General features: G+C 37.8%; 3 protein-coding genes across 4 annotated transcripts; 2 read left to right on the top strand and 1 right to left on the bottom strand.

The window, feature by feature from the left end:
• Positions 1-15,033: 15,033 nt before the first annotated feature.
• On the top strand, positions 15,034-20,574 carry LOC110459246 (glycine, glutamate and proline-rich protein-like). The gene is made up of 6 exons (XM_021511412.1): positions 15,034-15,155; positions 15,868-15,927; positions 16,338-16,427; positions 17,985-18,097; positions 18,798-18,942; positions 20,319-20,574. Exons 1-6 carry the CDS (start codon positions 15,050-15,052, stop codon positions 20,456-20,458), a joined length of 654 nt encoding a protein of 217 aa, XP_021367087.1. The 5' UTR covers positions 15,034-15,049; the 3' UTR covers positions 20,459-20,574.
• Positions 20,575-22,439: 1,865 nt separating this feature from the next.
• Positions 22,440-33,090, bottom strand: LOC110459276. 2 transcript variants are annotated; one of them, XM_021511458.1, is made up of 3 exons: positions 33,008-33,090; positions 29,000-29,153; positions 22,440-25,987 (listed from the first exon to the last, which is right to left on the bottom strand). In XM_021511458.1, the coding sequence occupies exon 3, from the start codon at positions 25,379-25,381 to the stop codon at positions 24,458-24,460; it is 924 nt and encodes a 307-aa protein (XP_021367133.1). In that variant the 5' UTR covers positions 25,382-25,987; positions 29,000-29,153; positions 33,008-33,090; the 3' UTR covers positions 22,440-24,457. The 2 variants fall into 2 exon arrangements, with proteins under 2 accessions (XP_021367133.1, XP_021367135.1); XM_021511460.1 differs by lacking the exon at positions 29,000-29,153 and having other exon boundaries at positions 33,008-33,049.
• A 552-nt stretch (positions 33,091-33,642) lies between these two features.
• LOC110459259 (glycine, glutamate and proline-rich protein-like) lies at positions 33,643-52,009 on the top strand. Its single transcript, XM_021511432.1, has 6 exons — positions 33,643-33,764; positions 40,854-40,913; positions 46,616-46,705; positions 49,402-49,514; positions 50,225-50,372; positions 51,772-52,009. The coding sequence occupies exons 1-6, from the start codon at positions 33,710-33,712 to the stop codon at positions 51,909-51,911; spliced, it is 606 nt and encodes a 201-aa protein (XP_021367107.1). The 5' UTR covers positions 33,643-33,709; the 3' UTR covers positions 51,912-52,009.
• Positions 52,010-72,089: the final 20,080 nt, after the last annotated feature.

Below are 72,089 nucleotides of genomic sequence, written 5' to 3'. Positions count from 1 at the left end.
GAATTCGGCCAGGGTATTTGACTTTCTAACAGCAGATGGTAAGCTATTCCACAACGTGTCCGAAACCTTCCCAAATCAAAAAGTGGCATCCTGTATTCACTTTAGGATTCCCGTACTATTGCCAAAATAAATATAACGATAAAACTGAATAAAACCTGAATGACAATAACCCTAATAAATAATTTCAGAAAAGAAAACTAATCCTTGCAGAACTTAAGAAAATAAATAAAAGGGGAAAATGTATCAACAACAGTGTTCTGACATTGAAATTGCAACGGGACAGGACAGTATTCGAACCCTTGGCCTCCTATTACAATACGGTCGCTACGTTTGCAACCAACCGAGCTACATTATCAGCGTGTCCCTGCCCAAGTTCTACTACTGTGATATCCAAGACGACTTGAAGGACAACTTTACCTAAATTATGAAAAACTAGTGGTTTGTCTGTTGTGTGACAGTGAAACTCTTTGAAAAAGGAGTATACATCCTTAAGTCTCCATGTCACAGTAAGGTAGCATACATCCTTCAGTATCCATGTCACAGTAAGGTATCATACATACATAAGTCTCCATGTCACAGTAAGGTGGCATACAACTTAAGTCTTCATGTCACAGTAAGCTCGCATACATCATAAGTATCCATGTCATAGTAAGGTAACACACATCCTTAAGTCTCCATGTCACAGTAAGGTAGCAATCATCTTAAGTCTTCATGTCACTGTAAGATAGCAATCATCTTAAGTCTTCATGTCACAGTAAGGTAGCATACATCCTTAAGTCTTCATGCCACAGTTAGCTAGCATACATCATTAGTCTCCATGTCACTGTAAGGTAGCATATATCCTTAAGTCTCCCATTCAATGTTTGGTAATATATGGCCTTAAGTATCCATGTCATAGTAAGGTAACACACATACTTAAGTCTCCATGTCACAGTAAGGTAGCAATCATCTTAAGTCTTCATGTCACTGTAAGATAGCAATCATCTTAAGTCTTCATGTCACAGTAAGGTAGCATACACCCTTAAGTCTTCATGTCACAGTTAGCTAGCATACATCATTAGTCTCCATGTCACTGTAAGGTAGCATATATCCTTAAGTCTCCCATTCAATGTTTGGTAATATATGGCCTTAAGTATCCATGTCATAGTAAGGTAACACACATCCTTAAATATCCATGTCACAGTAAGGTAGCAATCATCTTAAGTCTTCATGTCACTGTAAGATAGCAATCATCTTAAGTCTTCATGTCACAGTAAGGGAGCATACATCCTTAAGTCTTCATGTCACAGTCAGCTGGCATACATCATAAGTCTCCATGTCACAGTAAGGTAGCAATCATCTTTCGTCTTCATGTCACAGTAAGGTAGCATACATCCTTAAGTATCCATGTCAAAGTAAGGTAACACACATCCTTAAATCCGCATGTCACAGTAAGGTAGCATACATCCTTAAGTCTTCATGTCACAGTTAGCTAGCATACATCATTAGTCTCCATGTCACTGTAAGGTAGCATATATCCTTAAGTCTCCCATTCAATGTTTGGTAATATATGTCCTTAAGTATCCAGGTCACAAATTGGTAATATCTATCCTTAAATGAAATAAAGATAGGTGCCAGACCCTGTATGTGATCAATTATACTTCCTTATAACGCATTTTTTAATAAGAAAAATATCACATAATATTACCTAATTATTTATAAAATTTATTCAAAATGCAGCCAAGCCTTCATTACAATAGGTGCAATAATATTGGTGCTGCACATTGTTTTACAACCAACCTCGTAAGAATAAGTAGCCAGAAGCCGCACGATTTTATTAAATAAATATTAAACTTTCACCTGATCAAAATGAAATATCGGTTGATAAAATTTGATAGTTGAATCAGGAAGTAATTTCCGTATGTTTGTACTATTGCGTCGTTGTAATCGAACATGTATTCGCTAGACAAACACGTTGTATGATACCCCTGGCTGAGTTAAGTGTTTACACAGGACATATGATAAGATTGGCCCTTTCACACGTAAAAGTCAACCTTGGACTGGTACCACCACAGGTCTGGGAGCAGACATCGAGAGATAGACAACACAACAGGTCTGGGAGCAGACATCGAGAGATAGACAACACAACACTGTACGAAATAGGGAAACCACCTACAAATCTACGAGCCTTTTTTAACATGTTGGGTGCTTCACGAACACACTATATATCCATATGCTCTCAAACAGAACATATTTCCCTCAAAAACATGGGTCATGTTTGGAACATCTCTTGAACACACTAGATATCAATCTAACACACTAACAATCTCCCTAACAAACCATATATTTCCCTAACAAACCATATATCTCCCTAGCAATTCGTATATTTCCCTAACAAACCATATATCTCCCTAACAAACCATATATCTCCCTAAAATTCCATATATCTCCTTAACAAACCATATATCTCCCTAATAAATCATATATCTCCTTAACAAATCATATATCTCCCTAACAAACCATATATCTCCCTAACAATTCGTATATCTCCCTAACAAATCTTATATCTCCCTAACAAACCAGATATCTCCCTAACAAACCATATATCTCCCTAACAAACCATATATTTCCCTAACAAACCATATATCTCCCTAAAAAAACATATATCTCCTTAACAAACCATATATCTCCCTAACAAACCATATATCTCCCTAAAAACTCATATGTCTCCTTAACAAACCATATATCTCCCTAACAAACCATATATCTCCCTAAAAAAACATATATCTCCCTAACAAACCATATATCTCCCTAAAAAAACATATATCTCCTTAACAAACCATATATCTCCCTAACAATTCGTATATCTCCAAAACAAATCGTATATCTCCCTAACAAACCATATATCTCCCTAACAAACCATATATCTCCCTAACAATTCGTATATTTCCCTAACAAACCATATATCTCCCTAACAATTCGTATATCTCCCTAACAAACCATATATCTCCCTTACAAACCATATATCTCCCTAAAAACCATATATCTCCTTAACAAACCATATATCTCCCTAACAATTCGTATATCTCCCTAAAAAAACATATATCTCCCTAACAAACCATATATCTCCCTAACAAATCGTATATCTCCCTAACAAATCTTATATCTCCTTAACAAACCATATATCTCCCTAACAAACCATATATCTCCCTAACAAACCATATATTTCCCTAACAAACCATATATCTCCCTAACAAATCGTATATCTCAAACACAAATCATGTATCTCCCAAACAAATCATACATATCCCGAACAAATGATGCATCTCCCTAACAAATTGTATATCTCTCAAACAAAAAAAACTATATCCCTAACTCAAACAAATCATATATATCTCAGACAAATCATACATCTCCTTAACAAATCATATATCTCCCAAACTTGTTATATATCTCCCTAACGAATTATATTTCTCCAAAACAAACCAGATACCTTCCATTCCCTCTCAATCAGCCATATTCTATTAAGACACACCAGATATCTCCGAAACACACCAGATATCTCCGAAACACACCAGATATATCTTAAACGCACCTGATATCTCTGAAATCTGTAACACGTTGGACATCTCTGATGCACATTAGATATACTAAATTTACATTGGGTAGAAGAATAAAAATAAGAAAATGAAAATAAATATTGCTATACAAAACATATCTCAAATTATCGGGATACATCTCAAATACATAACACACCTCTAAAACAGGTCAGTGACACAAAATGTTTTTAAAAAGACGTGATGTTTTTTTCTATCACAAGGGATGACTCGTATGTTTACGGGTTCAGTTTGGTGTGTTGGTGTATTTGCTGCGTTTTGTTAGCGCGGACCTGATTCCGACTTTGTTGTGCTACCTCACAAAAATACTATACCGAAGGCCCTCAGCAAAGTTTTTCACCGGTCACATTATAATGATAACAGGTAAATCACTTATTGGCATTACACAAAACGCTGAACGAAGGGAACAATGAATAACAACGACCATTTGTAACGTTGGAAAGTCCCGGCCTTCGGACAGAAGCAATAGCCTACCGCATTTGCTCGAACTTTCAGCACTAAGGCAAAATTGAGGTATTGCAAAAGAAGACGTTAGAAAACGAGTTGTAGGGGAGTAACGGGAATATACAATGTTCAAAACCCTGATTTGCTTTGCTCCATATTCCAGGGGTGCAGAGAGCGATAGTGAGTGTAACCCCTGGGGTATCGAGAATGCATTACGGTAACAATGACTGCCAGTGTCTTCAAAGGACAGGTACATGTATCAGCCTAGCGATTGGTCAGGTGTTTTTTTTTACCTGAGACCAATCAAATAGCAGGCCGATTGGCTTTATTTTCGCTATGACATATTCTAGGGGTGCAGAGAGCGATAGTGCGCATCACGCCTGGAGTGTCGTGGATGATTTAGTGGAATCCTAGCATGTTGGTGACGCAAATTCCACCATATAAACATTCTGTTTCGTTTTAATGGTATACATGACCATCGCTCGCTCCATATCGTGGCTGATAGAAAAACTTAGTAACAAGATTTTAATAAATTGTGAAAGGATTACATGACAATGTCGTGTCATTTTAAACCAAACATTTACAAACACGGGGCTTTTGAAGAATAATGACTAGAAATACGGAGAAATAAGACACTGATTTGGAAAACAAAAGTTTGTTGAAGCAGAAATTCAAACAAAGAAAGCATGTCACTGCACCATGTGGTCATTATTTTCTATTTAGGACTGATTGGTAGTTATTAAGGTAAATAAAACCAGAAAAAGTCTGAGGTATTCAAACACATGTGTAGAATAAAGTGAAAGGGTATGTACCTATAGATAATTGATAGAAATACGACCTTTTGGCTACGTCGGATAATTCATACTTGTATTTCATGTTTACCCTACCAGAATAATTTCCAGGTACTGCTCGAGGACTGATAGTCCACCAGTAGAGTCAACCACCTTGTTACGTTTGGTTCGGTTTGTTTGTGTTGTACGTCTTATTTAACAGCTATAGTCATTTAAGGATGTGCCAGGGTTTGGTGGTGGTGGAGGAAAGCCGGAGTTCCCGGAAAAAAACCACAGACCTGCGGCCAGAACTTGTAGGTCTCGAACCCGCGACCCACTAGTGGTAGCAGAATGTCAGACGCCTTTAAAACCACTCGGCAACCGCAGCCCCTACCTTTTTTACGTAAAACAAATAACTAGAAATACACAAAAAAATGAAACACCTAGCAAAATTACCAGGAAAACAAACAAAATAATACAAAGCTATGTAAACACGGAGAAAGCTCAATATTTGAGATAAAATTCCTACAACAATCTCTTGTTGCGATCCTCACCACTCACACCTGTGTGGAAATCTCCAACGTGACGAAAGTTCAAGGCTAACCACTGAAACTAGTTTTAGTTATTGTTTAATGTGTTCGGTTTTCTCGTGTTTATATAGTCTCACAGTCACAGGGCATTCTATTTTGCTCCCAAATGTAATGAAATCGATCTCTCTCTACCTGGTAGCAAGACAATGACCCTGGGTGAAGAAATTCGAACAACTTTCATCAAACAGGTAAACTGACAGGTGCTTAAGACGTTTAACCGGTAGAAGGACGATGTAGGTAGTTGTTTGGAGAGAGGTTGTTTTCATCATCAAACGTTAAATGTTTAAAATTCCGTAGCTACATATATCAAAAATGTACACACGAAAATTGTTCTAAAGTCAATTTACATATTTCAGCTTTTATTTGTTTATTTACATTTTAAAATTGATGACCATTATTGTCTCTCTGTCTCAATCCACTTACACTGTTTTGCTTGGGGTTTTTTGTTTTTTGTTTTTGTTGTTTTATAAATAAGTTCATTTTTTGATACTGTAACAAATATTATTCTTTTAATTTACATTGTATAGCAAATAAATGCTTCTGATTTTAATCTTCAATACTTACTACATCACCACTTTGTATAATATTATGTTGCTACTGTAATGCTATTTTATATTTATTATAAGGGAGATGACGAATTGTTCATAAAAGTTCATTTATAGTGTCCAACTCTTTTTTTTTCTAATCCATCAAATAAATATGCGTTTTAACAAAACGAAACCAAATCAATGTAACCCTATGATTTGTGAAAGGTCACAAAGTGCATATTGCGTGCATAGTTCCTAACCTTAATCTAGTATAAGCCTATCCTTAATCTAGTATAAGTCTATCATCAATCTAGTATAAGCCTAACCTTAATCTAGTATAAACCTATCCTTAATCTAGTATAAGCCTATCCTTAGTCTAGTATAAGTCTATCCTTAATCTAGTATAAGCCTATCCTTAATCTAGTATAAGCCTAACCTTAATCTAGTATAAGCCTATCCTTAATCTAGTATAAGTCTATCCTTAATCTAGTATAAGCCTATCCTTAATCTAGTATAAGCCTATCCTTAATCTAGTATAAGCCTATCCTTAATCTAGTATAAGCCTATCCTTAATCTAGTATAAGCCTATCCTTAATCTAGTATAAGCCTATCCTTAATCTAGTATAAGCCTATCCTTAATCTAGTATAAGCCTATCCTTAATCTAGTATAAGCCTATCCTTAATCTAGTATAAGCCTATCCTTAATCTAGTATAAGCCTATCCTTAATCTAGTATAAGCCTATCCTTAATCTAGTATAAGCCTATCCTTAATCTAGTATAAGCCTATCCTTAATCTAGTATAAGCCTATCCTTAATCTAGTATAAGCCTATCCTTAATCTAGTATAAGCCTATCCTTAATCTAGTATAAGCCTATCCTTAATCTAGTATAAGCCTATCCTTAATCTAGTATAAGCCTATCCTTAATCTAGTATAAGCCTATCCTTAATCTAGTATAAGCCTATCCTTAATCTAGTATAAGCCTATCCTTAATCTAGTATAAGCCTATCCTTAATCTAGTATAAGCCTATCCTTAATCTAGTATAAGCCTATCCTTAATCTAGTATAAGCCTATCCTTAATCTAGTATAAGCCTATCCTTAATCTAGTATAAGCCTATCCTTAATCTAGTATAAGCCTATCCTTAATCTAGTATAAGCCTATCCTTAATCTAGTATAAGCCTATCCTTAATCTAGTATAAGCCTATCCTTAATCTAGTATAAGCCTATCCTTAATCTAGTATAAGCCTATCCTTAATCTAGTATAAGCCTATCCTTAATCTAGTATAAGCCTATCCTTAATCTAGTATAAGCCTATCCTTAATCTAGTATAAGCCTATCCTTAATCTAGTATAAGCCTATCCTTAATCTAGTATAAGCCTATCCTTAATCTAGTATAAGCCTATCCTTAATCTAGTATAAGCCTATCCTTAATCTAGTATAAGCCTATCCTTAATCTAGTATAAGCCTATCCTTAATCTAGTATAAGCCTATCCTTAATCTAGTATAAGCCTATCCTTAATCTAGTATAAGCCTATCCTTAATCTAGTATAAGCCTATCCTTAATCTAGTATAAGCCTATCCTTAATCTAGTATAAGCCTATCCTTAATCTAGTATAAGCCTATCCTTAATCTAGTATAAGCCTATCCTTAATCTAGTATAAGCCTATCCTTAATCTAGTATAAGCCTATCCTTAATCTAGTATAAGCCTATCCTTAATCTAGTATAAGCCTATCCTTAATCTAGTATAAGCCTATCCTTAATCTAGTATAAGCCTATCCTTAATCTAGTATAAGCCTATCCTTAATCTAGTATAAGCCTATCCTTAATCTAGTATAAGCCTATCCTTAATCTAGTATAAGCCTATCCTTAATCTAGTATAAGCCTATCCTTAATCTAGTATAAGCCTATCCTTAATCTAGTATAAGCCTATCCTTAATCTAGTATAAGCCTATCCTTAATCTAGTATAAGCCTATCCTTAATCTAGTATAAGCCTATCCTTAATCTAGTATAAGCCTATCCTTAATCTAGTATAAGCCTATCCTTAATCTAGTATAAGCCTATCCTTAATCTAGTATAAGCCTATCCTTAATCTAGTATAAGCCTATCCTTAATCTAGTATAAGCCTATCCTTAATCTAGTATAAGCCTATCCTTAATCTAGTATAAGCCTATCCTTAATCTAGTATAAGCCTATCCTTAATCTAGTATAAGCCTATCCTTAATCTAGTATAAGCCTATCCTTAATCTAGTATAAGCCTAACCTTAATCTAGTATAAGCCTATCCTTAATCTAGTATAAGCCTATCCTTAATCTAGTATAAGCCTATCCTTAATCTAGTATAAGCCTATCCTTAATCTAGTATAAGCCTATCCTTAATCTAGTATAAGCCTATCCTTAATCTAGTATAAGCCTATCCTTAATCTAGTATAAGCCTATCCTTAATCTAGTATAAGCCTATCCTTAATCTAGTATAAGCCTATCCTTAATCTAGTATAAGCCTATCCTTAATCTAGTATAAGCCTATCCTTAATCTAGTATAAGCCTATCCTTAATCTAGTATAAGCCTATCCTTAATCTAGTATAAGCCTATCCTTAATCTAGTATAAGCCTATCCTTAATCTAGTATAAGCCTATCCTTAATCTAGTATAACCTATCCTTAATCTAGTATAAGCCTATCCTTAATCTAGTATAGCCTATCCTTAATTTAGTAGAAGCCTAACCTTAATCTAGAATAAGCCTATCCTTAATCTATTATAAGCTTAACCTTAATCTAGTATAAGCCTAACCTTAGTCTAGTATAAGCCTAATCTTAATCCAGTATAAGTCTATCCTTAATCTATTATAAGCTTAATCTTAATCTAGTATAAGACTATCCTTAATTTAGTAAAAGCCTAACCTTAATCTGGTATAAGCCTAATCTTAATATAGTATAAGCCTATCCTTATTTTAGTAAAAGCCTAACCTTAATCTAGTATAACCCTATCCCTAATCTAGTATAAGCCTAACCTTAGTCTAGTATAAGCCTAATCTTACTCTAGTATAAGCCTATCCTTAATCTGGTATAAGCCTAATCTTAATCTAGTACAAGCCTAACCTTAATCTAGAATAAGCCTATCCTTAATCTGGTATAGGCCTAACCTTAATCTAGTATAACCCTATCCCTAATCTAGTATAAGCCTAATTTTAATCTAGTATAAGCCTATTCTTAATCTAGTATAAGCCTTTCCTTAATATAGTATAAGCCTATCCTTATTTTAGTAAAAGCCTAACCTTAATCTGGTATAAGCCTAATCTTAATATAGTATAAGCCTATCCTTAGTCTAGTATAAGCCTAATCTTAATATAGTATAAGCCTATCCTTACTCTAGAATAAGTCTATCCTTAATATAGTATAAGCCTATCCTTAGTCTAGTATAAGTCTATCCTTAGTCTAGTATAGGTCTATCCTTAATCTAGTACAAGCCTAACCTCAATCTAGTATAAGCCTATCCTAAATTTAGTAAAAGCCTAACCTTAATCTGGTATAAGCCTATCCTTAATTTGGTAAAAGCCTAACCTTAATCTAGAATAAGCCTATCCTTAATCTCGTTTATGCCTAACCTTAATCTAGTATAATCCTATCCTTAATCTAGTATAGGCTTAACCTTAATCTAGTATAATCCTAACCTTAATCTAGTATAACCCTATCATTAATCTAGTATAAGCCTAATCTTAATCTAGAATAAGCCTATCCTTAATCTAGTTTAAGCCTATCCTTAATCTATTATAAGTCTATCCTTAATCCAGTATAAGCCTATCCTTAACTTAGTAAAAGCCTAACCTTAATCTAGAATAAGCCTATCCTTAATCTCGTTTATGCCTAACCTTAATCTAGTATAACCCTATCATTAATCTAGTATAAGCCTAACCTTAATCTAGAATAAGCCTATCCTTAATCTGGTATAGGCCTAACCTTAATCTAGTATAAGCCTAACCTTAATCTAGTCTAAGCCTATCCTTAATCTAGTATAAGCCTATCCTTAATCTAGTATAAGCCTAATCTTAATCTAGTATAAGCCTATCCTTAATTTAGTAAAAGCCTAACCTTAATCTAGTATAAGCCTATCCTTAATCTAGTATAAGCCTACCCTTAATCTAGTATAAGCCTATCCTTAATCTAGTATAAGCCTAACCTTAATCTAGTATAAGCCTATCCTTAATAGCCTGGCGAACATTTTTATATTCAATTGTTTGGGGTTACAAGGACACATTGATACATGCTTACAACAATAACGAGAAAATATCCGTATGTCGTACAACAATGAATAGTTTGCCATTGCCGCGTTTTTTTCTGCAGGAACGCGACACCATTTGGATTTGTCAGAATTTTGCGTAGCGGGTGTTGTCGATAAAACAAAAGACGGTTGTCCTCCCTGTATTCTCCTTTGAGTTATGTATGTCATACAAGTGATTGATTTCGAAGACGTCTACGAAATGTCGGTGGTGAGAGAGCGAATGCACAGTACATTTCGGCAGCAGATGATTTCGTCGAGTTTGTTTACGTCCGTACGCCGCTCTGTGCTTTAGAATGACTTTGTTCGGTGTTGCTGCATCTGAAAAAGAACATTTAAAACGGTTGTTATGGCAACCGGCAATATAAAATCACATTGTCAATGATGACGTTGGCTATTGTGTATACTCAATCGGGTCACATAAAATAAATTTCTTTTATGCATGATCATACAGTCTACATTACTACCCCTTAATTGTACTGTTCCTTGACAAATATAGATAACCATAATGGCATTTTCTAAATATTTTATAAAACAAAATAAGTTGGTACTTTCAAATCTTTTCGCCTCTTTTTATTTATAGGAGAATAAGCCTTATCATTACTCGATGAATTTTTTTTCAACAAATAGAAGAATTTGCTGAAAATTTCTCTTTCTGAGAAAAATCATTTACACTTTCCTTCGTTCCTAATCCTGGAGGGACTGCCGCTAAACATTTTATCTACTTCCACGAATTCTTTGCAAGGGGGAGGGGTCGTCCTCTCCTACAGTCATATACCATTATCGCCATATAATTGTTTACTTATCAGCCCAACATGTTATCAAAACCTGGATAGTATCAAATTTGTTGTACTTTTGCTGTATATTCTTCCATTTCGGGGATCATACCCGTTATTGAAGTCGGAAAATTCCAATTTCCACCCGCTCCTCAATCTTGACTGTTGTTTTGCCAAAGTGATCGTTGCTTGCGCTAAATCAACTGAATTATCCAATAGAATAGATGTATCTTTAATTGGCTCTGTTACTTAAACGGAATTTTTGAATGAAATATTCAAAATATATTTACCGAAAATTGGAGGTTGCATTTTCCTTTGCGTGTCAGTATGTTCTGACCTTAAAATCATTTTTTTCTAATTATGACTATTTTTTTTCTTGTCATTTCCCGTTAAGTATTAAACTTAAACCGGTTCAAACTAAGTACTTAAAGAAAATACAAAAATGTATTTAGCGTCATGAATATTATTGTGATGTACTTAAAGGGCTTGATTCAGTTCCCTTTAACGGGCCACGTTCACATTCAAATGGGAATTTGGCTTAAATATACAAATCAAATAAAAACTTTGATAAATTTCCACTTTCTGCTAACTGTAAACAGTGTATATAGTCCAAACCTAGGCCCGCCTCTGTCGAGTGGCAGACTTTCTCCTTATTCGTACAATCGCTAATAAAAAAAATCTGTATGTACAGAGTCACCCCCTGTAGATACGTTGAAATAACAGATCTACTGTTTTCCACGGTATCTTATCATGAAAGGCGAACAATGCTGGTCCACTTTAAAATCGGAGATTTGCTTTTGTCTCCTGCTGAGGGTTAACTAAAAATCAAAAGCGACCAAAATAAATCTGCTGCAACCATTACAATATTTAGGATCTTAACATTTCTCTTTACTACTATTTATCTTTAATTTCCTAGCACCTTGCTTAGGCAATATCTCACGTTTGGCTTTGAAGGCAATGGATTCTGTCCCCAGGCCGGGACATACCAAAGCCCTTAAACATGGTAAATGTTGTTCCCTGCTTAACGCTCAGCATTAAGGGCAATTACAACATCTGGTCCACCCGTTGTCAGTATAATGTGACCATGCGAAATGCTGTGCTTTGTGCCGTTGGCATGTTTTTTCAGTGAGACTAGTACTATAAGGTCGGCATGAGATCCGCCCTATCACAAACACAACATCATACCCGGTCTCCGGCACACATACACACAAGCACGCATACACAATACACATGGAGGCACGTCCTTAAATGACCTTAGCTGCTGATATTAAAAGACGTTAAGCACTAAACAACCAACCAGCCAGCCAACCAAACATGATATAATGCCTTAGTTTCAACAATTGGTACTTCGTCTTCTTTTTCTACCAGGTCTTTCTTTCTAGTTGTGTCTGGTAGGCATTCCTCGTCGTGTGTCCAGCATATGTCACTGAACACTGAACAAACCAAATAAAAACAATATTTACCAAGCTGAAAATGGCATATACGGTGTCACTAAGGTTTCCTTGGTCTTTAGTATACTGCCCCTGGACACATAGTACTGGACTGTCCGCTTCTTGGAGCGAATGCTCAATGCTGCTGAACTCAAGCATCGGTCAACATCTTTGTTCATTTCCATTTGTCCTGAAATTGTACATTTTCGTAAAAATAGTGGTGTACGTTATCCTGCCATCATTTGTCCAGAAAAATATTATAAAAAGTTTGGCAATAAATTAAGGTAAAAATGTAAAGGAATTCTTAAGAAAAAGAGAAAAGATGACCTTGAAATGTCTTTGTTGTAAACGAGGTGGCAAATAAAATGAGGGCGTTATATCGAGGTTTTACTGTAGATACATGAGGGGCATTATATCGATGTTTTAATGTATGTTATGGTATTACTGCATTTCCACTAATAAAATTCCACAGTTGTAACGTCACATCCTTCTCCTCGACCATTTTTGTTATTTTGAAAAGTGTGATACGATTGACTAGAGAAACCATTCTGAAGGAGAAGGAACAAACTCCGAAATGACAATACATGAAGGGAGACTACTCGTAATAATTTATTTTCAGAAAATGTCTTTGCTCCTGATTCTAGAAAATTACTCTTTTTGAATATCGAGACATCTTTTGTTTCGTTTGTAGAATTTACATTCAATTGTATTCAATTCTGTTTCGCTTCTTTTCGTTTCGCTATCGTTTCGCATTTTATATGGACACTATATCAAGCCAAATATGATTAAAAATCATCGTACAATTTGACATACGAATTCCTTGAGAGCCGAGAAACCACATAATCTATTGAATATGGACTAAAGTATTTTTGTTTTGTGTGTGTGTGTGTGTGCTGAACGAAGCGCGTTAAGGGATTGCCATATATGTTGTATTTTCTTCCCATCTGTTTCCCATGTCCGAGCGGACGGCGCTCGTCCTACCTTTACCTGAGTCAAATTTTTAATTAAAGAGGTTAAACATGGTGAACAATGTACCGCATATCCATTTTTAAACAACTCCCCTTGATTTGCATTAATAATATGAGATAAATTATTGATGTTAATATTCTAAAAATAAACTATCACTAGTTGTATATGGAAGGTTCCCCGTGGAAAGAAGCAGCAAGCCATCAGTTTCTATACTTAAATACATACTTCAGGGGTAGTACTAGCTAGGCTATTTCATGTTATACTTCCTCTTTGAATATTAACTTCAATATGGGGAATAATCGGCTATCGAGAGTAAAAAATCAATTAGCAAATAGGAAGTGCCAACTTCAAAACAATAGAGGAGAAATGTACAAGCTAGTAGCTTTTTTACTCTATCACTTCCTCATACTTTACTAATCCTCGATATCCAGGGGTTACGCTCACTTTCGCTCTCTGCACCCCTGGAATATGTCATAGCAAAAGTGAAGGCTCGGTGTGCGCCACCTTGTGGATGAGACAAGAATACTAGTTTGATCCTTTGTTGTACATCAAAAGAATCTCGCGGTCACGTAACGGTAAACATTGACAGGCTTTGAAGTCGGACGTCTCTGCTTTGTAATCTTTAAAGGACAGGTATCAGCCTAGCAATTGGTCTTTTTTTTTACCTGACACCAATCAAACAGCTTTATTCGTGCCGTCGGTTTTGCTATGACATATTTCAGGGGTGCAGAGAGCGAAAGTGAGCGTAACCCCTGGATATCGAGAATGCACATTACTAAAATTATATCGAGAAATAAAAGTCTTGTTAATTTCCTCACCAAGAGAACCTCCACAAGAGTAACGTTTATGTACGATGGGAGACTACTCGTAATAATTTACTTTGAGAAATTCCATGGCTCCCGATTCTGGATATTATCGGGACATATTTCGTTTCGTTCGTAGAATATTATGGCGTCTTATAGATGACATTTCGTCTTTTCGCTTTGTCGCCCGAGAAATAACGCCAAGCGAAAAAGTGAAATAACGAAAAGACGAAAACCCTTATTTCGTGGGCGACAAAGCGAAACGACGAAATGTCATATATAAGCCACCATAGAATTTAGATTCAATGAAAACCCTTTCATGGGTGTGGTTCGGGGACAGGGAAATCTTAACCTGAGGGTAAGAGTTTGGCTGTCCAGCACGAAGGTTAACCTCGGCAAAGCCTCAGGCTAGACATTTAAGAATCTTAAACTTTGGTTGAGATTTCTCTGTCTTGTGTAGATACCGTGTACATATGTACACGTGTATGTATCTATACATATGTTGTTTTTTCATTTGTGTTAATTTACAGTTACGAAAGCAGGAGTTAGTTACCATTGCAAGGTCAAACCCCTTTAAACTAAATTATTCAGATTTTTCATTGAGATTTAATATTTCTGTGATGGAGTTTAAAATAAATATATTTGTTAAAAATCCTATTTGGCTTATGTCGGAGATAAACTAAATAAGGTATAAGTAATCAAATTTGGTAAATAATATTTTGTGGTATCCAGTGAGTATGTGTTTTCTCGTTCAGACAGTAACGAATAATGAATGGACACGTAAGCAATAATATACGTGACTGACCTAGAGGGCCCTTAGTGTAAGCCATTCTAAATATACTCAATCTACCGAAGATAAGACATATGCTCTATGGCATTGACTAGTCTTCAGGACATTCGTCTCGTCGGCCAGATTTCAACGATGAACCCGCTTGTGATAGTCACGCTTCTTGCTATCAGCACCGGTGCATGGGCAGGTACTTTTCTTAATATTTTATTTTTTGTTTCAGGGGATTTTTTATTTCTTTAAATCAGAAAAATAACTAGAAAGAAAATATATATATTTGTATGTTGTTTCAGATATGACGTCGCTTCTTTATATTTATAAATTTCAAAGCGAAAACAATGTCCCAATCTGAAATATAATATTAATGTTCCTCGGGTTTTGAATTTTTCAACAATATACTAAAATGCATTGTAACTTTATATGAATGTTTGTTGCGCAAAAACATATTCCATCAAACACGTTTAATACTGTAAGGAGAAGTTGATTGTAAAATTTATTTTCGTATTCTTGCACAATATATATTAAACCTGCTGCACTGACGCCTTTGCAACAAAATTAAGGAAAAAGGCCAAAAAGTTATGTGTTTCTAATTTCATGTTGATGACTATATGTCATTTTGAAAAAATATTTCCCAAAACAACTTTCTCAAGTATATATTTTGAAACAAATGACTTTTAGATATATAAATGAAAAAAAACCAACAACGATTCTATCAACCAAAATCAACAACAAACACGGAAGTACATGTACATGTACCAGGGGTACACCTGATGAAGTTGTTTTGGGAAGCCTCCATCCATTCAAGAACCTATTAATATATCCGTATTTGGATATCCCTCTCCAGACATTAAATCCGGAAAAATAAGTTTATCATTCGTGTTGCAAATTGCTTTTTGTTTCAGCGTCATACACCTGCCATGGTGACGTCAGACGACTCCACCCCACCGGTGAACACAATGGAGGTACTATCGAAGCTTGTTTTGAATCAATAATCAAAAAAGTGGATTTGGGATTTTTACGAAAAGACCATAGGATGTGAAATATAGCTTCTACCAAAATATCGTAATCATTAGCTAATTTTAAAGATTATATTATCAGAAGTGACACTAATGCTAACGCATTCCCATATGGGTCTTTTTAAGCTTCAAGAACCCACCTGAACATTTTCTTTAAAAAACATGTCTTTTCACCATTTTCCTCATCCCCCCTGGAAAATTTGGAACATTTTGCAGTATTTCGTGGTCCTTATTTGAATTAAGTCACTTATGTAGAGGTCCTCTGATCTCATGACTTCAGCTTGTAGAAAGTAGTCTTTTTTAAATATTTTGAACCTCATAGAGAGTCTAAAACAATTGACATTTATTCCCAACAGGTGTCGCTGCATCCAACCATGACGTAGATTACGATTTGCATGACCTGAACAACAAGAAATCTTGTTACTACGCATCAGGCGCGGCGCACTGTAAGTACACCAAAAAATCAGAGCAAAATAGTAATGCACACGACAAGTCGGGCGCGGCGTAAAACATGTATACGACCAGGCGGGCGCAGCGTAATACATGTATACGACCAGGCGGGCGCGGCGTAATACATGTATACGACCAGGCGGACGCAGCGTAATACCTGTATACGACCAGGCAGGCACAGCGTAATGTCAGTACACGAGAAGGCGGGCGCAGCGTAATATCACTACACGACCAGGCGGGCGCGGCGTAATGGCACTACACGACCAGGCAGGTGCAGCATAATGTCAGTACACCACCAGACGGCACGGCGAAATACATGTATACGACCAGGCGGGCGCGGCGTAATACATGTATACGACCAGGCGGGCGCGGCAGGCGGGCGGGGCGTAATACCTATATACGACCAGGCGGGCGCGGCGTAATACATGTATACGACCAGGCGGGCGCGGCGTAATACATGAACACGACCAGTCCGGCACAGCATAATGTCAGTACGCGAGCAGGTGGGCGCGGCATAATGTCAGTACATGACCAGGTTTATAAGGAAAACACAAATTCATGTACATGCATGAAATTGGTGTGGTATAAACATTATTGAACTTTAGGTAAATCTTTGTATAAGCTTTGAAAGGAAAATAAAATAAAAATATGTTTGTGAACCTTCTACCCCATTCACACAGCTCTGCGACCTTGCGAAGACCATACCGATCATCCCCGATTTGAAAAACGAATATCAAATCGGGGCATTATCGCCGTCAAAATTCAGCCAAATTAAAAATTACATCACGACTGTACTGCGATGCTTCTACGTCAAAAGCGCTGCTGACTCGCTGTCACTACGATTACACCTAGACCAATGCCGACCAAGCGGTCGTTTCTACTACAAGTACGTTGCCACTACGACGTACAGGAACATACTACATTGTTACACAGACCTAGAAGACTGTGTGACGCTTTTCTGGTGCTGACCATATTACGCTTCTAGTACGCTTCTAGATCGTATTGAGCGTAGAGGGAGCGTATCGGGAGCACGGTAAAAGCGTAATTAAAACGGCTCGAAATAGTTGCCGACGGTGCCGCGTTTTCATTAAGACCACAGAAATCTCACCACGATGCTTTTACGCACATGAAGATCCTCCCACGTTTGGTCCACGCTGCTTGTACGATAATGGCGTGCCAACTACGTTCAGAATAAGATTTTGCCCCGCTTTTTTTGGCCACGACCCGGCTACGCTTAGCTTGTGCATGTTCAATATAAGCGTGGGGAAAGCGTGAAGCTACCCGACCTAGGAAATCCCATTCCGACCAAACTACGCTCAACGAGATCCTCCCACGATTTGCCACGCACCTTCAATAGAAAATATTTCTATGAACCTTATAAGTAAACATCTGTATGAACATTACGTAGAAAATATTTGCGTGAACCAGTATGATCTTTGTGGAGTACTTACCGTTGTATGCAGTTTGATTGATTAATGTCTGTTTAATTTTGATTGATGAATACCGGTAGCATACCTGTTTGAAAATACATGTATGTGTTTTCCCGCCATCAGGTATCCAGCCGTCGGTAATTGCTGCCTTGGCCAGTCGGGAATCACGTGGAGGACGTCTTCTGACGTCAACAGGAGGATGGGGAGACCATCACCATGCTTACGGTATATTACAGGTAATCACTGTCCTGTACCGGTCACGGACATATCTGGCTAAGTCAGTCTTAGTCACTTGAACGCTTTACCCAAAAGTAAACTTTATATATTATACAACAATTGCGAAACAATGACATTCTAATGCCTACCTTAGATTCTCAATCTCCAGTACGAGGGTCATGCAATACATTTTGTCACCGATGTAAGGAATTACAAGTAGGTTGTTTATAATCTTTCGCAATCGCACTGTTCATGACGTTGACGCTGCCCGGTAGTCCTCGCCTTTAGTAAAGGAAACAGAAAGAAGTCACATGGACTTAGATATATGGCGGGTGGTCAATCTTGGCCATTTTCTCTTCCTTCAAAAATGCCTTTACAAATATTGCTTTTTCGGGATAAGGCATTGTCACGAATTAGCTAGATTCATTTGTAGCATTGAAAAGTAGTCACTAGTCACGAGTGCATACCATTCAACAAGGAATTACTCGTTAAATTATTGTCGGCTGATGTCGAAATTTTTGCACGTGCATTGCTCTTTAAATGCTTTTGCAGTCTACTTCGGCGCTGAACGTTCGTACGGGAGCTGTGGGATGACAGAATTTATTGAATTGCTCTCGTATAATCGCGGTAAACTGACACAAATCACAATACACAGTAGGGGTATCCCCTACGTATTACAAACCTCCATTACACGACCTCCTTCTGATCTTGTCTCTCTAGTGTGACATCCGCTACCACTCCTGCCAGAAGTATGCTTGGGACAGCTGTGAACACATCGAACAAATGGTCAGCGAGGTTCTTGTTCCCTACGTCAACCAGGTGGCGCATAAGCACCCCACGTGGTCTCGGGATCAGCAGCTACAAGGTAAGTACCCAAATGTCTTCACAAAGTTTGCAAGTTGTTGAAATTCTGTAAAATATGCGTTGTATAATATATGCATTGTAATTTCTCTAAACCCATTTTGAAATGTTCGCCATTAATTCAATATTGAGAGTAAGTCATTTCATTCATCTTGCCACCCCTGCATGTGGGGGATCGAGATAAGAATACACCTGCTGTTACCCACTCCATGTATCGTGGGAGGCGATTAATGTAGGAACCCCCTGCAGAATTTGGGATTTGCTTTATTTGTCCTCTATTTGGGGACACAAAAGCGACCAAAATAAATCTGCTTAACCCATAGCAATATTTGGTATCATTACATTTCTTTCTACTTCTAACAACCTTATATTTCCTAGCGCCTTGCTTGGCAACACCTCACTTTTGGCTTTAATGTTGAGCATTCGCCCAGGTGAGGAAGGCAATGGGTTTTTTGTCCCCAGATCGAGACATACCAAAGTCCTTAAAAAGGTAGTTGTTATTCCCTGCTTAGCGTTCAGCATTTAGGGGAATGGCAACAACTGGCTCACCCGTTGTCAGTATAATGTGACCGGGCGAAATGCTGTGCTTGGTGCCTTCGGCGTGGTATTTCAGTGAGATAGCACTATAACGTCGGCATCAGATCCGCGCTATCACAAGGAGGCAAGAACGCCAACATACCCTGTCTCCTGCATACACACACGCAAGCGCTCATACACTACACACAAGGAGGTACGTCCTTAAATGACATTAGCTGTAAATAGAACGTGAAACAAAATTAAACCAAACCAAAATTCATTTATCTTGCATATCTCGAAATAGGTTCGAGTTTAACATTCGAGATAAGCATTATAATTTAACGTATGCTACTGTATGAATAAAAAAAAACATACCAGAACAAAGAGTTGCTATCGCTTTGGCCTATTTATGCGTTCATCGGGCAGCTCAGATTCATCAACAGTTGCTTGTTGAACCTATATATATATATATATATATGAATTTGCTAGCAACTTTGTGTTTTAGTTTGGACACCATTCAATCTATACTTACTGTGTACATTGTCATAGTTTTTTTCGCTAAAAGTTGCTTCGCAATGTTTGGCATTCATTCAATATCGACAGGAGACCTATTCCATTAGTTTTTTACTTTAAACCCTATTTTATTCATGTCAGTTAACATCATGTACAATTACAAAAGACATTTTATTCTGACAACTTGAAAACAATTACTAACGTACTTATACATATTCATTCTCATATTTCATTCAACTTGCATTATCTCGAGATAGATGCGAATATAACATTCGAAATAAACGAAGCCCAGAAAACGTTTGATCAGTGATTTGTTTCCGGTATTTACATCTGGTTCCATTTGATTGACAGGTGGTATCGCTGCCTACAACTCAGGAGTTAGCAACGTCCAGACCTGGGCCCACCTTGACGTTGGCACAACCGGAAATGACTACAGCAATGACGTAGTTGCGCGTGCTAAACACCTTATCGCAAGTCACAACTGGCATTAAAATGTCGTGAAGCACGAGGGAATGACAGGAAAATTATTCATGCTGATTTCAGGATTTTGGCATTGATATTCGAAGAAAGATAGTTAATATTATGGTGAATAAATTATCGTTATAAGCACAGGACATTGGAGTATGCTTTGTTGGTAAGGACTCACACAATAGTAATGATAAATCTGCTGCAACCATTACAATATTTAGGATCTTAACATTTCTCTCTACTACTATCTACCTTTAATTTCCTAGCACCTTGCTTAGGCAATATCTCCCGTTTGGCTTTGAAGGCAATGGATTCTGTCCCCAGGCCGGGACACACCAAACATCTTAAACATGGTAATTGTTGTTACCTGCTTAACGCCCAGCATTTAGGGCAATAACAACATCTGGTTCGCCCGTTGTCAGTATAATGTGACCGGGCGAAATGCTGTGTTTGGTGCCATTGGCATGGTTTTCAGTGAGACTAGCACTAAAGGCTCGGCATGAGATCCGCGCTATCACAAGGAGGCAAACACAACATCATACCCGGTCTCCGGCACACATACACACAAGCACGCATACACAACACATATGGAGGCACGACCTTAAATGACCTTAGCTGTTGATACTTATAGGACGTTAAACCTTGTAAAACTAACCAACCAGCCAACCAAACATGATATAATGCTTTAGTTTCAACAATTGGGACTTCATTTAATTTTTTCTACCAGTTCTTTCTTTCTAGTGGTGTCTGGTAGGCACTCCTCGTCGTGTGTCCAGCATATGTCACTGAACACTGAACAAACCAAATAAAAACAATATTTACCAAGCTGAAAATGGCATATACGGTGTCACTAAGGTTTCCTTGGTCTTTAGTATACTGCCCCTGGACACATAGTACTGAACTGTCCGCTTCTTGAAGCGAATGCTCAAGGCTGCTGACCTCAAACATCGGTCAACATCTTCGTTCATTTTCAATTTCCTGAAATTGTACATTTTCGTGAAAAAAGCACAGTTAAACCTCGTTATACTGCCAACATTCATCCAGAAAAATTTAAGCGTTCGAAGAAGTTTGGCAATAAATTTAGTTAGAAATATAAAAGAATTCTTAAGAAAGAGAGAAAAGGTGATCTTGAAATGTCTTGGTTGTAAACGAGGTGGCAAATGAAATGAGGGCATTATATCGAGGTTTTACTCAATCTATATATCTTCACTGTATGGTATGGTATTACTGCATTTCCCTTAATAAACCTCCACCATTGTAACATCACGTCATATTTATGATATCAATTCCATCTCCCCGAACATTTTTGTTCTAGAGAAACCATTCAGAAGGAGAGAAAATAACTCCGAAATGACAACGGGTATCGTTTATGCATGAAGGGAGACTACTCGTAATAATTTATTTTTAGAAAATGTCTTTGCTCCTGATTCTGGAAAATAACTCTTTTATATTATTGCGACATATTTTGTTTGTTCGTAGAAAATAGATTCAATTATATTCAATTCTGTTCTGTATCGCTAACGTTTCGCACTTTATATGGACACTATCTCAAGACAAATGTTATTAAAAATCATCGTATAATTTTGATATACGAATTCCTTGAGCCGAGAAACCACAAAATCTATTGAATATGGACTAAAGTATTGCTTTTTTTGGTATGTACTGCACCAAGCGCGTCAAGGGATTGTCAAATATGTTGTATTTTCTTATCTGTTTCCCATGTCCGAGGGGACGGCGCTCGTCCTACCTTTACCTGATTTAAATTATTAATTAAAGAAGTTGAACATGGGAAACATGTATCCCACATCCTTTTTTAAACAACTCCCCCTTGATTTGTATTTATTATATGTGATCAATCAAAGATTCTAAATATAAACTATCACCAATTGTATCCCTTCACAAACACACAACACTCGTTATTCTAGGGAAGGTTCCCCGTGGAAAGCCAGAGGTTTCTATACTTAAATACATATTAAATGAAAATTAACATCATCCTTTCTTTCGAATTCTTTAATCTAAAGGATGACTGCTACCTGCAACGTACAGACATAATATAATGATTAGTTATCTCCTCCCCCAAGGGCAAGTTTTATATGGAACATAGAAAACTGATAAGCCAGGTCTCCGAGTGATAACTTGAATAAGTCATCTGTCCTTAATGACTGATCACAAAAACAAGCACAACGATAGTCTCTCAAAAATAATCCAGACACACAAAAGTCACTTTAGTTTTTCAGGCCCCCTAAGTCCTGACTCTTCCTCCATGGTGCAATGACGAAGTATTCGTGGTTGTTCCAGTTCCTTTACTACGGCCTTAGTATGAGGTTGAAGACGGGCAAGAGCTCGTGGTACGAGCCACCACAGGCTCAACAAGTTTGGGAGTTTGATGGTCTGTCATATCAAAATTCAATCGATGTCGCGTTGACAGAGACTCCTGTGTAGGGGTGGTAGCTTGTGGCCTGATCCTGTTAGATGGTGACTGTCGCACATGTGGTGATGGCGAGGGAAGTGGAGCCTGTAGGGCCTGTGGTGACAACGGTATTGTAGGTTGGTCCAGCTGTGGCACTAGGGATGGAGCAGATATTTTGTCGCCGGAAGGCGCTTCCGGAGGCGGTCGTTCATCTGACGTAGGCGTGATACTGCAGCCCAAGAGGTAGTGCAATGAAAGGGAGAGAACTTACGAAGGTGCTGGCGATTTCGGAGTCACTCTGCCTGTGCCATCCACACGGATGACATACTGGTGAAACTGACGCACTTCCACAACAATCCCTGTACGTTCCCATCTCCGAGGATGGTTTCCAGCCAGGTTTTGTATGTAGACGTGATCTCCAACCTGCAGTGGTGGTAACCGGTGAGTGTGTTCATTCCACCGTTCATGTTCCCTGGCATGACGTCTGGAGAGTGCTTTCTCTCGATGGGACATTAGCTCTGTCCATGTTTCATGAGGTGAGTATCTACCCATCGGTATTGGGGTGGCATCACGGATGGGTCGACCAAACAAAACTAACGCTGGTGATGCCTTTGTCTCCGGGTAAATGGAATTTCTGTACATCAGTAGGGCCCTCTGAAACTTGTCCACATCGAGAGACCCAGACGCGGTTATGTTGTCCATGAGCATGCGGTTTACAGTCTGCACTGCCATCTCAGCCCTGCAATTAGCATGTGGATTTGCGACCGATGAAATCCTATGTCATTAGCCATGTCCTCGTTCTCACTATGCTGGCAAAGGCTATTCAGGGTGTCATGAAATGGGATAGATGTGTTGTCATTCATATCAAATTCCAAAGTTTCGCCAGGCAATTGTAGGTGCTCGGGCGGGGAGGCAGTGTATCTAGAAGTAGCATCCGGACCTTGGCTCTTCTTTCCAGGAACATGTACAACTGTGAACCTGTACCCAAGAGTTTTTTCCTTGAGGCTAAGAAGTCGTCTGTTACTAATATCTGTAAGTGACCTATCGTTCAGGATCTGAAGTAGTGGCTCTTGATCCGTGTCTATGAGTAGATCTTTGCATCCTAGCACGTAATAGCGAGTCTGGTGTAGTGTGTAAACAATAGTCAAGGATTCGCCTTCAATGGGAGTATAGCGGCTTTCAGCAGGATGTGTAAACCTGCTGCCAACTAAACACAGCTTCCAACCATCAGGGCAGCAGTGGGAGTCTTACCAGTACACTGGCAGTACTTCTGCATCAAGAAGAACCCTATTCCATCAACGGACCAGTCAGTAGCCAAGCAAGTCGATCGGTCAGGGTCAAACAGGAGCACCCCTTCCTTCATCTCCTGTATGATGACCTCCTTGGACTGATTGAATAGCTGGTCCAGCTCATCTGTCCAGACAAACTTTGTAGATTGTTTTAGCAGAGTCTGAAAAGGTTTCATCTGTCCTGTCCTGTCCTGGCAAAGGCATACGTACCCTGGTAAATAAGCCCGAAACATGCCCTGGCACCAGTGATATCCGTTGTGTGGGGAAATTTCTGATAGCATCTAGGAACTTAGCACTAGGTCGAATGTTTGTTGGAGTGATTGTCAGTCCTGCAAAGTCAACGGTGTCCTGGGCAAACTGAAACTTCTTTGGGTAAAGTGTGATGCCATTTCGAGCACACAGGTCAAACCATTCACATGCTTGAAAGAATGCCGCTTCAATGGACCCTGCCCACATGCAATTATCATCCACGCACTTGATCTTTTCCGGAAATTGGAAATTATTGCATCAAAGCGCTGGTTGTAAGCATCACCGCTAGCGAGAAATCCTTGTGGAGCCACTTTGAACCTATATCGCCCCCATGGCATGATGAAGGTAGTGATATGTCGATCGTCTTCTTGGATGGGCACAGAGTGGTACCCATTCCAGGTGTCTGTTACCGTTTTTCTCGTACATTGAGGAACACGGTCTGCCAGATGGAAGGAGCCAGGCACATGATGAGTCTGGCGGACAGAATGGCGATTTTGAGGTTGTAGATCTACAGTACGACGTGGAGTCCCGTCAGCTTTCCCAGTCACAACCATCCTCGAGCACCATGTTGTAGGAGTGTTTGGACTAACGCGCTCAAGAACACCGATGCGAACATCCCTCTCAATACCAGCATAGACCTTATCCTGCCAATGAATTGGGACAAGTACCACCGGCCTAACTTTGGGATCAACATGGAGCTGTAAGGGCTCACCCTTCATAAGAGGCAATGGTTGATGCTTACAGACATTGAAGGTTGTAGAACCATAATAGTCAAGAAACAAATCTGTGAGAGTCCCTATGTTCTCTTCTGTGGCCCGTAGTCCTGGGGGTAGCGTAGTCGGCAGTGTTGGGGGTTCCGTTTGACGCCTGGGACAAGAACAAGTTATCTCCTCAGAGTCCTCAACTGGGGCGGTGACATCCGTAGGCACATTGGGGAAGTCCATGTGAATGACCCCGAGAGATATGAGCGCTTCCCTGCAAAGGAAAGCCTTTTCCATAGTGTCAGATACATAGCAAAGTATGCGTGTTGACCGTGTAGAGTCAGTGCTTTCATCTTTAACTGCCAGTCTCTTAATAGATCAGCCTCAGCCATATTAGCTACATCGCACTGAAGGTCACGTAGAACATCTGTCCGTAGATCAGTGTCACAACAGTAGAATAGCGCAGTGGGGAGAACAGTCTCCGTAATGGCCATTCCAACCTTATACATGTTCCACTGCCTGGCAAAAGCTGACCATTGGTCTGGGTCACATCCAGCAGAAACAATTGGTGGGTCTAACTTGAGCTTTGGTGGTGTTGGATTTGCTGGGGTTCTATGGACGGTCCTGTCATGAATTTGAAGAGAAGCAGTGAGGGCAGATGCAAATTCTGCTGCCAGGTCTTGAGACGTCCATATACAGCCTGCGACAGGGCACTGTAACACTGGCATGATGTGATCCTAAGATGTGGCAAAAATGAGTGATGAACGATGGCTTGATGACAAGGCGATAACCCTAATCCATGCCTGGCTGGGTGTCGGGGATGTATACATAGTGGTAGCAGTCATAAATGAGAATTAACATCTTCCTTTCTTTCGAATTCTTTAAATAAAGGATGACTGCTACCTGCAACGTACAAACATAATATAATGATTAGTTACATATTTCAGGGGTAGAACTAGCTAGGCTATTTCAAGTTATACTTCCGCTATGAATATGAACATCAATATGGGGAATAATCGGCTATACATGGCAAAAAATCAATTAGCAATTAGGAAGTGCCAACTTCAAATAAATAGAGGGAATATGTATAAGCTAGTCGCTTTTTTACTCAAGCACTTCCTCATACTTTCCTTGTTACTAAAATTATATCGAGAAAAAAATTGTCTTGTTAATTTCCTCACAAGGAGAACCTTCACCGCAATTACAACAAGTAACATTTATATACGATTGGAGACTATTCGTTATAATTTATTTTGAGAAATTCCATGGCTCCCGATTCTGGATATCATCGGGACATATTTTGTTTCGTTCGTAGAATATAGATTCAATGAAAAATACCTCATGGGTGTGGTTCGTGGACAGGGAAATCTTAACCTGAGGGTAAGAGTTTGGCTGTCCAGCACGAATGTTAAACTCGGCAAAGCCTCAGGCTAGCCATTTAAGAATCTTAAACTTTAGTTGAGTTTACTGTGTCTTAGGTACCCAATGATGGGGAAGATTGCTTAAATCTGTTTGTGCATGTGTGCATCTCTATGTTCTTGTGTAGATACCGTGTACATAGGTACACATGTATGTATCTCCACGTCTGTCCTATACTGGACAGTAGCCCTACCTGTCTACCTATCTAGACACAATCAATAACACAACTATGAAATAGGATGAGCCTGCTCATTGAAGGCCTCTATGGAGCGGCGTTTATTCATTCATCATCTTCACATGTACGAGAGTCAACAATATATGTATAAGTATACAACAACTCTCTCACTCACTTGGAATACCAACAATCAATGTGTTCTCACGTCCTGGGCTAAAAACCAGAGATAAAACTGATAAGGCAAAAACTCTGGAAAACCTTCTGACGCTAAACACTTAGCTATTGTAATACATATACATGTATATAAAATGCAGGTATAATGAAATGTACAACATTTGTTTGCTTCACGCTTAGAATATCTCCACTGATCTGTCAATCAAGACACAAGAACAAAACAAATCTCTAAAACTGCTGTCGTCACATCTGAATTTTTTTGGGATTTTTTTTTTACAAAATATTCAAAATTTTGAAATAAACATTGACCGTATGCTGTGAGCTTCGAGGCTAGAATGACCACTCTATACACCTGCTCACTACTCCCTAGTACTTTGCCCGATAACTCGTGCACCCTACAAACAACTCATGAATATTCACGAGTAGCTGTACATGTGTCTGGTCGAACCTGAACAGACAAATGTTTCCTGCTAAACTACGAATTGCAGGAAAATTATAGTACCTTGTTAATACATTAATTCATACGAAAACAGCAGTTAGTTCCCCTTGCAATGTCAAACCCCTTTAACCCAAATTATTCAGATTTTTCATTGAGATTTAATATTTCTGTGATGGAATATAAAATAGATATATTTGTCGAAAATCCTATTGGCTTATGTCGGAGATAAACTAAATAAGGTATAAGTTATCAAATTTGGTAAATAATATTTTGTGAGTATCCAGTGAGTTTGTGTTTTCCCGTTCAGACAGTAACGGATAATGAATGGACACGTACGCAATAATATACGTGACTGACCAAGAGGGACCTTAGTGTAAGCCATTCTAAATATGCACACTGTCTGCCGAAGATGGCCTCAGACCACAATTAATTCTACTGTATGTTATACCAAAGGAAATAAATTATTAAAATATTTTAAAACTTTGCACAGGGCCTGGTTCCTATTTCATATTGTAGATCTATTCAAACTGAACGTACGGTGAGCTGGAAAGTACCTCATGACCGGCATTTAAGAAAGATAATTTTATTTGAATTTCACTACCCTGCATGTAAAGGGGAAAATACTAAAAATCACAAAATATCACTGTGCAAGCCTCATCACTCATTGTGTCCTGCTGCCAAGACAAACTTTGAAACTGTGTCAAATAAAATTTAATCACTAGAATAGATATTGTTGAAAAATTCTATGTAAAAAAAACTGTACATATCTGACATAATTCAGACAGGAAAAATTATTTAGTAACCCACCTGAAATGTCCTTATGCACTACATTCGTATACAACGACCCGGAAGTGTTATTGTGGTCTGAGGCCTGTATTTGGTGATTTTTGGAGACATATTTTTTTTATTCTATCATTACATTTGGCATGCAATTACAAATGTTATTGCAAATTATTGTGAAATTTACTCCAAAAATAAAAAAGTTCTTTCATTTTTAGTTCCCCTACCCCTAATCCACAGCAATGCTGTATTCTGCATCTAATATTTCAGAGAGGTCTCATAGATAAATGACTATTGGGCGAGTAATAATTAAGTAATATATCAATAACATATATCAAATTAAAGCTTATTTAATACTCTTTCACATTTTACATGCAGTTTATAAAATTTCAAAAGAAGTAAAGTTTAATGGACTTTTAATTATGAAATTTCAAAAATCACAATTTTCAAGTAAAAATTACACATTATTAATGATATAACTTTTCTATATGACATCACAGCCTGTCTAACCTTATACCACTGTATAAGGGGACTTCTCCCCTACAAAATGAATGTAATTGTAAGTTTATAGCCCTACTAATTATTTAGTAAATACATGTCAAACATAGCAAGGTAAGCAAGTGCCACCTCTCAAGGGGCCAATACCAGTGTGACAAAGGGATAAGATATCCTGTCCCTGTGGGCTTGTAATCCTTATTAAGTGGTGTAAATATTCAGAACATATGTGTTTATAGTCAATTTAGGTAAATATAGGTGTTTTTGAGTATTGCAGTTATTAAGATAGGGATATTTGACCTGAAAGGACCATGAAGGGAAGGTATAAGAGAAGTAAAAATGTAGTCAAAAAGTGTAATACACCACATAATAAGGGTACCAAGACTGCAGGGCATGGGGTGAGTAAAGTTCCAAGTGAAAATGTCTCAGGTACCTGGAAGAGACTGAGTTCTGATATGTATTCCTTAGTCACTGTAACGCATCCTGGTTGTAGCTTTCCTAGCACTCCCGACACTGAAGGTAACCCTGGCATTGTCAAGCACCTTAGGCCCAAGAAACCACAACCAGTGATAGAAGTTGCATCACACCTCCATGAAAATAGGGAAAAAAGGTCTAGGTTAGATAATGGTGTTCAAAATCAGGGTAACAGACTAATAGATTCTAAGACAAGAGGCCCAAGGGCCTTAGCAGTCACCTGAGCTATATCATAGGTACTGGTAGCTTTATTTTATTGTTTAGATGTGATGTGGAAATCAGCATGTAAACTAAGTGAAATACAGTACTTGTCATGTCATCAAAGGATAACAATTTTGAAATATTTGTAAATGTTCCCTTTGGGGCCCCACTCTAACCCCTGGGGGATGGGGCAGGAATTCCAAGTTTACAATGTGATACCGTCATCAACCAAAGATGATTCTGACCAAGTAAAAATAATTTCCAACCGAAAATTGTCAAAATATACTCAAAAGTGTTGTTTCCCTATATAAACTATAGTAAACTTTACCCCCTCCCCAAGGGAGAACGGATAGCCTGGGGGTCCTGAAATTTACAATTTAAATAAAGCCCCTGATGATCTTTCCATCCATGCAGAGAAAATGACTATAATACCTCTGAGTCTGGAGAAGAAGATTTTTGAAATATTGGCTAATTTTCCCTTTGGGGCCCCGCCCTGGCCCCTAGGGTTGGGGTAGGAATCCCAATTTTACAATTTAAAACCATCTTCCTCCTCCAAGGATGATTCTGACCAAGTAAAAATAATTTCCAACAGAAAATTGTCAAAATATACCCAAAAGTGTTGTTTCCCTATATAAACTATAGTAAACTTTACCCCCTCCCCAAGGGAGAACGGATAGCTCGGGGGTCCTGAAATTTACAATTTAAATAAAGCCCCTGATGATCTTTCCATCCATGCAGAGAAAATGACTGTAATACCTCTGAGTCTGGAGAAGAAGATTTTTGAAATATTGGTTAATTTTCCCTTTTGGGCCCCGCCCTGGCCCCTAGGGTTGGGGTAGGAATCCCAATTTTACAATTTAAAACCATCTTCCTCCTCCAAGGATGATTCTGACCAAGTAAAAATAATTTCCAACAGAAAATTGTCAAAATATACCCAAAAGTGTTGTTTCCCTATATAAACTATAGTAAACTTTACCCCCTCCCCAAGGGAGAACGGATAGCTCGGGGGTCCTGAAATTTACAATTTAAATAAAGCCCCTGATGATCTTTCCATCCATGCAGAGAAAATGACTGTAATACCTCTGAGTCTGGAGAATAAGATATTTGAAATATTAGTTAATTTTCCCTTTTGGGCCCCGCCCTGGCCCCTAGGGTTGGGGTAAGAATCCCAATTTTACAATTTGGTAGCCTCATCTACCAAGGATGATTCTGACCAAATTTGAAAAAATTCCATCCACTGGTTCTTGAGAAGTTGATAATGTAAAAAGTTTACGCACGACGACGAACGGAAAGTGATTGGAATAGGTCACTTGAGCAAAGCTCAGGTGACCTAAAAATAGGTGATCTTATACAAATTGCCTTGTCACACAGGTGTGACAATCCAGATGTTGACATTCACAAAGAGGTAAAAGTAGGAGTAACATGTAAATTCAAAGTAGTATGCAAAACATGTGGTTGGGTGTCTAACAATCAAAAAATGTACAAAGAGATTCAATCCCCTAAAAGGGGCCCAAACCCTGCTGTCCCGAATCTGACAATGCATGCCGGCCTCCAAAAAACATCTATGGGGCCAGCAGGGGCACGGCGTTTGTTCAATGCTATGAATTTGGTTCCCACGTGCCGTAGCAGTATGCAGAGAAATGCTAATATTGCAGCAGAAACAATCATAACATTGAATAAGGAGGATATGGCAAACAAAGCACAGGAAGTAAGAGAAATAAAGGAGTTGAGGGGAGCTGCAGACCCTAACATGGTTAATGTTCAAGTTGATGGCAGGTACAATAGGTCAACAATAACCTGTCGTAATAAACCTGGTACAAGTGCTACACAGTTAGCACTTATAGCTCGCGAGGATGTCACTGACAAAAATTACATTATAAGGATAGCTGTCCAATCACAAATATGCTGGAAAGGTAAATGGTTACGCAGAAAAGGGTTTGATGCAAAATGCCCTGGTGGCCATATAGACTGTAGTGCCACAATAGGGGTGGGGACACCGTTGTCAGAATTTGAGGCTGCTAAGCTAGTAGGTGAGCAGCTATACCAGCAAGATCTTATTGTACGATACGCTACATCAGATGGGGACGAGCGATCAGTAGCAGGTCTTGACGCAGCTTATAAAGCATTTATACCCATGTGGGATGTGAAACGACTAGCAGATCCAACCCATTTAGGTCAAGCACAATTTAGAAAATGTATGCGTGCACATTTTAGCAGACATGTTCCCAGGTATGAAAACAAGAGAAGGAAAGATAGAATCCCAAAAGGTGCTAAGCCGTGATATAAAAGCTCGATGTAGCCTAGTCTGTAAAGAGCTTACAAAGGATTGTAACGGTGAGACAAAAACCAGCCGAAAAACTGCCCCTTGTCTTAGATGCCACCCTTCGATGTTACAGCGGGGATTGTTCTAGATGTAAAAGATACTCATTTGTATGCAATGGTGGTATTAGTACTGGTACTTGGTGGAACAGGCCCATATTCCTGTCTAAATACAAGCTGTACAGCTTGAATATGAATGAAAATGACAAACACCTGATGCTCAAGATACTGAAAATGAAGTTGACAGATGAATATGTCACAGCAATGTCACTTGGGGCAAATACCCAAAGATGCAAAGCCTTTTTCAGGCTTCTGAATAGCCGGTTACCGAAAAATGTGTTATTTAGCAGAAATATGAACGCGCGATTCCATGGAGCTGTTCACACAGGTAATAATGGAGTGGAACATTCCCTTATGACAAAAATGGAGTGCCTCGGTGCAACTGTAGCACCTGAGGTAAGACGCTCTCTGCAGCAAATACAAGCAGAGCAAGATTACCACCAAAAGTATCAAAAGGGCTCAGCTTTCAAAAAAAGGACCCTAGAACTGAAAGCAGAAGCCATTCAGAGACATATTCAGAACAAGGGGGCAAGATCTGATTACAAAAAGGGCAGCTAGATAACCCCCCCCTGACCTCAGAACCAGTAGACTGCATTCCAACAATGATGAGCACAATTATCATAAGTAGAAAAACTCATTAGTAATGTAATATTACCACAGTAAAAATATTGTCAAAACATATAAAAAGAAAAATAACAAAAATAAAATCTTGTCATTATGCATGTGATGAGCCGAGCTTGAGCCGTGCTCAATATTGCTTTGTATATAGGTAAAATTTAAATTTGTATATAATATTTCAGGTAATGTACCTGTATATGTAAATCCAGTAAACAATCAGGAAACTCCCCATGCCCTGTGCACTTATTTAAATGTTTACAGTGGATTCTGTTATTGTTGATGCTGTGTGGTTCCATACTTATATGACTTATCGCTACACAGAGGTTGTTGTGACACAGGTGTGACGCATCAAAGTCCGAACTTAAATTTAAATTTTGCGTATGCATTATAACACTTAACCGGTGTGCTGTAACTGTTTTCGATACACCGGTATCTGGATGCTTGTATCTAACAACACCATATTTGCTGTTGTGTGTCACCGGTCCTGTCCAAATAACACATCGGCCATTACTTGACACAACACATTTCTTGTCTAAAATTTCACTGTACTTTAAACAAAAATCTTCCATTTTTCAGAAAGTTGTCGCAAATGTCAAAAGCTAGTTAAAATGAAAGTAACTGCTGGTTTATAAACACGTGGATAGCTGTAGTTCCTATCTAAACTTCCTAATTTGTCTCATAAAATTACCTAAAATCACATTAATTATTTTGTAATAAGTTCTATAAAATCCAAATTCATTCAAAACATTCACTGACAGCTAGTACAAACCTTTAACTTCAATATTCCAGCCTGTCATGTTCAAACGTGCCGGCTACAGCGGAAGTTTCCGATGAGCCTGACTCAATCGCAACTTCTCGGCCAATTCCGGTTAGGCATATGATTCCGCGCCGCGCCTTCCGCGCCTAGCCGGAATTGGCCGAGAAGTTGCGATTGCCTGAGGCATAACTCTCTGCTATGCAGGCCTCAGACCACAATTAATTCTACTATATGTTATACCAAAGGAAATAAATTATTAAAATATTTTAAAACTTTTCGCAGGGCCTGGTTCCTATTTCATATTGTAGATCTATTCAAACTGAACGTACGGTGAGCTGGAAAGTACCTCATGACCGGCATTTAAGAAAGATAATTTTATTTGAATGTCACTACCCTGCATGTAAAGGGGAAAATACTAAAAATCACAAAATATCACTGCGAAAGCCTCATCACTCATTGTGTCCTGGTGCCAAGACAAACTTGGAAACAGTGTCAAATAAAATTTAATCACTAGAATAGATATTGTTGAACAATTCCATGTAAAAAATCTGTACATATCTGTCATAATTCAGACAGGAAAAATTATTTAGTAACCCACCTGAAATGTCCTTATGCACTACATTCACTACAATGACCCGGAAGGGTTATTGTGGTCTGTGGTTTATGGCCTTGATTAGACTTCAGGACATTCGTCTCGTCGGCTAGATACCAACGATGAACCTGCTTGTGATAGTCACGCTTCTTGCTATCAGCACTTGTGCCTGGGCAGGTACTTTCTTAAATATTTTATTCTTTATTTTTGGGGATTGTTATAGAAATAAGGAAAACAAATCTAGAAAATCAAGTAAAATAGATTGTATGTTGTTTCAGATATGACGTGGTGGTTTTAACGGCGGTGGAGTGAAGACGTGTTTTTTTTATCTGCTCTGTTTTTAGCTTGATTTTAACTGGTTTTAATGCTCCACCTGCCTACAGTTGACTTTATAAAGTTTTTAGATTAGGTATATAGCATACAGCTATATTTTTAGGGGTGTAGTAAGTGTACAGAACTGTTTTTATTGACTTTTATGTGTCCTACCCCATTTTATAGTGGCGGGAAACCGTTCCCCTGTTGCAGAAAATAGACTGCTTTTAAATTACTGCGTTTTAGAGGCCGCATTGACTCTTTTATATCCATTTCACTTTTAAAATTACTACCGCCCCGGCCCTTGGTGACGGAGTGTCTGCCTTTGCCCTGTATCTCGACGAAGACTGAGCTGTCGTCTAATTTTCCAAGATGGCGGCCCCACGTCGATGAACCTGTATTCATGAAAGCCGATCTACATTAACAGCTGAAGTATGTAAAATCCATTTGGAAAAGTGACTTGTACCAATCTGTATCACCATAACTCTCCGACCGTATGCCATACTACAACCTATCGCCAAAAAACTTCCATCACCATTACAACGTACAAGCAGGGTATACCCAAGATGGCGGACAGCATGATAATGGCTTCCACTGATGTATGTACAATCAACATTGACCAACATAATGAACTTGCACCTTTAATTAATTATCAGATCAACCCTCATACCAGAACCAAATCATATACCATGAACCAAAAACGCTCACTTCAAAAAAGAAAAGGACAAATGTGAAACTCCATTCATAAACATCATCCCCAAAGATGGAGGCAATCAACTCAAAGTTGAATGCAGCACCGGGTGCTAGGAATTGATCAAGTCAGAAATCATCTCTGCCACAAATGACCAGACAATTATGGACAAGTACAACATGTCATTTGCACTGGAAATGGTCCACGATCAACAGGGAAACTCCCCGGAAACCATAATAAAGGCTAACAACAGACTTAAAAACTCACAACCGGGAAAAAGACATAAATTCACAATCAACATGTACCATACCCAATGCTCACTGTTGATAAAAGGAACACCACAATTTCAAAATGAGATTCTACCCGACATCATAGAAGCTGTAAAACAGAATCCAAATATGTCAACACTGGACAGACACTTCGCAGCACTCATAAACAGATGTCTAGCACAGAGTATTGACAAACCAGATGCACACACTAGCATATATGGGGACCCCCTATGCCCAGAAGTTGAACATACTATGGCTGGAGCTGGTCACAAAACCTGCAATGAAGTTGCTATACCAGACATTGAATGCAGCACCAATGAAGACATAAGCCTATGTCCACATTGTAAACTTCATGTAGAGGTAGGCCTTGAATGCGACGTCTGCTCCCTATGGTACCATTATGATTGTGAACACCTAGATCAGAACTTCATAGACTTTTATGAGTAAGGAGATACCGTCTACAGTTGCCTATCATGCAGACATCTAACTGCAAGATCAGAAACTCTTCAAATTTCCGATATGAACATCCATATTACCTCGCTACTTGAACCGGACTCCATGGATATTGGTCGAGATGATGAAGTACACATCAAAACATACCAAGATGACGCTACTAAAATCTCAATTAGACCGCCTATCGCACATCAAGAAACAGAAGGTACTACAGAGATAAAGACCACCACAATGGACCACAACAACCACCGAGGTACACATGACTCCGATACATGTCAGGCTATTGTAGCAGATGGAGAAATGGGCCCTTCAACAGTCACAACAAAGGTATTGGAACTGTCGCCAGTCCTAAACTCTAACAATCTAGACATACCAGTAAAGCAGCCCCAGAAAACTGCAAAGGGAAAACCAAAACAAAGGCAAAAACAGGTTGAAGTCCACAACAAAACACCATACGGTAGACCACACTCCGGCAGCAACTCCATCGACATGGACCAGGACAAGCACACGTACCATGGAACTAGATATGCACAACACAGTCAATATGCTTCAAAACCGACTACAGATAATGGAGATGGATCAAATGCGGTCTAGAATCAACAGCATAGAGAATATGATGGTAATTCAGAATAAACTTGACAACTATCATCGTCTACCAACCAACTATACACCCTATATGGTTCAACAGCCACAGTTTTATCCTGACCCCAGGACACTTCCGTTGAGGCACTCCCACCACCACCGTACTTAGGGATACCTCCTCATTTCCACCAACTTCCGGTACACCCCCATGTACTTACAAGCGGTCAAGGCTTTGCAGTATCAACACAACCGTATCATATGAGCACGCCAACAACACACACCAATACGTGGGGAGGAACCCAAAGAACAAGTTATCAGGGGGACCAGAATCGACCCTCACGACCAAGGAGCCAACCCTCGGGGACCCCTAAGGAAAGCATATATCCACAACGAAATATTCCCCCCAGACGGCAAGCAGGAAAACCGACAACAGGTCAACCGGTATACTTACCTCCTCATAAACGACGCTCTGAATCTGGTACTGTAGATACAAGGAGGAATACCACATCGTCATAATTACATCACCTGACGCCACACTCAACTCCTAAAAAGGTCATATTTGCAGATGAAAATTCCGCAGCAAAACTTGCCACGACTGAGCCCCCACCGTAACTTGTCCATATGCCGGACCCTGATACGAGCAGCATCACAGCCAAGGTTGTCAACGACACTCTGAATGAACCGTCGTCAACAAAAAACAGCCATGACTCCAATACTACAGGGCAGGTTTTTTTACGGCATGGCCGTGCAGCAAACAGACACTGGCGGAAGGAAGGAAATCAATCAATATAGGCACCTTCAATATAAAAAATATCCAGTCAAACAGCTTGTATCTAGAACAACTTCTACAGACCACAGATGTACTTTGTATACAGGAACACTGGCTCTTTGAATTCCAACATCAACTCCTTAGCACAGGCACCCACCATCCACACTCCAAGTTTGCTGATTCCAAAGATCCTATATCCCCTCTCCAAGTTCCGAGGAGCTATGGTGGAGTCTCAACCCTGCACAGAAAGGATATGGATGTGAATTACACCCATCACACTGACGGCAGTGAAAGAATCACCGTTTTAGAACTAGATACAAACCCCCCAGTCTGTATCATCAATGTATACATGCCATGTAGAGGGAGACTCTCCGAGACAGCCTACCAAGAGACATTAGATGAGATTGAGGAAATTATACAAAAGTTTGATACTCATGCCATTTTCATCTGCGGGGATATGAATGCCTCACTCAGACTACGCCCCAACAACTACAGAGACAAATTATTGTATAAATTCTGCAAGGACCTGGATCTACAAACAGCACAATGCAGAACTGACACCTTTTTCCATGTAAATGCTAAGGACACTGCTGAAATTAACTATGTCCTCTTCAATAAGAAAGGTGAGAGTATGGTGTCAAAATGCACAATCCTGGAGGAAAACCCAACCAACCACTCGGACCATATCCCGGTAATCCTAGAATTAGATCTACACACAAGATAAACAGACAAAACCACAACAATCAACAACAAACCAAACTGGAGCAAATGCGACCCGAAAGTTACCACAGATATATTGAAAATAACCTGGATCACCTAAAAACACCAGCTAATGAATTTGAAACCATATCGGCAATTCAGCATCTAACAGGCACATTATCAGACGCAACGTCAAGAAGTATACCCAACTACAAACCTATCATACAACTAAAGAGAAAAAAGAAAGCACCATGGAGTGATGAGATACAGCATGCAGCAAAACTCAGTAAGCAAGCAATGTGGAAATGGAAAGAAGCTGGAAAACCTCGTCATGTAGCCAACTTACTGTACCCGGATATGAAGAACAGAAAAAAGACCCTACAGATACTACAGAGGCAACAATCAGCCAAGAAGAGAGATGAATGGACCAATCATATAATAACCTCCTATGGGGAACAGAAACTATTTTATAAATTGGTAAAATCACAGAGGAAGACTTCAGCTACTGGACCAAAAACACTTATGCTGGACGGAGTAACCTATACAACACCAGATGAGGGCCTTCTTTGCTGGAACAAGCACTTTTCACGACTGGCAACCCCTTCGGAAAACATACTGTTCAAGGAGGACCACAAAGAGATTGCTGATAAAACAACAAACCTTATACACATACTCAGTGAGCAGGAACCAGCTGGAATAACACCGGCCTCAGATTCCGAAATCAAGAAAGCCATCTCAAAACTAAATAACAACAAAGCAGCTGACAGCATGGCAATGACTAGCGAATACTTCAAAATGTCTGGAGATACCATAATTCCCTACCTAAAAACTCTTATCAACAGTATGCTAGAGAAAAAGAAAGTACCGGCAATGCTGAAATCTGGACTACTTACTTCAATCTACAAAAAGGGAGATCAGAAAAACCCCTCCAACTACCGTGGGATCACCGTTACCACAGTCATACTTAAAATCGTGGAACATATTCTCAACGCCAGACATAACATTATCCTGAATCCAACACAATCCAAACTACAGACCGGTTTTACCAAAGGTTCATCATCTATCAACTCAGCTCTCATCGTAACAGAATGCCTTAAGGAAGCCCGTCTACAAAGAAAGCCTCTTCTATTAACAACACTCGATGCACAGAAGGCATTCGATGTCGTGGATCAATATATTCTTTTAAACAAGCTCTATGCCGACGGAATCACGGGCGCTGACTGACTGATGATTCAGGATCTCTACAAAGATGTCACATCAGGCGTCAAGTGGGAGAGACAGACTTCAGACCCCTTTACTATTCGACAAGGAGTCCGTCAAGGGGGAGTACTCTCCACATCTCATTACAAACGTTTTAACAATCCCCTACTGAAGGATCTGGAAGAAAAATGCGAGGGAGCCAATATAGGATACATCAGAATCCCACACACAACATGTGCGGATGACATTGCCCTTCTAGCTCACACGGTTCTCGACATGAAACATATGCTGACCAGGGTAGAGAATCATTTAACTCAAGAAAGATATCTACGGAACCCTTCAAAAAGTAAGATAAAACTGTACAACACCAAAGATGTAGAAACATTCCCCATATATGATGAACCAATAGAGATAACAGACCAGTTACCCCATCTTGGAGTCCTTAGAAATGGCAAGAACACCATAGACTGCAAGAAAACTGTCCAGACAGGAAGGAAAACAGCTTACTCACTCATGGGATCTGGATTTCATGGGAAGAATGGATCATCTCAACTTGTTAAAGCTCATCTTTGGAAAACCTATGTCGTCCCAAGGCTCACATATGGAATGGAAATACTCAACTACACAAAAACGCAGATGAAAGACCTGGAACGATTCCAGACCAAATCACTAAGACAGGTACAACATCTTCCGGACAGGACAGCAACATCTATATCCCTGGCATTACTTGGAGCTGTATCATTGACAGAAACACACTGAACCTTTTCTACAGAATCATTACCAACCCCTACTCCATAGAGTACTCTATAGCATACCGTCAACTAGCAGTGAGATCGAGAGACGAGGATAGCTAGTTCTCTCATGTGAGGAACCTCCTGGGACAGTACAATCTTCTAACGGCATTTACTCTCCTCGAAGATCTTCCACTCAAAAGTCAATGGAAAGAGATGCTAGACAGGGGGATATCTACGCATATTCAAGACAGCTGGAAAGATGATTTCGCCACCAAATCGTCACTCAAATACATTAACCCTGATTCCGTTACCTTGAAAGAACCTCACCATGTCTACTCCACAGTGCGAAATAACAAACACGATGTCCAACGAGCCGAATGCAAGACAAGACTCCTCAAGGGCACATATACCATACAGGCAAATAGAGCAGCCGTCAACCAATACAACGTCAACCCGGAATGCAGACTATGTCATACAGGGCCAGAGGACCGGCAACACTTCATTGCCGTGTGTACAGCATACGATAGAATAAGGGGTCATGCCTATCTTCGACTACAAAGTATTCCAGCAATATACAGAACTGACTTCAAATCCTACAAAATTCACTCATCTGATACTAGATTGCACACACCCAGAGATCAGCGATATCCATGTCTTTAACAATGATGAGATCAACAAAATTGAACTTCACAGTAGAGAATACTTGCAAGAAATCCATCTACGACGAGTTAAGCTACTTGCAGAACTAGATACAGAGGAGAATGGCAGACCAACTAATGATATTTTTCATATAAACTTTACTATGTTTTATGGAAGAGAATAGAACTCTTTAGTTTTTGATCCCTGTGTACATACGCCCTGACTGTGTACATATCTGTACAGATTTTATTGCTGAGCCGATATTCTACGCTACTAGGAAGTAGCGGTGCCTCGACAAGACAACGAGGGAATCTGCCAAGGAACCTGAACCTGAACCGTTGCTTCTATACGTATATAAAAATGAAAAAGAATGTCCCAAATCTAAAATATAATATGAACGTACAACGGATCTTTTTGCTGTTTTTCAACAGTTTGTGTCGGATTATTTACATGATTGTTTGTTGCAAGAAAAAATATTCCATTAAAACCGTTGAATACTGTAAGGAAAAGATGATTGTAAAATTAATTTTCATATCTTTGCATAATGTTTATTTATCCTGCTGCACTGACGCCTTTGTAACAAATTAAAGGAAAAGCCCAAAATGTTTACGTCTTTCAAATTTTATGTTGATGAATATGTCTTTCAAAAAATTTCATAAAAAAAAAATCCCGAAACAACTTTGAAAAATTCCTTCTCCAGTATATATTTTGAGATAAATGACTTTCAGGTGTATATAAACGAAAAAGAATTAATTCTATCAACCAAAATCAACAACAAAACCAATGGTACGCCATTTCAAATCGGAAAGGCTTAGTCGCATTAAAAAACGGGTATATCGAGATTTAGATATCCCTCTCCAGGCGTTATATCCGGAATATAAATTCATCATTCTTGTTGTAAATTGCTTTCTGTTTCAGTATCATACACCTGCCATGGTGACGTCAGACGTCTTCATCCCACCGGTAGAGCCAATGGAGGTAATGACGTAGCTTGTTTTGAATCAATAATAGAAAGACGGATTTAAGATTTTTACGAAAAGATCAGAAATGTGACTTCTACCAAAATATCGTAATCATTAGCTGATTTAAAAGATTATTTTTATCAGAAATGATACTAATGCTAGCGCGATCCCGTATTAATCTAAGCCAAACTGGCGCAAATTGAAAACAATATGTATTGTAAATTCACTAGGAACTACGAATCGTTTTTCTCTTATCAAAAAAGAAAGAAATGAACAGTTCAACTCGATATTCTGCCTAAGTACCATTTCTCTCCGATAGGCTGCGCTCTTTGATAATTCCGAATCTAGACTGGATTGTCAGACTAAGTACCATTTTTCCCACTAAACTGCGCACTTAGACGCTAATTGAAGCCTGGAGGAGAGTTGAAACTACGGTAGACAATCCAGTCTATTTCGAAGAGAAACCTACAAGAGAGAAGATCTGACCAGATCTCGACATCTTCTAGTTAGATGTCGACATAAACAACTGACAAACTGGTGTCATATCCGAGCACGAACACGATATAAAGTCAACTTTCCGACTTGCTAGACAATTATCTTGGATTTATTATCTTGGCCGGTAAATTAGCAAGTCGACATATTCTTCAGTTTAGGACAACATCGTCTTCTGTGATGTTAACATCTTCTCATATTATGTCGACATAATTCAGGAATTATGTCGACATCACTAAGTCGCAAGTCGGCAACTCGATGGCAGAAATATGCCACCATACCATAGAAATCGAATGTTCTACGTGTATACGTGTTTTGGCGTGTTGTTGTTACTACGGGTGGAGATGTATGAGAACTGGTGAAGTATGATTTGTGCTGTTCCTGTCGCTGACAAGTGTGTCCCGTGATTTTAGTGCTGCCACACCTATGTTATCCTGATTCCTTGATTTTATGTATTTCCAGAATGGTTTTCATTTGTTATGATTTTGTCTATCTTGAACTTTGTTTACATATTCGTTTTCAGCTTTTCTTATTTCTGAGTTGTTGTTTTTTGGAAGTGATAGAAGTTATTAGGGCTTTTCGCCAACAGGTGAAAAGACCTATTAATAATAATAATAATAATAATAATAACTTTATTTAAAGGGGGTTACACATTTAGTACAAGACTAATCTTCCATGCGGCCCTCAAACACATATAGTACATGAATGCATAAAGATATTACATAACACAATGATATGATATAACTACAATCTACAAACACAATCCATTAATGAGATTACTGTAAACTGACTAGAATTACATGTGTTGTAATGTCTATGGTAACGTATGTCCAACAATATCTTGCATATACTAACAGCATATGTGGAACCTTACATTATAGGTTTTGACAGTGTCCTGTGGAATTTCAATACCAAACTTTTTATTAACATGAAATTGATAATGTTCATTTATCCATTTAAGTAAAGAGACAATAGGTGACTCTTGAGATTTTTTTTAAACGTGAAGACTGTTATATCATTCTTAATTTGGTTTGGAAGATTATTCCATGACACAACACCGGTATAGTTGAAAGATTTTTTGAATAATTCAGTGTTGTGTCTTGGTATAACTAGATTATTATGAGAAGTTGATCTTAACCCATAGTTATATGTATCATGGCATAGACTTAGGTTAGATTTAATGTAGCCTGGTGCTAAATCATTTAGTGCTTTGTATACTAATATACAAGTATGATATTTAACTCTGTAATTAAAAGAGAGAGTATCACATTATTTAAAGTGTTCAATGCTTGGAGTTAAGATGGGCTTATTTAATACAATACGTATAGCCTTTTTCTGGATTTTAGTGATATAATTTCCTTGTTCAATTGTTAAACCATTTCCCCACACAATAGCAGCAAAGTCCAGTATTGGCAATATATAGGCGTTATAGTAAAATTTTCGGGCTTCTTGATTCAAATAGCCTGCCATTCTACGCAAAAGTGCAACAGAAGTTGCTAATTTGGAAGATACTTTTTTCACTTGGGTTACCCAACTTAGATGGTTATCAATATACATACCCAGAACCTTTTGACAGGAGGAAGACGCAATTTCGTCATTGTCTACTACCAAACGTAATGGATTTAGATTTGCAAGTTTATGTTTGCTGGCTATTACCATACTTGTGGTCTTATTTGTATTCAATTTCATGTTATTATTCACACACCATCTCACTATATGATTTAGATTATCTTGGAGATTATCTGCAATGGCAGAGGAGTTATCTCCCTTCAAATGCATTGTACTATCATCCGCATACATGTCAATCAAACAATTTTGTACATATAATAGCATATCATTTATATATATAATGAATAGTAACGGCCCAAGTTTTGAGCCTTGAGGAACACCTGACCTAATTACTTTAGGTGAAGATGAAATATTGTTTGATTTGACAGATTGCACTCTATTTTCTAAGTATGATGTTAGTCAGTTTACACTGGTGCTAGAGAATTTAGTATCTTAAGTTTATGTAGAAGAATGTCATGATCCACCAAGTCAAAGGCACAATTACTTCATTATTGTCAATACCCTCAATCCATTTATCAATTAGGTTAACTAGGGCAGTCTGACATGAGTGTTTCGCTCGAAAGCCTGATTGCGAGCTATGCAAAAGGTCATACTTCAATAAATATTTATATAAGTGATTTGAAGTATGTCTCTCAAATATTTTGGATATAGTAGGTAGAATAGATATTGGTCTGTAACTATCTAGAATATCCTTATCTCCGCCCTTGTGTAGTGGTGTCACTCTTGCTATTTTTAGAGCGATGGAAAGATGGACGTTGATATACTCAAATCAATGATATAATTTAAATATGGAGATATAATATGGTTGCAAATTTTAAGTATTTTTGGACCAAGTCCANCGTCACAAAATGATCATTATAATCCAGTGTTTTTTTATCGACCATATTGGAGACATCAACAAAATGCATATTTATTCTGCCTATGATTACTTGTTTATCAGTAATGGTCATGTCGTTATTTTTTTTTTAAGATGAGTAGGAATAGTACTTCGAGATTCACTGGATGACATGCATTTTACGTGTTTCCAAAGTAAGGCACTAGGTTTGTGATCAGTAACAGTATTATTTAACATATCTTTCTTTGAATTTAGTATTAGCAAATTAGTTTTGTTTCTCCATAACCTATATTAGAATTGTTATGTTTCTTATTCTTCTTATTATTATTCTTCTTTCCTGAATTTGTTGCCGCCTAATCTTTTGATTAGTAGCAGATTTGTGAACAATCTTATAAGTATATTGTAGGCAAAGGTCAAAAGGTGTCATTGCAACATTTTCAAGGAGATCAAAAATCCAATATGGCCGCCATGACGTCATAGGTCAAATCTTAAAATGGCCATAACTCAAAAACTGTTTATTGTACAGCAGTCATGCAATTATATTATTTGTAGATATTCTACATGGCTAGCCTTTTCTTCATACATGTTATTACAAAAAAAGTCAAATAAAAATCCTCGCTGTTGGTTCAAAGGTCAACACTTTTTCAATTTTCAATACTTTTGAAAAATTCTTTTTGAAATGCAGTATGTCATTCCGATGTATTTGGTGTCTTCAGTTTTTCTAAAACGTTTTCCGGTTGCACTGTTCGCCGTTTTGAAAATTTCCTGCGATCTTTTTGAAATGCCGACAATATGTTAAAATCAATTTTCTCCAATATCTGTGAGATATTTTTCCAATTATTTATCGAATACAAAATTTCTCAGATAGTGTTTCGAATTTGGTTAGGTTATTGACTTCTTTGAAAAAACAAAATGGCCGCCATGACGTCATATCCGTTTTTACCTTAANTATTTTACGTGTTTCCAAAGTAAGGCGCTAGGTTTGTGATCAGTAACAGCATTTTTAACTAACTTTCTTTGAATTTAGTATTAGCAAATTAGTTTTGTTTCTCCATAACCTATAGTTATCCCAATCCTTTGCCGAATGAAATTCGTAAGCGCCTTGCATTGGCTATGTCCTCGTTAAACCATTCCGGCTGTTTGTTTCGTTTGACCCTTTTAGTTTTCATCATGGCATGTTTATCTAGGATTTTCAATATTATGTTATATAGGAGTGATAGTGCTTCATTTGGGTCAGTCTNTTACAAAAAAAGTCAAATAAAAATCCTCGCTGTTGGTTCAAAGGTCAACACTTTTTCAATTTTCAATACTTTTGAAAAATTCTTTTTGAAATGCAGTATGTCATTCCGATGTATTTGGTGTCTTCAGTTTTTCTAAAACGTTTTCCGGTTGCACTGTTCGCCGTTTTGAAAATTTCCTGCGATCTTTTTGAAATGCCGACAATATGTTAAAATCAATTTTCTCCAATATCTGTGAGATATTTTTCCAATTATTTATCGAATACAAAATTTCTCAGATAGTGTTTCGAATTTGGTTAGGTTATTGACTTCTTTGAAAAAACAAAATGGCCGCCATGACGTCATATCCGTTTTTACCTTAATGACCATAACTCTTTATTGGCTGAACATATTAAATTCATCTTTGGATATATTTTTAACCCTAACAATAGAAAACTTTTTCTCGGGAAACATTTTTGTGTAAAATGTCAACTGCCAGTTTTCGGCAGGGGTCAAATTTCAAAATTGCTATTTTGGGTAACACATTCAAAAAATCTTCTTAAGTTCTACAAGGTCTTGGGTCTTGATATTTAACAGATAAAGTGCTCAGGTATTGGCTATCAAGTTTGTGAAAATGGTTGACCTTGACCTAGTTTCAAGGTCATAGGGGTTGAATGTCTAAAACTCTTTATACGGCCTCTTCTCAATAACCAAGAGGCCTATGGCGATGATATTTGGTCAGTCGTTTTAGCTTGATTGTAGAGGTTTTGTTTTTCCTGCAGCATTTTCCTTATCCTTTTGTTGAACCATTGGATTTTGTAGTTTGAGTTGGTATATTTGAGTTTAGTGAGTGAGGAAGATAATTTTAGAATTACAGCCAGCATTCTTCTACTCCTTCATTATTCGTATCCTATTTGTTATTGTCTTGACTAAGGCTGTACATTTCTTTTCTTCCCTCCCAATTTGCTCTTCTTCACAAGAAGGATTTTCCTGTTATTATTTTCTGGTAATGTGGTTTGGTGTCCATGTCAGTTACAATGATGTCATGGTCCGAGATACTGGTTTGTTAATTGATGAATTGATTAAGCTTGGTTTTGTAATAATTACTGGGTAGGCTCTTTTCTCTAGCAGGTTCTTCATGGATTTGCGTGATGTATGCTTGTATGTTTGCATCAATTCGCTGACGTTGGATTTCTTTGTCATTTGCGCTTCGTTTCGTTTTGTTAAATTTTCCCTGTTTATGTCATTACCAGGGTAATTGAACTCGCATGATAGCATGAAGTTATTTGAAGAAGGGTTTTATGTTGCTAGTTTCACGGTGACTAGATCATCTACAGTCAAAGTGTTCCAATGTGGCATGTAGGAACACCTATGAAGAGATATTTTTTACCTTTACTCTTTCCCATTCAATCTCAAAGGTTGTATTAGGTCTGGTTGTTCCGTTGAGACAATGTCTTTGCTGGTTAGGATGAAAACACCTCCCCTTAGTATTCCACGGTCATTTCTGTATGCAGTCTAATTTTCTTTTCTTTTTTAGATTTCTGAAACACTTTTAGCATTCAACCTCAACGAGAGTCTAAAGCAACTGACATTTTTTTCCCACAGGTGTTACAACATCCAAAAATGAAGTAGAGCACGATTACCGTGACCTGAACAACAAGAAATCTTGTTACTACGCATCAGGCGCGGCGCACTGTAAGTACACGAAAAATCAGAGGGTATAAAAATGCACACGACCAGACAGCACGGCGAATTGTAAGTACACGACCAGGCGGGCGCAGAGTAATACAAGCATACAACCAGGCGGGCGCGGAGTAATACAGGTACACGGCCAGGCGGGTATGGCGTAACACCAGCATACGACCAGGCATGTACGGCGAAATGTCAAAACACAACCAGACGGGCACGGCGTAATATCAGTTAACGACCAAATGTTTACGGCGTAATGTCAGTACACGACCAGGCGATCGCCGCTTAATGTCTATACACAACCAGACGGGCACGGCGTAATGTCAGTACACGACCAGGCGGGTACGGCGTAATGTCAGTACACGACCAGGCGGGTACGGCGTAATGTCAGTATACGACTGGCGGGCACGGCGTAATGTCAGGACACGACCAGACGGGCACGGCGTAATGTCAGGACACGACCAGACGGGCACGGCGTAATGTCAGGACACGACCAGACGGGCACGGCGTAATGTCAGTTCACGACCAGACGGGCGCGGTGTGATGTCAGTACACGACCAGACGGGCACGGCGTAATGTAATGACACGACCAGACGGGTACGACGTAATTTAAGTACACGACCAGACGGGCGTGGTGTGATATAATGACACGACCAGACGAGCACGGCGTAATGTAATGACACGACCAGACGGGCGCGGTGTAATGTAAGCGCACGGTCGACAGGCTCGGCGTGATGTGACCTGTATGCACATGACCAGGCAATGGCTGCAAACCAAAAGTTCACGATCAGATTGACATGAAGTAGTACATTTCATTTTGGGGAAAAAACCGATGGGACGATGACAAGGGCTGGCACGTTCTCCAAGTACAAGAGCAGGCGACATTTTGAACATTTATTTCCTGGAATTTTATCCATGTCAAAATCACCAACGTCTTTATGGCACAGTTTATAAAGATACACCGAGTCCTGTATTTATAAGAACTTATAAGGAAAATACAGTTAAGAACTTGGAATTGTGAATTCATTTACATGCATGAAATCGGTGTGGTACAAACCTTAATGAACTTTACGTAAAATTATTTGTATGAAAATTAAGTAAAAATATTTGTGTGAACCTTCAATAGAAATAATCTGTATGAACCTGAAGGAGGAAATATTTGTATGAAAAACATTTGTATGAATATTTAGTAGAATATTTCTGTATGAACCTTAAATAGAATATATCTGTATGAACCTTAAATAGAATGTCTCTGTGTGAACCTTAAATAGAATGTCTCTGTGTGAACTTTCAATAGAATGTCTCTATATGAACGTTAAATAGAATATATCTATAGGAACCTTAAAAAGAATATATCTGTATGAACCTTAAATAGAATGTATCTGTTTGAACCTTAAAAGAATATATCTGTATGAACTTTAAATACAATATATCTGTTTGAACCTTAAATACAATATATCTGTATGAACCTTAAATAGAATATATCTGTATGAACCTTAAATAAAATGTCTCTGTGTGAACCTTAAATAGAATGTCTCTGTGTGAACTTTCAATAGAATGTCTCTGTATGAACGTTAAATAGAATGTATCTGTATGAACTTTAAATACAATATATCTGTTTGAACCTTAAATAGAATATATCTGTATGAACCTTAGATAGAATATATCTGTATGAACCTTAAAAAGAATATATCTGTATGAACCTTAAATAGAATGTCTCTGTGTGAACCTTACATAGAATGTATCTGTATGAACTCTAAATACAATATATCTGTGTCAACTTTAAATAGAATGTATCTGTATGAACTTTAAATACAATATATCTCTATGAACTTTAAATACAATGTATCTGTTTGAACCTTGAATAGAATATATCTGTTTGAACCTTAAAAAGAATATATCTGTATGAACTTTAAATACAATATATCTGTTTGAACCTTAAATACAATATATCTGTATGAACCTTAAATACAATATATCTGTATGAACCTTAAATAGAATATATCTGTATGAACCTTAAATAGAATGTCTCTGTGTGAACTTTCAATAGAATGTATCTGTATGAACTTTAAATACAATATATCTGTGTGAACTTTAAATAGAATGTATCTGTCTGAACTTTAAATACAATATATCTCTATGAACTTTAAATACAATATATCTGTATGAACTTTAAATACAATATATCTGTATGAACTTTAAATACAATCTATCTGTATGAACTTTAAATACAATATATATCTGTATGAACCTTAAATAGACTGTATCTGTATGAACTCTAAATACAATATATCTGTATGAACCTCAAATAGACTGTATCTGTATGAACTCTAAATACAATATATCCGTTTGAACCTTAAATAGAATGTATCTGTATGAACTCTAAATACAATATATCTGTTTGAACCTTAAATAGAATATATCTGTATGAACCTGAAATAGAATATATCTGTATGAACCTTAAATAGAATATATCTGTATGAACCTTAAATAGAATGTCTCTGTGTGAACCTTAAATATAATATATCTATTTGAACCTTAAAAAAAAAAAAAAAAAAAAAAAATGTATGGATTTTAAGTAGAAATATGTGCGTGAACCTTAAGAGAAAAATACCAGTACTTACCGTTGTATGCAGTTTGAGTGATTAAATACGGATATTATACATGTTTGAAAATACATGTATGTGTTTTCTCGCCATCAGGTATCCAGCCGTCGGTAATTGCCGCCTTGGCCAGTCGGGAATCACGTGGGGGACGTCTTCTGACGTCAACAGGAGGATGGGGAGACCATCACAATGCCTACGGTATATTACAGGTAATCACTGGCCTGTAACGGTCACGGACATATCGGGCTAAGTCAGTCTTAGTCAATTGAGCGCTTTACCTAAAAGTAAACTTTATATACTGTACAACAATTGCGAAACAATGGCATTCTTATGCTTACCTTAGATTTTCAATCGCCAGTAAAAGTCTGAAGTACGAGGGCTATGCAATAAATTCTATCACCAATGTAAGGAATTACACGTAGGTTGTATATAATTTGATTCCTCCCTTGGCAGAAGCGCCCTTTCTCAATCGCGCTATCCATGACATAAACTCCGCGCGGTAGTCTCCCCTTGGTATACTGCCGATACACTGAAAGATTGCACTACCAAGAGCACTCATAGAGGCATAACGCTTCCTAGAGAGCATTTTCTTTAATAAAAGAAACAGGAAAAAGTCACAGGGACTTAGATCTGGTGAACAGGGTAGGTTGTCAATCTGTGCTTCAAAAACTTCAACAATGAAAAACTTCTTTAATTCTTGTCGGCTGATGTCGAAATTTTGCAGGTGCATTGCTCTTTAAATGCTTTTACAGTCTACCTCGGCGCTGAACTATTTTATTGCCCGTTCGCACGGGAGCTATGTGATGACAGAATTTATTGAATGGCTCTCGAATAATCGCGATATACTGACACAAATCACAATGCACAGTAGGGGTATCCCCTAAGTATTACACGACCACCTTCTGATCCGTCTCTCTAGTGTGACACCCGCCACCACAACTTCTGCGAGAATTATGCTTGGGACAGCTGTGAACACATGGAACTTATGGTCAGGAATGTTCTTGTTCCCTACATTACCCAGGTGGCGCGTAAGCATCCCACGTGGTCCCAAGATCAGAAGCTCCAAGGTAAGTTTTCAAATGTCTCCACAAAATTTGCAAGTTGTCGATATTCTATAAAATTGTTATTTCTCTAAAACAATTTTGCGATGTTTTCCATTAATTCAATATTGAGAGTAAGTCATTTATATGCAATCTTGTAATCCTATAGGGGTTAGCACAGGCGAGTAGCCATATTAAAGCCCAGATATAGATTATAATAACATTATTTGAAAATCCCCTCCGCGTAAACAGAAGGAAGAAAATAACATTTGAAACCCGTACAAGAAGCTGACTGCTTCACTGATAGAGAGGGAATCGATTGATAGAAGTTAGAATTGATATATGGAAGATAAAAATATATTTGTTATGTTTAAAAGCCGTGTATTCATTGAACCGCAGATTATGCTGTTTTCAGTTAGAAAATAACGGTTGGTACCACTCTCGATCAAGTGATCTTACTTGAATTTTCATTAAACCACATCAGATGCCAATTAGTCTGAGTTTAAGATAAAATTGAAATCTGTTGACAGTTTGGTGACGAGCTTAAGTCATCCATTGTTCTAGACGCACGTGCAGTCGTCACGTACACATTAGGTATAAATATGGGACCAGTAGAACTAACAAATCGCTCTTGCTTGAAACACTAGGACTTACACTAATAGTATAGCAGTCGTCATGACCAGCTCGCTGGCTACAAGGGCGTGTCAGTAACACCCGACAGCTTTACCTTCATAACATCTTGGGTAACCCATGTCAGCCAGGGAGTGTCCAGCACATCACTGGCATCACTATACGATCACATGACGCCATAGCCATTGAGTGAAAGCGAAGGATTCGTAATAATATTTCATTTATAAACCTTGGAACTTTTCTTCTGTGTTTTGTAAACACATTTAACGGACTATAGGGGACCCATATCTCGAGATTGATACGAGTATAACATTCGAAAAAAGCACGGTATTTTTTACGTATGCTACTGTATGTATCAAAATAAGCAAACTAGAAAGGAAAGAGTTGCTATCCCTTTGGCCCATGTATGCATTCATCAGGAAACGCAGTTTCATCAACAGTTGCTTGCTGAACCCATATATGGGCAAATGTGCTAGCAACTCTGTGTTTTAGTTTGGACACCATTCAATTTATACTGTGTACATTGTGGTATTTATTTTCGCTAAAATCTGCTTTCGCAATGTTTGTCATTCATTCAATATTGGGAGTAGGCCTATTTATATTCATTAGTATTAAGTTAAAACCATATTTTATTCGTGTAGTTTGACATGTACATGGAAAACAAACACTAACGCACTTATACTTAGTCTTTTTCATATTTCATTCAACTTGCATTATCTCGAAATAGATTCGAATATAACATTCGAAAGAAAAGATTTATTTCCAGTATCCACATCTGGTTCCATTTGATTGACAGGTGGTATCGCTGCCTACAACTTTGGAGTAAGAAACGTCCAGTCCTGGGCCAACCTTGACGGTGGCACAACACAAAATGACTACAGCAATGACGTAGTTGCGCGTGCTAAACGTCTCATCGCAAATCACAATTGGCAGTAAAATGTTGTTCAGCACAAAGGAATGACACGAAATTATGTTTTGTTGCTAATGGCTCACTCGCCACAATAATAAAAGTTGTACTAAAGTACTAGTGTTCTTCAAAAAATAATCTTTTCTGCTGTGTACCAAAACCATGTTATTTCTATGCATGGATACAGAACGATTATATATTAACTACAGATGGAATATCATTTCACGAGCTTTCACGTGTGTTGTGAAAACGCGAGTAAATTTAGCATAAGCTTCCGTGTTAGTGTTCGCATAGGGTGGCACCTAGCGCAATTGATATGGCGCGGGTTTAGTGACAAAGAAGTGGCACGTTAGAATCCACATGCGGTGAAATCTAGATTGGTCCTTCAGAAACAAACTTTGAACCTCTGAATTCCACCTGCCTAGAGCGGAGTATTATTATAGGATAGAGAAATTCCACCAAAGGAGTTTTCAAATTGGGGAAAAACCAAGGCCTTTACATTGTTTTGCAAAAATTTGAAAATCCCGAGGTTGGAATTTCCCTTTTTTACATCAAAGGGCATGAAACAGTATTTTTCGCTTATTCCAATCACCAGACTAACCTCAGAAACCACAAAATATGTCGCAAATTCCGCATCGGGAAATCGAAATGGTTTCCGATAGCCTGAGGTACCGAAGTTCTTAAAAATGGTAGTTGCTATTCCCTGCTCAAGACTTATCGCAACATGTGACGGGGTGGAATATTGTGATGGGTGCCTGCTGCATGGTGTTTCAGAGAGGTAGCACTCTAAAGTCGGCATCAGATCCGCCTTATCATACATTGAAGATACTACATCTACATAATTTGCTTCCAGCACACATACACACATGCACACATACTTTACATGCATGGAAGCATGTACTAAATGAACTTAGCTGTTAATACGACGTTAAACAAAATAAAACCAAACCAAACCGATCCTGACATCACGTCATTGTTGCCCAGATGTGACGTGAACAGGAGTGTAAGATAAAAATGGTTGTACTCCTTTCTTACCCTGGACAGTTATATCATAATTTCTGCATATGTACATATTACGATTGGATCACCCTCGTATTGAAGTGGAATATAGCTATACATTTTCCGTTGGAAGTAAATGCCCATAAAAAGCAAAGCACCTGCACCACGTCCAGCACACACACGCATAACGTATGGTATCACGTGGTAAGACGAGCTTAAATGTTAAGCAAAATAAGCGGACACAATACATCTCCAGCACACATACAGGCATACACACATAGGGAGATATTAGCCAGGTGGCATATAACTAGTAGTTAGCGCCTGATAAGGCAGCTCCTGCGACTTCCTCAATATTGTATTGATTAATATATATGCTAATTGTATTGACTGTATAAAGTTGTATATCTATGTACTGTAAAGCGCTTCAGAGTGGCTTATGGAAGCTAGATAGGGCACTATATCAAATGTTGTATATTTATTTATTTATTTAATATAAGAGTGATGTCATTAAGATAAGGTGGAACACTTTGTAGAATACAAGTATTAATTAAAATAAATACCTTAACAGGTGATATTTATCTGACTATCATATAAGTTTGGTTTGTGGGCAGAACCTAAGTGCAAAATCTTTTCTGTTTGCTCTGAAATATTCAATTTTCTGTCATTACATGCAATCAGAGAATACAGTCAATCATGAAGATATTTGAGGGAGTCTGCTAATGCTGTCATAATGACACGTTGTTGGTGTTTTAATTAAGGGAGCCAAACTTACAATAGAATGTAAGATAACTACAACCCGTTAAAGAAGCAACATTTCAGAATAAGAATCCCATTACTCGTTTCGTGTATTTCAGTTACTTCCCTTTACTCATTGACTCGTGTTGCATAACAGTGATTTCTAGCGATTACCTCCCTTCCACCAGACATAGAACTTGTCTTTTCCTTTTCATTTCGGTAAACAATAAGAAAAAAATGCATAAAAATTGAAGATTTAAACGCATTTGCCGTCGTCGTTGTCGGGGTTTTTTCATTCACTTTAATAAAGTTTTTCGACAAATAGGCCTGGATCCTGAAAAGATATCACAGAAGTAGTTTTCATATTTTACTTTTTTTCATCATCATCATCATCATCATCATCATCATCATCACCAGCATCATCATCATCATCATCACCAGCATCATCATCATCATCATCATCATCATCATCATCATCATCATCGTCATCATCATCATCATCACCATCGTCTTCGTCGTCGTCATCATCATTATTTTAGATAACCGTGATCTTTTTGATTTTACATAATTATAAGGTTTTTATGATGGTTTGTTATTTCATGATGACGTCATGATTGATGTTCATAGATGTATGTTTATTACATATAATATAGGAATATAGCTGTGTTCCATATAGGTACGTATGTGGTCTATATAATTCATGTGTGTTCCAAATAAATTCATATGTCTAGTATGTAAGTGCAGAGATGGTCCATATAAATTCAGATGTGTTCTATATAAATACAGAGAGGTTCTATATAAATTCAGAGATGTTCAATTTAAATTCAGTGTGTTCCGCATAAAAAAGGATGTGTTCTATATAAAATACAGAGATGTTCTATATAAAATCAGATATGTTCTGTATAAATACAGGTGTTTTCGATATAAATACATATATGTTCTATATAAATAAAGATGTGCCTATATAATTATATAAAAAAAAATATATGCTCTATATAAATACAGATGTGTTCTATATAAATATAGTCGTGTTCTATATAAATATAGCCATGTTATTTGAATGCAGAGATGTTCACAATAAATACAGACGTGTTCTACAGCAATACAGATATCTTCTATATAAATACAGATATCTTCTATATAAATGCAGATATCTTCTATATAAGTACAGATATCTTCTACTTAAATACAGATATCTCCTATATAAATACAGATGTGTTCTGTATAAATACAGGTGTGTTCTATATTAATATAGTCGTGTTCTTTATAAATATAGCCATTTTATTTGAATGCAGATATGTTCACAATAAATACAGACGTGTTCTATATAAAGATAGCCATGTTATTTGAATGCCGAGATGTTCACAATAAATACAGACGTGTTCTACAGCAATACAGATATCTTCATAGAATATATCTGTATTTGTATAGAAGATATCTGCATTTATATAGAAGATACATGTATTTATATAGAATATATAAATACAGATATCTTCTAAATACAGATATCTTCTATATAAATACAGATATTTTCTATTTAAATACAGATATCTTCTATATAAATACAGATATCTTCTCTATAAATACAGATATCTTCTCTATAAATACAGATATCTTCTATATAAATACAGATATCTTCTATATATATACAGATATCTTCTATATAAATACAGATATCTTCTATATAAATACATGTATCTTCTATATAAATACACATGTGTTCTATTTAAGTACATATGGCACATATACATACACCTGTGCTCCATATGATACATGTGTCATAAATACATGTGAGTTCCATATAAATACAGTTGTCACTTTTATATAACATACACATGTGATCCATATATATATATATACATTGTATCACCTAAACATACCAGCATGTTCCAAATAAATACTTGGGTGTCACATGTGCATAAAGATGATTATTAAATGTACACCATTATATTCCACGTCTATATAAGTGTCTGTCATACCACATTGTATAGGGGGTTAAGCCAACTTTATTTTGTTTTTGAACACTGCTACAAGGTTAGCAGAGCCAAACCTATTTTCACGGAGAAAGCGAACAGAGCTACTTACATAGCCGCCATTTTTGTTTTTTACCTAGAATGTCGTGACAGGGTTTTTCATGCGCAATGACATTTCGCATATTTTCCCTTTGAACTTTTGTTTTTCTGATTTTGAATATGAAACAAAATCCTTGCGGTGACGTTGTGGGTCGTGACACGATCCTGTCGACACCATATTGTGTCGTATTGTTATTAACACTATCATCCGAAACATCTGTTGTCGTTAACGAGGAAATCGCCGTTGTACATGCGAGCTTTTCTTCGTCTTTATAATATTTTTTTGTTAATTTAAAAGGAGAACGGTCATTTTTATTTCGTTGATAGATCTAGCGTGATATTTTGCTGACAAACTGAGCGGTGTTACATGTCAAATCTTTGTAATATAGTACCTAATGATTTTCCGGTAAATGCCGGCGCGTCCTATTTGTTACCCAATATCATGTTAACAAGCCAAAGTTTCAATTTAAAGAGATCCTGATGATATTGTCACAGATGAATATCTTAACACGTCATTATCCATTGAAGTTGGTTTGACTAAAGCTAATAATTTACAAGGTTTTTATATACCGAGAAAATTAATGATATAATAATTTGTTCACGCTGAGCTGTTTTTCTCTATATTTTCAAATCAATAAAAGGCATTAAGGCGATGTATACCAATACGCTACCAGTCTCCATTTCAAATGCCCACCCTTCCTCGGCGCTTCAGCATGTATAAGCCACCCCACCCCACCTCAAAAGAGATGCAGCAGCTCTTGAGCTTGGGACAAACTCTCGACACAAATCCAACTCATGTATGACAAATGTCTTGTCACATTATAAACAAAAAATTGAAGAACATATCTTATTTTAAGACATTGCATTTTGTCCTTGTTATCCCGTTTTAAATATATTGTAATCACGTGTAGTGTCGTGCTGTCGTATCCAGGTTATGCTATTTCAGTGAGATACCACTATAAAGTGGCTATTGAATGGTTTCATCATCTGTTTGCGAGAAAGCAAAGCTCCCTGCATACTTGCACTTACTTTCATAACCACAGGGACATGAGAACTTGTTACAGCTTTATTTGGACCTAAACTAAGATATTCGGAATAATTTTACATGTTTTATGGTTGTAGGTCACGTGTTAGATTACTCTGAACACCTTAGTTTAGGTCCAATATAGCTGTGACAAATTCTTAAGTCCCTGTGGTCATAACGGCGTAGCCATTAAAAGAATGCCGCTCGATTTTATGACTTGTATTTACATTCCTACTCTGTAGCCTTGCCTGGGCAAATTTAATTGATATTGTCGATTTCCTAGATAGCACCAATATACATGAAGAGTACTGAATCTCGGATTTAATTATGAGTGAACTATACATAAACCATTTCTTGGGGAAAATGCCTAAAGTGTTTGCCTCTTGCGTTGGTTTTACGTTAAGGTGCCGTGGAGAAGCGTCAAAATGACACTGTTCCAAAACTTACATTCATGGGCGTAAGGACGTAATTCTTTTGTAGGGTGTTTTATTAGAACCTGCAGCGGAAATCATAATGTAGGTCAGAGCGAATCTGCATGTTTAGCCATACATAGAACGAGTTTATTTGAAGACTTCCGGTTAAGCTGGTTAATTTGAATAATTGTTGCCGTATGATGCTTTGTGCAGAATGTACAGCTCTTTTTACGTATATAGCGGGTGTTAGAATTCGTGTCCTCAGTAGTTCATCCAAACATTTCAACAAAATTTTACCCACTCATTGCAAAACAAATGTTTTTTTCATTAAATTGATAACAACCGTTTTATGTGAAAGAGGTTAAAAAAATCACCCCCGGTTTCATTATGGAAGGACTTTTTATTTAATGAATTTTCATGTGTGTTTATGTTTCACTAGGTGTGATATTTCGGAAACTGTTGAAAAATTACCTTTGTGCATCCATATGGTAGATTTCTGGTACATTCTTACTGGTACATATTTCTATTTTGAGCTATCGAAAATACTCCGGCAATTTGACAAACGGAAATCAGGACGATATAAGCTTTTAATCACCTTTCGGTGAACGAGTGGGAGTTCGACATACTAACCGCCACTAGTACGGTTATATAGGTAGCCAGTGATTGTTAACTATAGTATCAACAAGGTTAGCTGCTCAAAAGCGTGAGTAGTTTAAATACAACTTAACGCACTTCTTTAATTTTATATCTTTTCAAATAATATATATATATATATATAAATATATAACACAAAAATACTTTAAAAAAAATAGACTATTTCTAATTAAAATCACACCTGATCGTTTTAGTTAAGTAGACTGCAAGCAACTGGCTCCAGAAAGTATCTGCATTAAGGTAAAACCCGAGTATAGTTTTATTTTTAAGTAAAAGAACATTTATTTTGATATTTACAAACATTTAAGCTATGTCTCTTTAAGAATCAATCGTTATCCTTAGATATAGTCGACGGTTACCCCTTTTTTGTTGTGTTGTTGTTTTCTTTTCGCGGGTATCGGATCGTGATTGTTAGAGTAGGTACGTAAAGAATGCTCTTGTTTACACCTCTGTCAATACTGTACTGTTATACAGTTATCCAATGTTGACATGGATATTGAAAGTATTTCAAAGCCCAGGGACAATCAAATCAATCTCAAGTGTTTACAAGAAATTGAAAAGTAATCCCGTATATGTATATTGACGAACCCTGTCTGGTTAAAGTTATAATGCCGAACTAATACTTTTATGAAATAAAATCACATTATGTAACAAGAACGGTGCTTTAAAATAAAATCCATTAGCTCATTTAAATGTCACCCGAATGATAAATCCGCGGCTTTGGTCTAGATAACACGACTAATATGTCTTCATTCATACGTTACAATATAGGGCAAGGGTCAAAACGAGGTTTTGAAATTGATTGATCGTAATCGACAATTCTATCGTGACGTCATTTGTCACTCTCTAAGACATCATTATATCATTTCAAGGTTGTACATGTCTCCCCATTTCCTGCGCACAGACAAAAAACGTCAAGATGCTTGCTTCTTTCTTAAAAATCTTTTCAAATTGACAAGAGTAATTTGTTTAAAATACCACTTTACGTTTCAGTAAAAGATCCATTTAATCTTCCCTGTATATTCGTTTTTACTGTTCGTGCCGTTGAATAAGTTATATAAAACGTGGCGGGAATAACGTCTGCTCTCAAATTCAAACGCTCTATCGTAAAATACAATAAGAACTTAATATAACGCCCATCGTTTTGTTTTCAGTCTCTCTTACTGCCATCATATTTGAAGGTCTTAATTTCATTTTTTTCATAGCAACTCCTCTTTACTTATTAATCGATATAACGCTCTACCCGTTATAGCCCCGACATTTCCTTTGACTGTATTTTATTCAGTCGGAGAGTTTATTTTTTCAGTTTAACATTTCTTCTCCGTAGACAATGCTCATTAATCTTAATGTTTTTCGTCATTGAACTCATTGGTTGTTTTTTTCCACATGAACGAATTTGAATAGCACTAAATTTCAGAATAGAGGAATCAAACGGAACGAATATCATTGGAACATTGTAAAATAGATAAAAAAAAAAAAATGTCTATCTTGGAGGTGTTTATGAATCTATTTTGATATCTATCTCTTATATATTTCACGGAGTTTGCGCAGACGACACTTTTTTATACTGAACAAAGGTTTATGCAGGATATTCCGATAAATCAATATACTGTAGAAATTTACCACAGATAGTAATGATACATCCACATGCATGCATAATTATTGGAATTATTGTAAACAAACAACAACAAAAACTCTCAAACGATGTCTCTTGTACTAATTCGTATGCACTCCACGCCAACATATCAAATTTGCAGTATGCGCAAGTATCCTCAAGTGTGATTCCCATCTCCGTTTTATATTTATGGCGTAGATTTTATGAATGAACCGTATAGCGGTTCCGCCTGACTGACTTAAGTGAATACACAATGCGCCCGCTGGCGCAATACATAATTGGGGACGCAAGTGTATTGCAAAACGCTGAGAACTGTACATCTGGGACCGACCACATTTTAAAAGTATCTGTCTCTTCCGTTTTCTCAATTACAATATAACTCAAACTTGATGTCCGAATGGCAATCTCACATACATTTTGAAAGGGATTTTTAATTTTGATTTAATCGTTAAAAATTCAAAACCAAGACAGTTTCGCGGAGATAATTGAATGTCAAAAGTTCGTGAGACAGTCTATAATGGCAGTAATGCGAAAGGTGACATGCACGGGTCCATTTCCATTCTATAAATTCATTTTCATAACGTTCTGTCCCACACGTATGAATTGAGAGTCCATTAGGGTATGAATAAATAATGATAATAATAATAATAATAATTTGAGGCTCTTATATACCGCTTTATCACAACCTCGTTCGAAGGTCGTCTCAAAGCGGTTCACAAATTATTATCCGTGGTTATAGGGCCTTTGCAACCAGCCAATATCTTTCTCAACTCCCGGGGGAGCATACAGCCGGTGCTGCCATTTCGGCGCTCACAGCTAGCATTCAACAATTCTAGCACTGCCCAACCACGTACTCATTTACAGCTGAGTAGACTGGAACAAGCAGCGTAAAGTATCTTGTTCAAAGATACAACACAGTGTCGTGCCGTGACTGGAACCCGCAACCCTTCGGTCACGAGCTCGGCGTCCTACCACTAGACTACCCACATGGATATTCTATGAAGTGCTGGTCGAACATCGATACAGCTCATTGGACCAATACCTTGTAAACGCAAAAGTTACAGTCCATATACCACAGGCACTTGATTTGAGATAATAGGAACATATATTTTTTTTAAAAATATGGAATTGGTTCGGACATTGGCCAGTCTCTAAATCCATATATTGATCCCAGTTGCAGGACCGATTTTTCCCCATTTATTTCTTAACACAAGAGAGCGTGTGTTGGCAAATCCTGAATGTTCCCCCTCCCCTACCCGTGTCGCGCGAGTGTTGACATGTAGATTACACGTTTGCATTAAAAACGTATTTAGGGGACTCAAGAAACCACCATTTTGATTAAATGCATAAACGCTGAAACCTGTGATATTGCAATTTATAAATACTTCTCTTATATTTTGAAACACTGACGTTATTTTCTGGTCGTGCAACAGAGGGCGCTAGTATCAGCCAACTATTGTTTATGACGTGGGACTTACACCTCCCGTCCAACGTCACAGGTAAACCCAGGATAAACCACAATCAGCGAATTGAGACAGCATATGAACTACTTCTTTATCGGACCGGTAAAATAAGAACTGAACTACATCATACCACCGGTTTAGTTCAAGTTTCATCTGGCCCCGACACCACACTGGAGACAATTAGACATCCGTCAAAATGTGTGGAATTGAAGCCTGAGGGAAATCGGTCCACCATCGCCTTAGAGGGATGACATAGGCATATATTTACATTTCTACTGAACTTGGACTCAATATACCAACTTAACATTTTAAAGGTTATTTTTCAATGAACTTTTCAGTTGGCGTATGAATACATCCGCATATTATCAACCTGATTACTCTGTTATTTCGAGGAACGCGGGAAGTAGTTCCATTCAAAGATTGTTTTCAATTTGTTGCTTTTTTGTCAGAAGTATTCAATTGTATTCAAAAAATAACTAACATCTTAATTTGCTTATTCATCTTACCATGACGACGTCTCACAGTGAGTAATGACGTCATAATTGTTGATACCTTCCGTGGTGTTAGACTTGCACAAGACCGATATTTTAGAAATTATCCGAACAAATATCAATATCGCTCTGAATGTAAATATAAGGATAGAATCCCATTTTGTTGAGTTTTATACCCCATAAACCTCAACAAAACAGAATTCAATCATTAGATAAACGTACTGATGTTTTAAACGCGACCCTACTGACCACCACGAAACTTGTGTGATGGAATTATTCCCCCTTAAAAGTCAAGATGTCGATGTAAATGTAGAATACTTGTTTATATTCCTTGTCCGTAAATATTCACTGATATTTTATAGCTATCTTTGACGCATTCTCGTCACCTATTTGCTATCATCCGTCTCAGCATCTAGTCCTACGCCATCAGGTACTGACAGTAACAGCAACGGGAGGTCACTCCGATAGATATAGGAAACGTCTAATAGACATATCTGACGTACGTAGCGTCAGTATAGCAACTAGAGACTACAGCTATTAGATTTATCAACTATTTCCTTTTATTTCAAAATGTTAGTTGTTTTGAATTGACAATAAAAATAATAATAGTGAACATATTTGTCGATTCGTGGAAATATCGCTACATACAATATATCAAGGTTCGAGATCTCTACGGTAACCCCGTTCTATTGCAGCCATATTGTTTGGCTTTATAAAGGGGTTTGGCAAATGATATATATTGGGGAAAGAGTATAAAAGAATCTCGTAAAAAGTGAGAGAGAGAAAAGAGGATGGAAATTGTTGGGCGATAATCGAAGTGGCAGATGAACTATGGACATAATTGTATCAAGGTGTTACATTATATCTACACATGTAAAAGAATAGGCTTATAAATTACCGCTATAAAATACAAAAGTCGATACTAACGTTAAATTTACTTTGTGACTTCATTATTCCGAGTTAGCTATATCGTAATTAAGATATATGAATAGTTCCAAGTGGCTCACTAGCTGGCTTCTGCACAAATATGTATGTCAGTTTTTGAAACCCCATAATAATTGCAATTCAACAGTTTCTTAAAGTTAATTTCATAATCAACTTTCCAGTCCTGACGTGTGGGAGGAGACACGACGGCTGATGTGTGCCAAACACAATATAAGTAGAACACAATGTGATGTCTTTATCACCGGATGTAGATGTTGTTCGTTACCATGGTAACCATAGCCATTATATGCACTTTGTTGTTATTGGAGAAATGAACGGAATTTTACAGAAATATTTTGCATGGTTGGCATAGATTCTTGTGCACGTAATGCACCGAGGTAAAAGCGGTCGTGGGATTAAACGATAATCCATGCTGACAAGTGACCTCATTTACGGCGGTGATTTAGTAAATAAGGATGTTGACGCTTACTTGTTTTGAAGTTTGAACGTATAGAGCAACAACTGAGAGGTTTTGGCGGCAATGTCTTTCAATGATGTGTATTTGCAAATTTTGCCCTGACGTCAAAAGCAAAGTCGCCATCGAAATGCCATCGTCCTCTCATTGATATTATTGTTTTGAACTTTGTTTTTGCATTTTTTTACACGCCTGTAATCCAGTCACCACTGATATGGTTGTTCCTCTGTCCATCCAGTGTTTAAGAGCTCAGATTGACCTTTTTATATTAAATTGACCCCCAGAACAGCCGCCTCACGACCTCAAAACTTCTCTGCTGATAGCGAAAGTGGTTGGCGTACGGAGATCAATTAGTGCTCATTGTACGTTTATATTTCTTTGACTTTTAAATAAAAAAATTGACCTCAGTTATTATGATAATCCTTTATTAGATTGAAGTGTGTTCCTATGCTTATTTCGTTCTTGACACAAGTAGCTACTTCCGGTGGTTTAAGTTGATAACGAGACGCGGAGCCATGTGACTGACAGGGAGGATGAGATCAATGTAACAACGAGCTGTTTCTTGGTATAGTAACACACATATGTGAATATTGTTCTTTGTCCGGCATTTCGTTTAATGAAATTGATCGATATGTTTGTCTTGAAAAAAGGGATGGATTGTCTCGAAAAGGGATGAGCCCGTTACACGGGTATTTTTTCACAAGCGGGCCACCTTACCTAAGCGGTCAACTCAGTTTGAAAATATAAACCGCTAATTGTCTAGTTAGACGTTTTTGTGCAAACGCTTGGCTTCGCTTGGCTTCGCTTCATTATGTTATACATCATCCAAATGCATACCTGCTTATTCTGTCATGTTTAAGCTTACATTATAAATACCGCTGGAAACCATGAATTCGTGAAACAAAACCAGTAGGGTATAAGATATAATAGTTCAATAGAAAACTTCGTTCTGGTGATCTAGTGACATAACTGTTTGTTCTTTGTAAAGGTGGTAGAAAAAAACATCATAGTTTCTAGACGAATACTTACTATATTTCCCTTCGAAGAGAGATCACTTTCCATATTATATTGTGTGAAATATTGAAAATTTCACAATTGGTCAACATTTGAAAGTTCCTAGTTTTCGCAGTTTTGCCAATGATTTTTTACCTGATAAATTTCAGAAATTATTTTTCCCCCGTTTCACTCTTTAAGAATGAGGGTATACAATGATGGACTGGAGAGGCGTGTCACTGAACAGGCTGACGAAATCTCGGCTCTAGATGAATAGAGAATTCGACACTTCTAAATAGTAATAAACGAATAGTCACATATTTCGCAAAACCTTATTGACAGACAATGTGTACAAATGATATAAACATATTCCTTTTGTTCGGTGGTCATGATATCATGACGTCACTATCTTGTCATAACATGTGCAATTTATAAAAGGCTATGTTCGTAAACCGCCGCCACTATGAACTGTTGTTAGGTATTGCCACTGAGTTGCAGCACATGCTCTCAGTAAGCGATCATTCGTGTGTAAAGAATCCCAGTCAGTGACAACCACCTGTCACGGTCTACATACGTATCCTGGCCCGCTGTATCCTGCCTCCCCGCCTGGCTGTCGGATGTGGTACGATCCTATCATTATAGCGGGGAACACAGCGCTACTGATGGAGGATACGTTTTACGTATGGTATCACACATGGGGATCCTTGCTACGGACTGATGGAGCGACACGTTCCACCTAGGGATCCGTGCTACGGCCTGATGGCGCAATATATCACATCTGGGGATCCTTGTTGTACGTCTGATAGAGCAATATGTCACACATGGGGATCCTTGCTTTGAACTGATGGAACGAACTTGTCGCACGGAGATCAGAGTAACACGTCACACCGAGTGTATTGGCACTGATTACAATCGCATTTCTCACGTAACTTCCTTTAACAGTAACAATTCTCACCCAACTGATTAAATGTACTACTTCGAACCCACACTGCCACCTATAATAGGCACATCACCCCTTGCCTCCGACTAAATACTGGTTTCCCATGTTGCCTTCGACTACAGACTCATTTCCTACACTGTCTCCGGTAACAGGCAGAATTCGAATATTACACAAAATGATATCCCACAATGCCTCCTACTACAGACTAATTTCCAACACTGCTTCAGTCTACTCATTTACCACTTGACATCTGGCCCCCAACAAAAGATTAATTTCCCACACTGCCTACGACTACAGTCCCATTTCCCATACTGCCTTCGACTACGGTTTCATTTGCCTTACTGCCATAGATTACCGATTCATTCCCCACACTGTCTTCGAATACAGACTCATTTCCAACACTGCCTCCGACAACAGATTCATTTCCCACACTGCCCTCGACTGGTTTCATTTCCCATACTGCATTACATTACAGATTCATTTCCCAAGCTGCCTCTGACAAGAGACTCATTCCCCACACTGCCTTCGAGTAAACAGACTCATTTCCCAGACTTTCTTAGATTACATCCTTATTACCCATACTCCTTAAGCCTACAGACTCATTTCTTAAAATGCCCAAAAGCAGATATTAAATTCCCACTCTGCCTTCTACTACAAACTCATTTCACACACTGCCTTCTACTACAGACTTATTTCACATACTGCCTTCTACAACAGACTTATTTCCCACACTGCCTTCTACTACAGACTTATTTCCCACACTGCCTTCTACTACAGACTTATTTCCCATACTTACTTCTACTACAGACTTATTTCCCACATTACCTTCTACTTCAGACTTATTTCCCACACTGCCTTCTACTACAGACTTATTTCCCACACTGCCTTCTACTACAGACTTATTTCCCACACTAACTTCTACTAAAGACTGATTTCCCACGTTACTTTCGACTACAGACTAATTTCCCACACTGGCTTCTACTACGAAATAATTTCCCACACTGACTTCAACACTACCTCTGGTATCAGGCACGTTTCCAATATTTCAGGAATTTATTTACCAAAATAAGTCTGTAGTCGAAGGCATTGTGGGAAATTAGACTGTATTCGAAGGCAGTATTAGATATAAGTCAGTAGTATGAGGTACTACAGACTGATTTCCCACTCTGCCTTCGACTACAGACTCATTTCCCACAATGCCTCCGACTACAGATATATTTTCTGTACTGCATCTCACTTTAATGCTTTCAACTGCAGCCTCGCGCCACACATTTTAACTATAGACGTATTTCCCACACTTCCTCCCAATACATACACAATTTTCGTCCTGTACGCTTACTTCCTAAGGTTACAAACACATTCCCCACCCCATCCCCACATTTGCATCCCTCTTCGACTACATAAACATTTCCCCGCCCGCATTAACATATTCTCTCCGACGTCATGCATGTTTCCCACCTTGCCGCCACTGACACAGACACATGTATACCCCCGCCCCCACCCTCGCCCGTGCCTTGCGTGCTTTCTGTCTCTCCGTGTTTATCACACAGCGCGCTGTCTCCACCGACTCTCATTCACAAAACGAAGGAGGAGAGCAAACAGTTAGTACGTATGTGTTGGCATGTAGAACAGACATCCTCTGTAATCAATTCTGACGTCATGGGGAAACATATCGGTACATCCGCTTCGCAATCAGCAGATGAGATCACTTTAAAATTCGATAGAATAATAGCTGTTTTCTATCTTAAAATACGTTTGTTCCGGTAACTATACATCATGGTAATTTGCCAATATTTCTGCTTTATCAACTAATAGCCAATTTTTTTTCAAATGTTAACGACAGCAATAGTATAATTCAGAATTACATTCAATATAATCTCGACATACTGTACAGCGGCGTGTTGGCGTTGTGAAGAAGTTTGACAATATTATTGAAGAAGACTTAAAGAAATGTTAAAAGATTAAATATCACAATAGTATTGAAAATGATGGCACTAAAACCAGAAGGCAATTTAACGAAGTGATGCCGTTATATGGAGGGTAAGATAGTCTACCTCTATAGAAAAATAAATATGTTTATTTACTTCTTTAAACATAAACATTCTCATCAAAGATTAAATATTAAAAACAACTGGGTTTTTTTTCCATCTGACCCACCATCGAGTATACAGCATACCGATCACAAATACAACCTATCTACCGGAAGTTCACGGTGCTTGCTATTTCCCGCCTTTGGCGTGTGCACACTAATCTAGTCGTTATTTCTGGAAGCGATAAGAAAGATGAAACCGGTATAGGCTCAATGGGGGGAGATTAACCTCAATTTGATCGCACTTCAAAATCCTCCTCCGAAAGAAGGTCGAGGCGATCTTGAGATGGGAGGGGGTATTTGTTTTCGTCTCCGTTGACGGCTTTCAAAGCTGCTCCGCCTTTTTCCAGTACCAGATGTCCATGTGTTGTATGGTACTAAATCTGTTACTCAGGTACATTTACCATTATACTATAGTGTCTCGTTATGACGAAGGAAGCAACTTAGACCCCATCAGAGTGTTCGACATACCCGGTAAATTTCTCGTCGGTAGTATATAATATCCCAACACTTTGCTGACATTGTCAACAAATGTGAGGCTGACGGCATTTAAGGAAATCGTGCATGGCTTGCCATTTTCATAACTTGCTGTTTTTGAAATATTTTAAGTTATAGTAAGTTTTTCAAACGTTCCAAATCACAGTGACGTATTGACCTTTCAATCAAGAACGATTAAGGGATAATAACAATGGCTGATGTGTGTGAGTTTTAAAGTCATTCAAGAACAGTGACATTGACCTTTGACCTTAAAAATGAACTTTCCAATCCCATCATTGATACTCCATGGGTTACGCTCACTTTCGCTCCCTGCACCCCTGGAATATGTCATAGCAAAATTGAAAGACACACTGCTAGCTATTTGATTGGTCTCATCCACAAGGTGGCGCACACTAAGCCTTCAAATTTTGCTATAACATATATCAGGGGCGCAGGGAGCGAGAGTGAGCTTAATCCCTGGAGTATGGAGGACGTGGCTGTCCAAGGTTTACTAGCATATCTTAAAATTAAAGGCTAGAAGTCCAAAGTATCCAAAGACGGAGAGGACATGTGTAATCCAGTTCACCCCCTCTACAATTCTTAACTTGTAAACTAATTCCCCTCGTTTGCATTACTAAATACCACGTCGTCAAACAACGAGGGTCAAATAACCTTTAAACTTTCCATAACCTTGCTATAGCATTTTGTCGTATACTTTTGATCTTTGTACGATGAACGAGTTATGTCCCTCCCTGACGGCCAACAGTGCTGTTATATACGTACTCAATGTTTATGTTACCATAGTCGACGACAGAAAGTATATTGAAGGAGGAAGAATGTAAAACTACTCTATATGAAGGCACAATCAAATTCAAGACATGGACAAATTTAAACATTGTCTTTTTCTGTATTTACCAATATCGACCTAACATCAGTTTTGAATATTTGTAAATTTCAAAACTCACTTCTTCCTAGTTTTGAGGGGAAGCATAACTGTGTGTGTTTGTTATATTAAGAAATATGCCCATCATATCGGTTCTGCTGGGATGGGGTCAAGGTCAAGCACCCTTCACAATAGAGCATCACTGCGTGGGAGTAGTACGTCGGAATCCTTCAATAAGGAGTGACACGTCCACAGATTCGGAACACAGCGTAACAATAACTGTATATTATACATGTATTGCCTTTGTGATAGGGAATCACAATAGAAAAATGTTAGGGAATCACAATAAAGAAATCTTCAATTAGTTGAAGTCGGTCATAAATTGGTATAAGTTGGGGGGGGGGGGGTAGTAGAATGATAGCACAACAATGAATATGACCAGGCTTCCCTGCCATTGTTGTCTGTCTTAAGTTCTCAAAATGCTCGTGTTGTATGCCTTGCTCATTTTTCTAGAGAGGTTCCGAATAGTTTGGACATGTAAGCGGGGAAAATTCGAGCGCGTAAGTTAAACATGATGTTTTATTTTTCTATGGTGTGATTAATATAAGCCAATCAGACACGCTGTTTTATGGATAAGATATAACAATAGGGTAGACATTCAATAAAATACAATTAACTCGAGCCGGTCGAAACAACGGAAAAGGTTTGAGCTACCCATGTGTTCGAACATACGTAGCTGTAGAATAAGTATTTGAGTTGTTCTACAAATAGTGAATATTCCGCTGGGATGAATGTCAGTAAACTTGAAGAGGTTTGATTCAACACAAATTTTACATAAAATGTCCTTGTTTGTTTGGTTAGGGATTTGCGTGCTTGTAACAGCTAAGGTGACACGAAGATGATGTCCAAAGACGATCGGGCTGCTCGAGGGCCACTTTAAAATGCCATCTTGCTGAAGTGTCATTGCGGAACTTGATTAGATAGTTCGTTCGTTCTTTAAAGCACTGGGCTTGTTAAATAATACAGATAATACCGACAGTGTACGTCCACAGTCCTCCGCTTGCAGTGAACCTTCCACCAAACGAAAGGTCGATAACTCACTAAATGCGGTTGATTTTGTTACGAAGAGAAAAGATGGAGATAATAGTCGTGCAGAAAAGCATAATTAGGGATTTGTTTCTGTGAACAAAACATAATTATGTCTCCCCTTTTTAGTCAATAGGTATATTTCATTTGTATTTATTTGACATTTAAGCTTCTATTTAATACATTTATTTTGGGCGATTCAGATATTTTTCTAATTTCTATATGATACTTCCATAAATATCGAATTCAAAAGAGATATGAGCTCGATCGATAAAGTTGATAATAACATTAGTTATTGCACCTAGCGCAAGCCTGCAGTAAAGTTATAACATTTTCTTGGAGCTAGTGTACTCCTCTAGGCCTATTTATTGTAATCAATTAGATTATTTATGCGCGTGATAGCGCAGGTAACTGCTACTATGACTTTTATTTTTGGAATAGAATCATCCTGAATTCACTCACACCTTGGTAAGGTAACCATTTGAAGAGTATGAAAAATAGGATAACAACACCATGTGCCATACTGTTCAGACTCAATCGAGCCATTTTCAATTTAACTTAACAAAAAACATGGCGATATTAATTTTTAAAAACTGTAACCCATCTTTAAATGATAATATATCGTTTTCAGTGAATTTCATAGATAAAGTTTAAAGACTTTTTCAACCAATGCAAAATTTTCTTCGTTGGATAGAAAAGAAGTGCTATATCTATGTATGAGGCGACCAATGTGTGGGAATCACTCTCCATACATTTTTAGGCGTCCAATGTGGGTCCCCTGCTTTTTCCTTTGCAGTCCGTTTATTTGAATAAGAGAAACGAAAACCGTTATACTGTACCCATTGAAACGCTTCTGCCTTGCCTTAATTTTATCCATTTTTTTAATAATAAACTGTCTATAGTGGTTCATAGATCAATAACCAAACATTGATCTCGTGAAAGTTTGGTCGTGCGTAAGGAAAACATGATCGGGTGATTTGAGTTTGATTTTGATTTTGATCATGGTAAGATTTTATATTAATGAGGGTCAACAAATCAACTCATTCCTAGCTAAGATGGGCGAAAATTGTAGTTTTAGGAAGTTATAGTATCAGTAGGACTTAGTTCGCGTTTGTGGCCCTGTTACTCCGAGAAATGGGTTTTGTGTAGTTTGTCTGTGTGTGGAGTGATTGGGGAGGAGGCTTTTATCACGTGCTGGTTTGGACGGATTTACTAATCTCTGTTAATCTGCCCCAGACGTATGTCACCAGACCTTTTACTCACTTCCGGTAGCCGCTGAATGACGGATTTCACACCAGGGGATACCGACTATTTCCGATTTGACATGACGGACATTGTGTATCAATCTCTTGGATCAAATTACTAATTTAAAGAAGTAGATTAATTGAATCACAAAGGATAAAAGAAGGACTTTTTTCACGAGGTAGAATATAATTAATTAAACACAAAAGTAGTGAAAGGTGGCTGTATATGTGCAATGTGAAGGCGATATCCGCAGCTGTTAAACAATTCGAACATTTGTTTCCGTTTAATTCATTATCTTTGCCTTTCTTTCATTGTTAGGTGCTCCCTCTCATTCACATGCGTTATAAATAGACATAAATACCATGTCCAGATGTCTGACACAAGTTACCCCCGAAGTAAGGAGTCGAACCGTAATTTACCGGCACCTGACATAAGTACAAGCGAATTATATACTACTCAATGTAAAAATACAAAATTTTGTGGTAAAAAAAAAAATCATTCTGAAGATCTATTAATGATACAATATATAAGTACTATTTGGCGGGAAGTTAAGGAGACAATGGAAGGGCACTCTAAATGACATAAGCCAGAATGAACTCTTCAGTCTTTAGAGATAAGTTTAAATGCAGTGAAACTATCACCCTTAAAGTAAAGAGAAGAACGACAAAAGCCATGTTCACTGCCGGAAACATACGGAAGAAGTGTAAAGGTCAAAGGTTAAAGTTAAAGGTCACGTGAATAAACATTAATGAAAGAAATACCACAACACTTGCTGCAGGTGTTCCCATAAAAAAGGAGTATAAAGTCTGAGATCCAAGGTCAAAGGTCAATGTCCTGTGTTTTATTTATTAAATATACAGCGTTGAACGGAAAATCAACACATCTAATATACCTATCATCTAGACACGTGTGAACTTCGTTGTCTTGCCTTCAGGTCAAAGGTCTCGGCCACAAGGTCATTAGTACAAAAATATTTTTTAACATTTTTTCTTCCTATGGAATGACACAAAACCTTATACAATCGTCAACACAGGTCACAGGTCAAGGTCAAGAGGACACGTATATGTATTATTATGTTTTGGTTTAAATGTGCTTTGCTTTTATTGGGGTATTGTTTTTAGGGGGGGGGTGGGGGAGGGGGGGTTCTAGCGTATTATAAAAGTAAGTTAAAGAGATGCAAAATACTTGATTGGAAACTTTCTATCGATGGATACGACGACAATAAAACCCGTGCTCTCTAGCGTACTCAGTATAAATTAGTGTGATGCTTTTCAGAAACATCTTGGTATTGTACAGAGAAAAAAATCTTATTATAAAGAAGATAATATGGTTTGAGTTCGCTTCGCTTAGTATTGAGTTGTTTTTCGCTGAAACATATATGCCAGCCAGGTCGTGTGATGGGGAGTCTTTGGTGCTCTCGTAATCAACGCAGAGCGACATCAAAGCGAGGCAAATTGTTTTTTACATCAAATAATGAAATACAGAAATGTCTGATCCCTTACTCAAAGTGAGATGCCGATGGAATGTTCCGTGAACCTCCCAAGGAAAGGCTATGTCTTAACATCGCCACTTCCCCCCATAAACGAAACACTTGGTCTTTCTCGGGATGAGAAAACAGGGGAAACGTTT

Source organism: Mizuhopecten yessoensis, unplaced genomic scaffold, assembly GCF_002113885.1.
Source record: "Mizuhopecten yessoensis strain PY_sf001 unplaced genomic scaffold, ASM211388v2 scaffold9987, whole genome shotgun sequence".
Classification (NCBI taxonomy): domain Eukaryota; kingdom Metazoa; phylum Mollusca; class Bivalvia; order Pectinida; family Pectinidae; genus Mizuhopecten; species Mizuhopecten yessoensis.
This window is presented reverse-complemented; position numbering and strand designations above follow the sequence as displayed.

Coding starts and splice junctions, on each gene's coding strand:
- LOC110459259 (XM_021511432.1), top strand. CDS start 33,710: ATGAACCTGCTTGTGATAGTCACGCTTCTTGCTATCAGCACTTGTGCC. Junction 33,765..40,853: donor CAGCACTTGTGCCTGGGCAG/GTACTTTCTTAA, acceptor TTTCTGTTTCAG/TATCATACACCTGCCATGGT. Junction 50,373..51,771: donor CCAAGATCAGAAGCTCCAAG/GTAAGTTTTCAA, acceptor TTTGATTGACAG/GTGGTATCGCTGCCTACAAC.
- LOC110459246 (XM_021511412.1), top strand. CDS start 15,050: ATGGCATTGACTAGTCTTCAGGACATTCGTCTCGTCGGCCAGATTTCA. Junction 15,156..15,867: donor CAGCACCGGTGCATGGGCAG/GTACTTTTCTTA, acceptor TTTTTGTTTCAG/CGTCATACACCTGCCATGGT. Junction 15,928..16,337: donor CACCGGTGAACACAATGGAG/GTACTATCGAAG, acceptor TATTCCCAACAG/GTGTCGCTGCATCCAACCAT.
- LOC110459276 (XM_021511458.1), bottom strand. CDS start 25,381: ATGGAAAAGGCTTTCCTTTGCAGGGAAGCGCTCATATCTCTCGGGGTC.